This window comes from Scylla paramamosain, chromosome 12 (assembly GCF_035594125.1).
Source record: "Scylla paramamosain isolate STU-SP2022 chromosome 12, ASM3559412v1, whole genome shotgun sequence".
NCBI classification, from domain to species: domain Eukaryota; kingdom Metazoa; phylum Arthropoda; class Malacostraca; order Decapoda; family Portunidae; genus Scylla; species Scylla paramamosain.
The window spans coordinates 5,528,421-5,600,290 of NC_087162.1; the positions used below are offsets into that span (position 1 = coordinate 5,528,421).

The 71,870-nt window shown below is 43.3% G+C and overlaps 4 protein-coding genes and 1 long non-coding RNA gene across 15 annotated transcripts in view; all 5 read right to left on the reverse strand.

Annotated features, from left to right (window-relative positions):
• Positions 1-20,834: 20,834 nt before the first annotated feature.
• Positions 20,835-22,093, reverse strand: LOC135105586 (uncharacterized). Its single transcript, XM_064013837.1, has 3 exons — positions 21,796-22,093; positions 21,481-21,634; positions 20,835-21,290 (listed from the first exon to the last, which is right to left on the reverse strand). The coding sequence occupies exons 1-3, from the start codon at positions 21,916-21,918 to the stop codon at positions 21,238-21,240; spliced, it is 330 nt and encodes a 109-aa protein (XP_063869907.1). The 5' UTR covers positions 21,919-22,093; the 3' UTR covers positions 20,835-21,237.
• Positions 22,094-32,497: 10,404 nt separating this feature from the next.
• On the reverse strand, positions 32,498-33,688 carry LOC135105587 (uncharacterized). Its single transcript, XR_010270913.1, has 3 exons — positions 33,482-33,688; positions 33,172-33,329; positions 32,498-32,969 (listed from the first exon to the last, which is right to left on the reverse strand). It is a non-coding gene; the product is annotated as an uncharacterized LOC135105587 (long non-coding RNA).
• A 588-nt stretch (positions 33,689-34,276) lies between these two features.
• LOC135105585 (uncharacterized) lies at positions 34,277-47,608 on the reverse strand. Of its 8 annotated transcripts, XR_010270911.1 has the most exons (9): positions 40,960-41,123; positions 40,276-40,427; positions 39,456-39,533; positions 39,152-39,294; positions 38,650-38,863; positions 37,178-37,306; positions 36,602-36,734; positions 35,485-35,695; positions 34,732-34,871 (listed from the first exon to the last, which is right to left on the reverse strand). XR_010270911.1 is itself a non-coding variant. In XM_064013834.1 (7 exons), the coding sequence occupies exons 6-7, from the start codon at positions 37,304-37,306 to the stop codon at positions 34,473-34,475; spliced, it is 528 nt and encodes a 175-aa protein (XP_063869904.1). In that variant the 5' UTR covers positions 38,650-38,863; positions 39,152-39,294; positions 39,456-39,533; positions 40,276-40,427; positions 47,463-47,608; the 3' UTR covers positions 34,277-34,472. The 8 variants fall into 8 exon arrangements, 7 of the variants coding, with proteins under 7 accessions (XP_063869904.1, XP_063869903.1, XP_063869902.1 ...); XM_064013834.1 differs by lacking the exons at positions 35,485-35,695; positions 36,602-36,734; positions 40,960-41,123 and adding an exon at positions 47,463-47,608 and having other exon boundaries at positions 34,277-34,871; XM_064013833.1 differs by lacking the exons at positions 35,485-35,695; positions 36,602-36,734 and having other exon boundaries at positions 34,277-34,871; positions 38,665-38,863; positions 40,960-41,042.
• A 16,236-nt stretch (positions 47,609-63,844) lies between these two features.
• The window catches only part of LOC135105590 (uncharacterized), a 20,928-nt gene continuing 12,902 nt past the window's right edge, over positions 63,845-71,870 (reverse strand). Inside the window, exon 4 of the mRNA XM_064013842.1 lies at positions 63,845-63,912. The gene's annotated coding sequence lies outside the window, so the exon portion shown is untranslated. The remainder of the gene's footprint in view (positions 63,913-71,870) is intronic.
• The window catches only part of LOC135105589 (uncharacterized), an 8,712-nt gene continuing 686 nt past the window's right edge, over positions 63,845-71,870 (reverse strand). For 3 of the 4 annotated variants that reach the window (XM_064013838.1, XM_064013840.1, XM_064013841.1), the window contains one exon: positions 65,669-66,203. In XM_064013838.1, the coding sequence (XP_063869908.1) occupies positions 65,767-66,203 (437 nt within the window). In that variant the 3' untranslated portion in view covers positions 65,669-65,766. Of the gene's footprint in view, positions 64,324-65,668; positions 66,204-71,870 lie in introns of those variants that run through there. The other variant, XM_064013839.1, reaches the window with a different exon arrangement.

Here is a 71,870-nt window from a genome sequence, read left to right on the forward strand (position 1 = left end):
ATATATATATATATATATATATATATATATATATATATATATAGAGAGAGAGAGAGAGAGAGAGAGAGAGAGAGAGAGAGAGAGAGAGAGAGAGAGAGAGAGAGAGAGAGAGAGAGAGAGAGTATCCGGATAATATTAGTAAAGAGATAATGAAACGATGTAAATTGTCTCTATTTATTTGGTTTGCGTGTACATATTCACTCCTTATTAATTATGGACTATTTACTAAGAGTCATTGTGTTCCTTGCAGGTGAGTGTGAGACTGACCTCAGCCAACTGATCGTAGGTCGAAGGTGAGGGAGTTTGGGTTGTCTTGAGATGAGTCCAAGTTGTGGTCACTGGCAGAGTCAGAGGGAGTGTGAGTCAGGAGTGTGAGTGTCAGTGAGAGTGTGAGAGTTAGAGGGAGTTTGAGAGTCTGAAGGAGCGCTACAGTCAGTGTGAGTGTGAGAGTCAGCCACATTATAATCGATGTGGGAGTCTGAAGGGCCGTGGTCTTCACCGTGGTCTTTACTGTGCGAGTTTAGTAGGTAGTCCTCAGTGCACGAGTCATGAGTTGCGGGGTCATACAGCGAGTCAATTCATCACGTTTATTCAGTTGATTGTTCTACATAAATTTGATATCTTGCTTTAGTAGAGCATCCAGGAGGAGGCAGTAGGCACCTGCCGAAACGATAATTACTCCCAGTGAGGTCTAAAGCACTGTTCAGGGGGTGCTGTGAACTTATCATTAAACCCAGCTGTGACCTCACTGAACGTTTCCCTTTGTGTCTCACAACACAAGGGGGCAGTCACAGCCTGCCCTCTAAAGACAACTCTCTTCCTCCACACAAACCTACAAGCACCTAATAACACACACACCCTTCACTCAAATTTTTTTAAATCATCATGGCGACTCCTACACCAGCCTCGGAGTCCCCATCTGGGGAGGGGACCATAAATGTTCCCAGGTCGGACTATCTTTCTGTCGACGACCCTAAGTGTCTTGACACCCCCCTCAACTTTTCTTCATTAACTTCTGCAACATTCGCGGTCTAAGATCTAATTTTCAATCTGTAGAACATCACCTCTCCTCTTCTAAACCTCATCTTCTTTTCCTCACCGAAATTCAGGTGTCTGAGGCAACTGACAGTAGCCCCTTTTCTGTTCCCTCCTACTTTCTCTATCCTCATTTTCGATCCAAAGCTGGATGCTGCGTTTATGTGCGCAATGACTTAACCTGCTCTCGTGCCCACGCTCTTGAATCTTCCGAGTTTTCCACCATCTGGCTACGACTACAGAGTCACTCTCATACTAAATTTATCTGTGTTGTATACCTCTCACCTAACTCCTCTGACTATAAGAAATTCATTGACTACTTAACTCCCAAAGTGGAGCACATTCTGACCCTCTTCCCTTTTGCAGAGATCTCCATTCTTAGAGACTTCAATGTTCACCACCAGCTTTGGCTTTCCTCTCCCTTCACTGACCATCTTGGTGAACTAGCCTACAACTTTGCTATCCTCCATGACCTAGAGCAATTGGTGCAACACCCTACTCGTATTCCTGACCGTCTTGGAGATACGCCCAACATTCTTGACCTTTTCCTGACCTCTAATCCTTCTGCTTATGCTGTCACCCTTTCTTCTCCGTTGGGCTCCTCCGATCACAATCTCATATCTTGTCCTATCACTCCAATCCCTCCTCAGGATCCCCCTAAGCGAAGGTGCCTCTGGCGTTTTGCCTCTGCTAGTTGGGGGGACCTGAGCAGGTATTTTGCTGATTTTCCATGGAATGACTACTGCTTCCGTGTCAGAGACCCGTCTTTGTGTGCTGAGCGCATAACAGAGGTGATAGTGTCTGGCATGGAGGCATACATTCTTCACTCTTTTTCTCGTCCTAAACCTTCTAAACCTTGGTTCAACACAGCTTGTTCTCGTGCTATACATGATAGAGAGGTGGCCCACAAAAGGTACTTAAACCTTCCATCACCAGAATCTCATGCACGTTATATTTTTGCCCGGAACCATGCCAAGTCTGTTCTCCAACTAGCCAAAAACTCCTTCATTAACAGAAAATGTCAAAACCTTTCAAGATCTAACTCCCCTCGTGATTTCTGGCATCTAGCCAAAAATATGTCCAATAACTTTGCTTCTTCTTTCCCTCCTCTATTTCAACCAGATGGCACCACTGCTATCACATCTATTTCTAAAGCTGAACTCTTTGCTCAAACCTTTGCTAAAAACTCTACCTTGGACGATTCTGGGCTTGTTCCTCCCTCTCCTCCATCCTCTGACTACTTCATGCCACCTATTAAAATTCTTCGCAATGATGTTTTCCATGCCCTCGCTGGCCTAAACCCTCAGAAGGCTTATGGACCTGATGGGGTCCCTCCTATTGTTCTCCGAAACTGTGCCTCCGTGCTTGCACCTTGCCTAGTCAAACTCTTTCAGCTCTGTCTGTCAACATCTACCTTTCCTTCTTGCTGGAAGTTTGCCTACATTCGGCCTGTTCCTAAAAAGGGTGACCGTTCTAATCCCTCAAACTACCGTCCTATTGCTTTAATTTCCTGCCTATCTAAAGTTTTTGAATCTATCCTCAACAGGAAGATTCTTAAACATCTATCACTTCACAACCTTCTATCTGATCGCCAGTATGGGTTCCGTCAAGGCCGCTCTACTGGTGATCTTCTGGCTTTCCTTACTGAGTCTTGGTCATCCTCTTTTAGAGATTTTGGTGAAACTTTTGCTGTTGCCTTGGACATATCAAAAGCTTTTGATAGAGTCTGGCACAAAGCTTTGATTTCCAAACTACCCTCCTACGGTTTCTATCCTTCTCTCTGTAACTTCATCTCAAGTTTTTTCTCTGACCGTTCTATTGCTGCTGTGGTAGACGGTCACTATTCTTCTCCTAAATCCATTAACAGTGGTGTTCCTCAGGGTTCTGTCCTGTCACCCACTCTCTTCTTATTATTCATTAATGATCTTCTAAACCAAACTTCTTGTCCTATCCACTCCTACGCTGATGATACCACCCTGCACTTTTCCACGTCTTTTCATAGACGTCCAACCCTTCAGGAGGTAAACATATCACGCAGGGAAGCCACAGAACGCCTGAATTCTGATCTTTCTGAAATTTCTGATTGGGGCAGAGCAAACTTGGTATTGTTCAAAGCCTCAAAAACTCAATTCCTCCATCTATCAACTCGACACAACCTTCCAGACAACTATCCCCTCTTCTTCAATGACACTCAACTGTCCCCCTCTTCTACACTGAACATCCTCGGTCTGTCCTTTACTTATAATCTGAACTGGAAACTTCACATCTCATCTCTAGCTAAAACAGCTTCTATGAAGTTAGGCGCTCTGAGACGTCTCTGCCAGTTTTTCTCACCCCCCCCCAGCTGCTAACTCTGTACAAGGGCTTTATCCGTCCATGTATGGAGTATGCTTCACATGTCTGGGGGGGTTCCACTCATACTGCTCTTCTAGACAGGGTGGAATCAAAAGCTTTTCGTCTCATCAATTCCTCTCCTCTAACTGACTGTCTTCAGCCTCTCTCTCACCGCCGCAATGTTGCATCTCTAGCTGTCTTCTACCGCTATTTTCATGCTAACTGCTCTTCTGATCTTGCTAACTGCATGCCTCCCCTCCTCCCGCGGCCTCGCTGCACAGGATTTTCTTCTTTCTCTCACCCCTATTCTGTCCACCTCCCTAACGCAAGAGTTAACCAGTATTCTCAATCATTCATCCCTTTCTCTGGTAAACTCTGGAACTCCCTGCCTGCTTCTGTATTTCCACCTTCCTATGACTTGAATTCCTTCAAGAGGGAGGTTTCAAGACACTTATCCATCAATTTTTGACCACTGCTTTGACCCTTTTATGGGACTGGCATTTCAGTGGGCATTTTTTTATTGGATTTTTGTTGCCCTTGGCCAGTGCCCTTCCTACATAAAAAAAAAAAAATACCTTCGCTTCTATACAGGTGAGTGTCAAGTTTATCTGAGTTATATATATATATATATATATATATATATATATATATATATATATATATATATATATATATATATATATATATATATATATATATATATATATATATATATATATATATTTTTTTTTTTATTTTTTTTTTTTTTCTATGTAGGGGGGAAAATAGCCAAGGGCAACAAAAATACAATAAAAAAAATTGCCCACTTAAATGCCAGTCCCATAAAAAGGTCCAAAGCGGTAGTCAAAATTAGAAGGATAAGTGTCTTCAAACCTCCCTTTTAAAGGAATTCAAGTCACAGGAAAGTGGAAAAACAGAAGCAGGCAGGGAGTTCCAGAGTTTACCAGAGAAAGGGATGAATGACAGAATACTCATTAACTCTTGCACTAGAGAAGTGGACAGAATAGGGATGAGAGAAAGAAGAAAGTCTTGTGCAGCGAAGCCGCGGGAGAAGGGGAGACATGCAGTTAGCAAGACCAAAAGAGCAGTTAGCATGAAAATAGCGGTAGTTGGAGAACAGATTTGGCATGGTTCCTGGCAGAAATATAAAGTGCATGAGATTCTGGTGATGGAACTTCATCTCAAGTTTCCTTTCTGACAGTTCTATTGCTGCTGTGGTAGACATTCATTGTTCTTCTCCTAAATCTATTAACAGTGGTGTTCCTCAGAGTTCTGTCCTGTCACCCACTCTCTTCTTATTATTCATTAATGATCTTCTACACCAAACTTCTTGTCCTATCCACTCCTACGCTGATGATATCACCCTGCACTTTTTCGCGTCTTTTTTTCATAGACGTCCAACCCTTCAGGAAGTAAATATTTCAAACAGGGAAGCCACAGAACGCTTGACTTCTGATCTTTCTAAAATTTCTGATTGGGGCAGAGCAAACTTGGTATTGTTCAATGCCTCAGAAACTCAATTCCTCCATCTATCAACTCGACACAACCTTCCAGACAACTATCCCCTCTTCTTCAATGACACTCAATTGTCCCCCTCTTCTACACTAAACATCTTCGGTCTGTCCTTTACTTACAATCTGAACTGGAAACTTCACATCTCATCTCTACGTAAAACAGCTTCTATGAAGTTAGGTGTTCTGAGACTGAGAGCATCACCCTGGAGCTTGAGATTTCATGACCACTACCTAATCAGTTCCTTGAACAATGGCTGCTATAGTATACTATACACTATACTATGCTATACACTATAATATACTACACTATACTATACTATACACGCCCCCACCAGAGAGAGAGAGAGAGAGAGAGAGAGAGAGAGAGAGAGAGAGAGAGAGAGAGAGAGAGAGAGAGAGAGAGAGAGAGAGAGAGAGAGAGAGTAACCGTATAATTCTTACAAATAAGAATACAGAACAACATTAATTACCATTATCCACTTGGTTAGTTTACATATCTAAGTATAACTTTTGTTTTGTTGTTTGCAGTTGAGTATCGGATTGACCTCAGTCCAGCTCAGTGTGCAGCTGGAGGGTGACTGAGTTGTGGTCGTGTATTGGTGACTCCAAGTTGTGACCAGAGTGAGAGTGAGACAGTGTTAATGTGAGTCAGTCACCTAATATTTAGGATATCAGAGTCAGATGAGATGCCCTCATTCCCCGGGAGCCAAACAACACGTCCATATATCAGTATGGAATGGGAATGAGCCGATAATCTGAAAGCCATTTTCTTTAAGCACTTGGGGCTGCTGAAAGATGGCGCCGTGCGGGAAGCCATACCTGCAGTGGCATAGCAAGGTATAGTGTTAGATTAGTCAGTAGCATTACTTTTGTGTTCATTTGAACTATTTCTCCTTATTCTCTCTCTCTCTCTCTCTCTCTCTCTCTCTCTCTCTCTCTCTCTCTCTCTCTCTCTCTCTCTCTCTCTCTCTCTCTCTCTCTCTCTCTCTCTCTCTCTCTCTCTCTCTGTACAGGAGAAGATAAGGGAACCTGCACGAAGGAAGTAGGCTGAAGAGTCAGATCTCTTTCCGTGCATTAACTTGGTTGAATTACATTTCTTAAAAAAAAAAAAAAAAAAAAAAAGCGATCTAATCTGGAGCGAATCCCGAAATGAAGTAAGCAATGACGGTGGAGTTAAAAATGGGTATTTCTGTAATGGTACCTTCAAACACACTATAATCACGTGTATCTGTAAGGGGTATTCTTTATGTCCAGGTTTCAAGGATGTTTCTTGGCTCTATTCGTATCATATTGCTAGCATCAGTATGTAGCTGAGTAAGGTTCCTGGGTCTGCAGATTCTGAGTGGAGCGCCGAACGTAGCCACTAGGAGGGGAAGCATCAGCTGCAGCGAGAAGACAAGAGAGTCGTAAGAGTGAGACATATCACGTCAACACAGAGTTCGCTATTAAAATGTTCCTAGAATCCTCTCAGCAAGGGATATACTTTTGCGTGAGAAACGAAAGTCATTAAAATTATTTTGACAGAAACGCGGCCTCTGCTCGCCAGTTTTTTGACGGCGGTGCACCTGCCTATTGAAGGTGTGGCTCTCGCGGCGACTGTATATATTTCGGCAGCGGGTTCATGCGCGTGGAGTGCCGTGAGATACGTGACTCAATTATTGGTACTTATTTCAACTCTTGTTTGCCTGAAAACCCGACTACGACTTCGTTACGTGTCTTGAAGCATGAGTTCTCATAACCACTTTCGAATTACAATGGCTTCCTTATCAGACAGACAGAGAGAGAGAGAGAGAGAGAGAGAGAGAGAGAGAGAGAGAGAGAGAGAGAGAGAGAGAGAGAGAGAGAAAGTCGAACTGGCGTCAGCAGTGCCATGAAATATGTCATGAATGTTTATCCCTAAATATTTATTCAATGTTCTTTTTCTTTTTTTCTTTTATTGCAAACTTGTTTCCATGGCGCTCGAACCTGCGCTGCCTCCCCATGTGTCCCGTGACGACGAGCCAGACGCCGGTGGCATAACATGCCAGGCAGCCTTGGTCCTATTCTCATGTGGCCGCTGCGCAATTTAATGGAATTCTTTGGACAGATGGCAGCGCCTGCAGGTTAGATCACCCTCATAGACTCTAATCTGCGGTGGGAAGCCTCTGTGGCGACCGGTGTGGTGATGGTGCGGAGTTACGGTTAATACAGACAGAGGTGTTTGGTAAGAGATCCTGCCAAGATGGCGACTGATGCATAAACAGTTTGATCGTGACGTCACGCTTCCCGGTCTCTAATGACTGGTAACTCTCGCCCCTATGTATTCAGCGTGATGCAAATATGATATCCTGTGATTTAATTATTGCGTAAATTTACCCAAACTGAAACAAAAATATGCCAGGATAATTTGTTTCATTAAAAGCTAAGAATACTGTGATAGCTTTTATAGAGAAAAATTCCCATCATAAAAATAATGGTAATAACAATTATTATGATAATGATATTAATAATAATCAATTAATAATAGTAATAATAATAATAATAATAATAATAATAATAATATTATTATTATTATTATTATTATTATTATTATTATTATTATTATTATTATTATATTATTATTATTATTATTATTTTTATTATTATTAAACCATAATTGTTATAAGCCTTGGTCAAAGTTCACCTAGGAACGACTGGAGAGTGACACAACACCCTGGAGCTTGAGATTTGTTGAACACTACCGAATTAGTTCCTTGAGCAATAGCTGCGATACACTCAACTACACCCCCAACAGAGAGAGAGAGAGAGAGAGAGAGAGAGAGAGAGAACATAATACAAATAAGGGAAAAGAACAGCATTGATTACCATTATCTAATTGGTTAGTTTACATATCTTAGTACAATTTTCTTTTGTTAGATGAGATGCCTTCATTCCGTGCGAGGCAGACAAGCCACCCATCGTTAGTGAATGTGGGAGGCCTAACAGTCTGGAATGGTGTAGATCCCCGGATGTGTCGGCCACCAGGAGGACTGTAGCAGGAAGACAAGGGACCCGTAAAGGTGAGACAGATCACGATAACACAAACTTCAGTGTTAAAATGTTCCCCGAATCTCTCAGCAGAGGACTGAAGATTTTTGGGTGAGATATGAGTCATTAAAACGCGGCCTCTGCTCACCAGCTTCATGACAGCAGTGCACCTGCGTACTGAAGGTGTGGATCTGTATACAATTGGGCTGCGGTGTCCTGCGCGTGGAGGGCCGTGAGATACGTGACTTGAATATTGGCACCTTTTATTTTTACCCTTCTGTTTCCCCGACAACTCTACCTCGACGTCATCACGTGTCTTGAAGCTTGAGGTCCCATAAGCACTATCGAATTACTTCCTTGAACAATGGCCTGTAAGCATTCAGCTGCGTTTTTTGAGAGAGAGAGAGAGAGAGAGAGAGAGAGAGAGAGAGAGAGAGAGAGAGAGAGAGAGAGAGAGAGAGAGAGAGAATTGTATAATAAATGGAAAAGAAAAAAAGGCAACATTGATTCCCTTTATTTATTCAATTAAGCTACATATCTTGGTATATGTTTTGTTGAGGCGGCATACGACCTTGATGTTGCTGCGCCAAGATAAAACTTTCAATTAATTAGCCAATTAGTGTTTTGTTAAAAAAAAAAAAACACTGAGATGCCAGTCCCATAAAAAGGTCCAAAGCGGTAGTAAAAAATTGAAGGATAAGTGTCTTGAAACCTCCCTTTTGAAGTTGAAGGCTAGTTTACCAGGATGGTCAGTGAAGGGAGAGGAAAGCCAAAGCTGGTGGTGAACATTAAAGTCTCCAAGAACTGAGATCTCTGCAAATGGCAAGAGAGTCAGAATGTGTTCCATTTTGGAAGTTAAGTAGTCAAAGAATTTCTTATAGTCAGAGGAGTTACGTGAGAGGTATACAGCACAGATGAATTTAATTTGAGAGTGACTCTGTAGTCGTAGCCAGATGGTGGAAAACTCGGAAGATTCAAAAGCGTGGGCACGAGAGCAGTTTAAATCGTTGCCCACATACACGCAACATCCAGCTTTGGATCGAAAATGAAGATAGAGAAAGTAGGAGGGAACAGAAAAGGGGCTACTGTCAGTTGCTTCGTACACCTGTTTTTCAGTGAGGAAAAGAAGATGAGGTTTAGAAGAGGAGAGGAGCTGTTCTACAGATTGAATATTAGATCTTAAACCACGAATGTTGCAGAAGTTAATGAAGAAAAAGTTGAGAGGGGTGTCAGGACACTTAGGGTCGTCGTCAGAAGGGCAGTCCGACCTGGGGACATTTGTGGTCCCCTCCCCAGATGGGGACTCAGAGGCTGGTGTAGGAGTCGCCATGAATTTTGAAATTTTGAGTTAAGAGTGTGTATGTGTTATTAGGTGCTTGTAGTTTTGTGTGGAGGAAGAGAGTTGTCTTTAGAGGACAGTCTGTGACTGCCCCCTTGTGCTGTGAGAAACAAAGGGAAACAAAACTATTAACAATAACATTTTACCATTAATTATAATAATAATAATAATAATAATAATAATAATAATAATAATAACAATAATAACAATAATAATAATAAAAATAATAATAACTAACAAGTATTATTTAATTTAGGTGGCAGCATACCGTCTTTTCGTTGCGTAATCCCTGGTGCGTGGTCACAACAAGTGGCAAGGAATGCAGGGCGTGTGGCTTCGGCCCCTACACACACTGCTGGACTGCCGTCTTGAACAGTAGCGTTGGTATATTAAACAGTGCATTTGTTAGAGAGAGAGAGAGAGAGAGAGAGAGAGAGAGAGAGAGAGAGAGAGAGAGAGAGAGAGAGAGAGAGAGAGAGAGAGAGAGAGAGAGAGCAACTAAATGATATAAATAAAGAGGTAATCAAACGATATCAATTATCTCTATTTATTTGGTTTGCTTGTACATATTCACTTCCTAGGGAGTTGAGGCTTTCATTAGGTGACTCCAAGTTGTGGTTATTAGCGTGAGAGTGAGAGTCAGAGGAAGTGTGACTCAGGAGTGTGTGCGTCACTGGGAGTGTGAGAATCAGAGTACACAGAAAGGTGTCGAGGCACTTGGGAGGAATATGGGAACTTAAATCCTTATGTAGTGAACGTTCCTTTTACTCTGCTATCCCTGACTTCACGGGCCATTAATTTCTCAGCACCCACGAAGAGGAACCTGACGGGGAAAATCTCTACTAGCTTGACAACAAAATTTTCATGATGTGCTGAGGAATAGGAATGAAAATAATCTACGAACACTTTAGATGCTGTGGGTTGCTGTGTGCATCATGAGTGTCACATGATGTGCATGTCACAGGTCGGTAGTCTAGGATAGAAATACTCCGCCTGTCCACCATTCCCAAGACAGAGGACACTGGGAGAGGTAACACCCGCTTAATAAGCCTTGTATCAGTGTTTATCAAGTAATATCAGTAAACCTTCACAGCACTTCTCTACAAGCGGGTGTATGATGCGCCATGTTTGAGGCCGATTATAACCTTGAGGCGCAAAACAAATCTTCGACGTACATGCACGAGTGTCATAACCTGGACCAGCCGTGGAGCATCGAGGGTGACGTGAGACCAGGTGCAGAAAGATTTCCAATTCTGCTCACCTGAGTCACCGATGCTGCTAGCGTCACGTGTTCTTCATGAGTGATATCATCATTGTGAGTCCCTCTGGGCAAAATGGTTAGTACTGAGAATGCATACTGTGGAAAATGTGCGAAGAAAAAGAATAGCCAGCTTCGGGTACCTAACCTGACACCCACGTGGCTTTACGTGTCCCCACGCTGCGTGTCACCCTTAGTGTCTATCTATGCTGCGTCGGGAAATAGGTTTATACGTACTGTAATTTTATTATACAGAACTAGTTATGTATGTGAAATCATCACCACCATCGAAAAACGCGTTGCTTTAATTTCTCTTTCTCTTCTCTCACAAACTGTACTCTGTGGCGATCAGTGTGGTGATGGTGCGGAGTTACGGTTAATACAGACAGAGGTGTTTGGTAAGAGAGCCTGCCAAGATGGCGACTGATGCATAAACAGTTTGATCGTGACGTCACGCTTCCAGGTCTCTGGTGACTGGTAACTCTCGCCCCTATGTATTCAGCGTGAGGCAAATATGATATCTGTCATTTAATTATTGCTTAAATCTACCCAAACTGAAACAAAAATATGCTGGGATAATTTGTTTCATTAAATACTAAGGATACTATGATAGCTTTTATAGAGGAAAAATCCCCTTAATAAAAATAATGGTAATAATGATGATAATAACAATTATTATGATAAGGATAATAATAATAATAATAATAATAATAATAATAATAACAATAATAATAATAATAGTAATAATAATGATAATAGTTATAATAATAATAATAATGATAATAATAATAATAAAATTAATAATAATAGTAATAATAATAATGATAATAATAATAATAATAATAATAATAATAATAATAATAATAATAATAAACTTTTGGGTATAAGCCTTGGTCAAAGTTCATCTACGAACGACTGGGGAGTGACGCAGCAGCCTGGAGTTTAATGTTTCTTGAACAACAGCTGCGATACACTCTACCATTCCCCCCTTCAGAGAGAGAGAGAGAGAGAGAGAGAGAGAGAGAGAGAGAGAGAGAGAGAGAGAGAGAGAGAGAGAGAGAGCATAATACAAATGAGACGACAAAAAAGCATTCATTACCATTATTTACTTGGTTAGTTTACATGTCTTAGTACAACTTTGTTTTGTTGTTTATAGTTGAGTGTCAGATTGATCTCAGTGTAGGTCAGTGTACATCTCGAGGGTGAGTGAGTTGTGGTCGTGTACTGGTGACTCCAAGTGATGACCAGAGTGAGAGTGAGAGGCAGTGTTAATGTGTCAGTCACCTAATCTTTAGAGTGTCAGAGTCAGATGAGATGCCTTCATTCCGTGCCGGCCAGACACGCCATCCATCCTTAGTGAATGTGGGAGGCCTTACAATATGGAATGGGAATGATCCGGCGATCTGATGATTGAGCTGGTATCCATGTTCGTGAGGCACGTAGAGCTGCGGAAAGATGGCGGCGTGCGGGAAGCCATACCTGCAGTGGGCAGAGCAGGGTATAGTTTTAGACTAGTCGGGAATTTTACTTCTGTATTTATTTAAACTATTTCGCCTGATTATTACTTACGTAAGAATATAAGGGAACCTACAATAAGCAAGTAGGCCTACTAAGAGTCAGATCTGCTTCCGTGCATTAACTAGATTGAATTAGATTTCTAAAAAAGAAGACTGTATCTATTATGAGAGTGAATCTCGAGAGGAAGCAAGTAATGGCGGTGCAGTAAATTATTGGTATTTATCAATGGTACCTTGAAACAGACTATACTCACGTGTAACTGTCAGGGATGTTTTATTGCTTCAAGTTTCGTATCATGTCGCGAAAATCAGTATGGAGCTACGTAAGGTCCCTGCCTTTGTGGCCTGGACGGTGTAGAACGCCGGATCACGCCGGATCAACGGATCAACGCCGCAGATCACGTCAACACAGACCTCACTATTAAAATGTTCTCTGAATATCTCAGTAGAAGAATGAAGATTTTTGCGTGAGATACGAAAGTCATTAAAATTATTTTGAGTCAAACGCGGTCTTTACTAACAAGCTTCATGACGGTGGTGCACCTGCTTGCTGAAGGTGTGGCTCTCGCAGCGGCTGTACACAATTGGGCTGCGGTGTCCTGCGCGTGGAGGGCCGTGAGATATGTGACTTGAATATTGGCATCTTATTTTTATTTTATTTTAATTAATTTTCTTATTTTATTATTTATTTTATTATATATATATATATATATATATATATATATATATATATATATATATATATATATATATATATATATATATATATATATATATATATATATATATATATATATATATATATATATATATATATATATATATATTTATTTATTTATTTATTTATTTATTTATTTTTCTATATTTTTACTTTTCTGTTTCCCTGACAACTCGACCTCGACTTCATCACGTGTCTTGAAGCTTGAGGTTCCATAATCACTTCCGAGTTATATCTTTGAACAGTGACTTTTAGAAATTCAGATGCTCTTTTATCAGAGAGAGAGAGAGAGAGAGAGAGAGAGAGAGAGAGAGAGAGAGAGAGAGAGAGAGAGAGAGAGAGAGAGAGAGAGAGAGAGAGAGAGGATTGTATAATAATTGGAAAAGAAAAAACACAGCAACATTGATTCCCTTTATCTATTTCATTACACTTCATATCTTGGTATATGTTTTGTTCCGGCACCATACGACCTTGATGTTGCTGCGCCAAGATAAAAATTCCAATTATTTAACCAATCATTGATTTGTTCTCTGCAGGTGCAGGGTGATATCAGGCAGGTGTCTACAGCTCGATGGTGATTGAGACGTGGATGTGTTCTGGTGACTCGTACTGGTGGCCAGTAGCGGAGTGACTCAGTGAGAATATGACAGTCTGAGAAATGGAAAGTTAGTTTCCTAGTCATCGCCAAGAGAGTCACTGAAAGAATGAATCAGATTCAATGTATGTTTTATTCTACAGTCACTGCAGTGTAACTGGGAAGATAGATATGGAAGTGGTCTTTCTGTTGCTGGTGCCGTTTTCTTCACCCACGTATTGCAGCTCAATTGTGGTTCCGTTCGGGAGGAGCAACCTGCAGGAGAAACCTGATCATCCCAAGTGAAGCCTTTTCTTGAATACTTCATCACATAGCTTGTCGTTTTCTGGCGCTAGAATTGATATTATGAATCGACCCAACAATCTGGACTCATTGTACGTTGCCTATAGGAGAAGGCAAGCAGTTGTGATGAAGTAAAACACATCTATTTATAGCACCAGCCATGCTTACCCACCCGTTAAGTATCGAGGTTGGTGTTCAGCCCCGGCGGCCTGTAGCGGCGGCTATATACACTAGGCGTGAAGTGTCCAGCGACAGGTGGCCCCTAGATACGTGACACGAATATTTTCACTTCAATTTTCAAGTCATCAGTTTGTTTGTACCTTCTTGTTTCCTGACGAGTCAGACCCCACAACTGCAGCAAATTGTTCGGAATTCTTCTAAACGAATTAGTTTAGAACTTAAGGTGTGGTGCGTCTGAGTTCAATGTTGGTGATAGCGTAAGTAAACTTCCTACTGCTACGACTACTACTACTGCTACTACTACTACTACTACTACTACTACTACTACTACTACTACTACTACTACTACTACTACTACTACTACTACTACTACTACTACTACTACTACTACCTTTACTACTACTACTACTACTACTACTACTACTACTACTATTGCTGCTGCTGCTGCCGCTGCAACAGCAGGAGTAATAACAAATGATAATGATGATGAGTATAATAGTATCAATAGTGATGATAATAATAATAATAATAATAATAATAATAATAGTAATAGAAATAATACAATTCAAAATAATAATAATAATAATAATAATAATAATAATAATAATAATAATAATAATAATAGTAATAATAATAATGACAATTATTTAATTTAGCTGGCAGCAGACACGTGGCCCCTTTGTGTAATTTTTGGTGCGTGGTCACACAAGGATAAATAAATAAAGGAGTTGAGGCTGTCTTGAGGTTGTGGTCAGTGACAGTGGTCTGTCTTGAGGTTGTGGTCAGTATAATAGTATCAATAGTGATGATAATAATAATAATAATAATAATAATAATAATAATAGAAATAATACAATTCAAAATAATAATAATAATAATAATAATAATAAAAATAATGATAATAGTAATAATAATAATGACAATTATTTAATTTAGCTGGCAGCAGACACGTGGCTCCTTTGTGTAATTCTTGGTGCGTGGTCACACAAGGATAAATAAATAAAGGAGTTGAGGCTGTCTTGAGGTTGTGGTCAGTGGCGGAGCGAGAGTCAGAGGGAGTGTGAGAGTCAGGAGTGTGAGTCTCAGTGATTATGGGAGTCAGCGGGAGTATGACAGTCTGAAGGAGTTTGCTAATCAGTGTGAGTCTGAGAGTCAGGAATATGAGAGTCAGTCACATTTTAAGCGATGTGGGAGTCTGAAGGACAGTGGTCTTCACCGTGGTCTTCGCCGTGTGAGTCAGGCTGGCCGTCCTCAGTGTGTGGGAATCCCGAGGACTCCTCTGGCGGTTCATAAGAACATAAGAACATAAGAACATAAGAAATAAGGGAAGCTGCAAGAAGCGACCAGGCTTACACGTGGCAGTCCCTGTATGAAACACTCCTACCTATTTCCATCTGTTATCCCCATCCATAAACTTGTCTAATCTTCTCTTAAAGCTCTCTAGTGTCCTAGCACTAACTACATGATTACTGAGTCCGTTTCACTCATCTACCACTCTATTTGAGAACCAATTTTTTCCTATCTCCTTCCTAAACCTAAATTTTTCAAGCTTGAACCCGTTATTTCTTGTTCTACCCTGGTTGCTGATCCTAAGAATTTTGCTTACATCTCCCTTGTTATAACCCTTATACCACTTAAAGACTTCTATCAGGTCCCCTCTTAACCTACGTCTCTCTAGAGAATGTAAATTTAACCGCTTCAACCTCACTTCGTAAGGAATACTCCTCATCCCCTGTATCCTTTTAGTCATTCTCCTCTGTACTGATTCTAATAGACCTATATCTTTCCTGTAATGTGGGGACCAGAACTGCACAGCGTAGGTTCATGATTGGCGGGGTCGTGCAGCGGGTCGTCATGGTCGTGGGCATCCTCGGGACGTGCTGGCAGTGGGCGAAGGCATTGGATGATCGAGTTCGCAAAGCGGTATCCGTTTTCGTCAGCCACATAGTGCAGTTCAGCGTTGATGCCGTCTGGGAGGGTGTACTTGCAGGGACAGAAAGTGTAATGTTGGTCTAACTAACGGCTTCACTCCGCAGCGCAGGTTGTGTCAAGCTGTGTTTGTTAGGTAGCTCTTCGCTTCTTTACTTGTCTGGTGTCAGGTGTTGTGTTGTGGATCACTGAACGATGATCACTCGATTTCTAAACTGTTTGTACCTCCAGGTTCTTGGAATGAAGGTGTGTAATGAATGTGGGAATAAAACATTTTATCGTAATGCAGTCTGCTACCCTTGACTCACCTGAAAGTGCCACGGATGTTTTGGCCCTCGACACCCGGGGTGCCTCCCGCTCGAACATTAATTTCGTTGGAATCTCAAAATCATATTAGATGTGCCCGTCCCCGTCATCAATGGAGTAGTGGCTACTGTTCCCCGAGTGGTGGAACGCCCCTCGTGGTGGCCACCAGGAGGAGGATCACCAGCTAGGGCGTAAAGGCAAGGTTGTCTTAATGGTGAGACACATCACATCAACACAGACTTCACAATTATAAAGATGCCTCTGTGTTTTTAGTAAAGAAGTAAGCTAGAGAGGATGTAGCAAAATAGAAGCGCCACCACTACTCACCCACTGCATGATGGCGGGGCACCTGTGTACTCAAGGCGTGGCTCGTGCTGTGGCTGTACATATACACTCCCAACAGATGCCCAGCGATTGAAAGCTTGCAAGGTACATGGGAGGAATGTAGCCACGTAAATCTTTATGTAGTGCACGTTCCTTTTACCTTGCTGTCCCTGACTTCCCTGGCCACCAACCTCTCCTCAACACCCACGACGAGCAACCTGACGGGGAAAATCTCTACTAGCTTGACAGCAAAATTTTCATGATGTGCCGAGGAATAGGAATGAAAGGAATCCGTGAACACTTTAAATGTTGTGGGTTGCTGCTTGCACCCTGAGTGTCACTTGATGTGTGTCCACGTGTCCACCATTTCCTAGATCGACAACACGGGGAGAGCTGGCACCCGCATCCCAAGCCTTGTATCAGTGTTTATCAAGTAATATCAGTAACCCTGCACAGCACTTCTCTACACGCGGGTGTATGATGCTCCGTGTCTGAAGCTGATTATAACCTTAAGGCGCAGAACAAATCTTCGACGTTCATGCACGAGTGTCATAACGTGGACCAGCCGTGGAGCAGCGAGAGTGACGTGACACCAAGTCCTGAAATGCTTGCGATTCTGCTCACCTGAGTCACCCATGGAGCTGACGTCACGTGTCACGATATCATCATTAAGTCCCTTTGGGCAAGATGGAAGGTACTGAGAATGCATAAAGTGGAAAATATGTGAAGAAAAAGAATAGCCAGTTTCGGGTCCCTAACCAGAGAACCCACGTGGCCGTACGTGTCTCCACGCTGCGTGGAGTGCATCTATCCGGCGTTGGGAAATAGGTTTAGAACAGCTATCGTCAGCGTCAGATAGCGACCGGGTGTGGGATGTGATCTCTGCACTCATGCCCCTGAAACCTCATGACCCTACAAAGACTCTAGCTGGGAGGAGTTTAGCCCACCTCTCCAGACTGCTGTTTGGTGCCCACGTCATGCAGACGCACGACAAGACAGTCAGCAGAAGCGACTTCAACATCTGGATCTGGATTTTAAAAGATTTAGATAAAGATTGGGGAACACACACATACTCACACACACACACACACACACACACACACACACACACACACACACACACACACACACACACACACACACACACACACACACACACACACACAAAGGTTGGATGATGACTATAGAATCATAACAATGTTCATAGCCTTTATTCAAATTGTTCGTCTACATATATTTGATATATTGGTTTAGTAAAAATACATTTTCTCTTCAATACAGGTGAGTGTCACCTGTATCTGAATTATATTGTTTATACGCGTTAGTCGAGTTGTAGACACCTTGTGGTAGCTCCGAGTGGTGAGAGTTAGCGATAGAGTGAGATGGCATGTCGTCTTCATCAGCATCTATAAGCGATCTGTAGACACCTTATGGACGGCACAATTTGACAGCTGACAGCAGATCGGGGTGTGAGGATAAGCACTAATACAATGGGAGGGAATGGGACAGGTCACTGGGCTACCCAATACCCGTTTTCGTCAGCAGAAAGCCCAGAAACGTCCCCATTGTTTACTCCCAAACTGCAGAGAGAGAGACCAAAGAGTTTCCGTAGTTAACATCCTCACGGGGAAGCAAAGGTTGTGTAAGAATGCTTGCTGAATACTTCATTACTTCATTACTGTTGTCTATTGTCTGGTTTGGTGTTGTGAAGCAATCCATCACTATGGGCTCGTTTTCTAAAATGTAGACCTCTACATATTGAAGGAGTGAATCATTTCTACTTGAGGGAAAGGAAGCAGACAATGGTGGGACAGTAAAACACGAGTGTGTATTACAGCACCTGCCTTGCTTGACCCACCTGTGGCCGTCTTGCGTGGGGTGTTGCTTCACGGTATGCGTGGTGTCCCTCCGATTCACCAAGAGCACCTTGCCTCCGGCATCATTATCTAGCTGGGTAGGGTCCCCCCTGCGGTTCCTCGGTCGATATGAGGCGCCGAGTGTCACAGCCACCAGAAGGGCGAGTATCAACTAGGACAGGAATGTATTGGTGCCATAAGGGTGAGGCAGATCATATTAACACAAACTTCACTATTAGAAGACACCCAGGCTTCTCAGCGGGAAACCGAATATTATTCATAAAATACCAAGTCATTAGTAAAGGACTGAGAGATACAAATAACATGAAGAGCGCCACTACTCACCAGCTTCATGACGGCGGTGCTCCTGTCTGCTGAAGGTGTGACTCTGGCTGCCTATATGTACACTGTCCTTGGTGTGAGGGAGGGCGATCTGGCGCTTGCGAAATACGTGTCATGAATATATTCCCCTAAATCTTTATACGATGTTCGTTTTTGTCCTCTTGTTTCCATGGCGCGTCGAACCACCACAGCTTGTCGACGTGCCCAGCGACGAATAGCCAGACGCCCGTGGCATAACACGCCACGCAGCCTTGGCCCTATTGAAATGTGACCGCTGCGAAAGTTAATGCAGTTCTTTGGGCAAACGGCAGCACCTACAGGTTGGATCACCCTCAGAGATTGTAGGCAACTGTGGGAAGTCTCTGTGGCGACCAGTGTGGTGATGGTGCGGAGTTACTGTTAATATTGACAGAGGTGTTTGGTAAGAGAGCCTGCCAAGATGGCGACTGATGCATAAACAGTTTGATCGTCACGTCACGCTTCCCGTGACTGATGACTGATGACTGGTATCTCTCGCCCCTATGTATTCAGCATAATGCAAATATGATATTTGTAATTGAATTATTGTGTAAATTTACCCAACCGAAACAAAAATATGTTTGGATAAATTGCACCGTGAAAACTAAGAATACTATGATAGCTTTCATAGAGTAAAATTCCCACAATAATAATAATGGTAATATTGATGATAGTAATAATAATTATTATGATAATGATAATAATAATAATAAAATAATAATAATAATAATAATAATAATAATAATAATAATAATAATAATAATAATAATAATTTGACATTGGGTATAAGCCTTGGTCACAGTTCACCTACGAACGACTGGCGAGTGACGCAGCACGCTGGAGCTTGAGATTTCATGAACACATGAACACATCCTTTGAACAATGGCTGCGATACACTCAACTACGCCCCCACCAGAGAGAGAGAGAGAGAGAGAGAGAGAGAGCATAATACAAATAAGGGAATAAAAACATTAATTACCATTATTTACTTGGTTAGTTTACATATCTTAGTACAACTTTTGTTTTGTTGTTTGCAGTTGAGTGTCAGATTGATCTCAGTGTAGCTCAGTGTACAGCTGGAGGGTGAGTGAGTTGTGGTCGTGTACTGGTGACTCCAAGTGATGACCAGAGTGAGAGTGAGAGGCAGTGTTAATGTGAGTCAGTCACCTAATCTTTAGAGTGTCAGAGTCAGATGAGATGCCTTCATTCCGTGCCGGCCAGACAAGCCATCCATCCTTAGTGAATGTGGGAGGCCTTACAGTATGGAATGGGAATGATAATTGAGCTGGTACCCATTTTCGTTAGGCACATAGAGATGCGGAAAGATGGCACCGTGCGGGAATCCATGGCTGCAGTGGGCTGAGCAGGGTATAATGCTATACTTGTCAACAACTTCACTTCTGTACTTATTTGAACTATTTCGCCTCATTATTTCTTACTTTTTTCTCTCTCTATGCAAGAATATAAGGGAAAAACAAAAAGCAAATAGGCCTTTTAAGAGTCAGATCTGCTTCGGTGAATTAACTAGATTGAATTAGATTTCTAAAAAAAAAGACTGTATCTACTCCGGGAGTTAATCACGAAGGAAAGCAATTAAAGGCGGTGGAGTAAATAATTGGTATTGATCAGTGGTAGATTCAAGTAAAATATACTGAAGTGGAAGTGTAAGGGATGTTGTATTGCTCCAACTTTCCTAGGTTGTCTCTTGACTCTCTTCGTGTCAAGTCGTGAAAATCAGTATGTAGCTGCGTAAGTCCCTGGCTTTGGACATCCGCTTGTGTGGAACGCCGAACGTGACGGCCACCAGAAGGGCGAGCACCAGCTGTAGCAGGAAGACAAGGGTGCCGTAAGGGTTAGGCGGATCTCGATAACACAAATTTTACTATTAAAATGTCTCCCGAATCTCTCAGGAGAGGACTGAAGATTTTTGCTTAACATACGAAAGTCATTAAAACGCGGCCTCTGCTCGCCAGCTTCATGACGGTGGTGGCCCTGCGTACTGAAGGTGTGGCTCTAACGGCGGCTGTATACACTTAGACTGCGGCTTCCTGCGCGTGGAGGGCCCTGAGATATGTGATTTGATTATTGGTACTTTTATGTGTCTTGTAAGTTGACCTGCCATAAGCACCTTCGAATTACTTCCTTGAACAGTGGCTTCTAAACATTCAGCTGCGTCTTTATCAGAGAGAGAGAGAGAGAGAGAGAGAGAGAGAGAGAGAGAGAGAGAGAGAGAGAGAGAGAGAGAGAGAGAACCCTAATAATTGGAAAAGGATAACAAAGCAACATTACTTTCTTTTATTCCTTTATTAATCTACACATCTTGGTACGTCTCGATGTTCCTGCGTTAAGATAAAAATTCCAATCATTGAACTTTTTTTTTCTCCCATGTGTAGGGTGATATCAGCCAGGCGTCTACAGCTGGATGGTGACTGAGTCGTGGATGTGTTCTGGTGACTCGTAGTGGTGGCGAGTGGCGGAATGAGTCAGTGAGAATGTGACTCACTCACATTATCTGAGAAACGGAAAGTTAGTAATGTAATCATCGTCAAGAGAGTCACTGGAAGGATGAGAGTCAGATTATATGCGTTGCTTATTCTGTAGGTCAGAGAGGTTGCCCTCAGTGTTACGTGCTGTCACTCAGGGGACCAAGTGGTTTATCCGTTCCATCACAATATGTTGCCTGTTTATCTCCGATACATATTGCATCTCAATGATGGTGCCGTTCGGGAGGAGCAACCTGCAAGAAAAACCACAGAGCGTGATCAACACGAGTGAAGCCGTTTCTTGAATACTTTATCACATAGGTTGCCGTTTTCAGCCGCTTTAATTAATGTTATAAATTGATCCAACAATCTGGACTCATTGTACTTTGTCTATATGAGAAAGCAAGCAGTCTACTTATCATGGCACCAACCACCGTTACCCACCCATAACTGCAAAAACGATGTTCAGCCATGGGATATCGCTGCGGTACCTCGGCTTCAAGTATTTGAAAACTTCGCTGTTGGCAACATATGTCAGTTTGCTTGGGATAGTTGTTTGTGGGGCTGCGGATGTGATGACACTCAAGAGAAGCACCAGCTGACGCGGAAGGCAAGGGTGTCGTTGAAGTGAAACAGATAACATCAACACACGTCTCAGTTTTCAGCAGGATTTTTCCTAGAGATTTTTACCAGATATTGCAAGGATATTAGATTCACAGTTAGGTATAACGTATTGACATGAACACGGCCACTACCCACCAGATTCATGACGGCGATCCAGCTGCCTACTGAAGGTGTGGCTCTAGCGGCGGTTATATACACTTGGAGTGAGGTGTCTGGCACAAGGAGGCCCCCATAGATACGCGACAGGAATATGTTCATTTTAATTTTCAAGTCATCACTTTGTTTTTACCTTTTTGTTTCCTGACGAGTCAGATACCACAACTACAGCAAATTTTCCAGAACTCTGCGAAACGTAGTAGTTTACGGCTTAAGATGTCCATCGACTGTGTTCAATCTTGGGGATAGCGTAGGCAATTATTCTACTACTACTACTACTACTACTGCTACTACTACTACTGTCACTACAGCAACAGCAGCAAGAAGAAATGATGATGATGGTGATGAGAATAATAATATTAATAATGATAATAACAGTAATATAAATAATACCATTAATAATAATAATAATAATGATAATAATAATAATAATAATAATAATAATAATAATAATAATAGTAATTTTATTTAGATGGCAGCTGACATAACAGCGTTGTGTAGTTCCTGTTGCGTCACACAAAGACAAATGGCTAGGCAGGCAGGGCGTGAGGCTTTGGACCCAAGACACACTGCTGGACTGCCGTCTTGAACAGTGGGTCTTGTATTTTCAACAGAGCATTTGTCAGATAGATAGATAGATAGATACAGAGAGAGAGAGAGAGAGAGAGAGAGAGAGAGAGAGAGAGAGAGAGAGAGAGAGAGAGAGAGAGAGAGAGAGAGAGAGAAGCAACCGGATGATATTAATAAAGTGTGAATCAAACGATGTCAGTTGTCTCTATTTGGTTTGCGTGTACAGATACACTTCCTATTAACAATTATCCATTTATTTGCTAAGAGTCATTTTTTTCTTTGCAGGTGAGTGTGAAACTGACCTCAACCAACTGATCGCTGGTGGAGGGTGAGGGACTTGGGGCTGTCTTAAGGTGATTCCAAGTTGTGCTCATTAGCGGAGTGAGATCAGAGGGAGTGGGAGAGTCAGGAGTGTGAGTGTCAGTGGGAGTGTGAGAGTCCGAGGGAGTGTGAAATTCTGAAGGAGCGTGACAGTCAATGTGAGTGAGAGAGTCAGTCACATTATAATCTGTGTGGGAGTCCGAAGGGCATTGATCTTCACCGTGGACTTCTCCGTGCCAGTCATGTAGGTCGTCCTCACAGTGTGGGGAACCCGTGGCCTCCTCGAGCGGGTCATGAGAGGCAGGATGAATGAATGAAGGATTGTAATGGGTGTGGGAATAAAACATATTTTATTGTAATGCCGTCTGCTACACTTGACTCACCTGTAAGTGCCACGGATGCTTTGTCCCTCGACCCTCGAGGTTCTTTCCGCTTGCACATTGATTCCGTTGAAACTCTCAAACCATACTGGAAGTGCCTGTCTCCGTGAACATTGTGGTGGTGACTAAGGATGGTTGCTAAGTGATCCCGCTCCTCGAGCTGCGGAGTGCCCTACGTGGAGGCCACCAGTAGGACGAGCACCTACTGGGGCGTGAAGCCAAGAGTGTCTTAATGGTGAGAAACATCACATCAACACAGACTTCACTATTATAAAGATACCACTGTTTTCCAGTAGATGCCTAAACTAGAGAGAATCTAGCAAGATAGAAGCGCCACCACTACTCATTACCTGTATGATGGCGGTGCACCTGTATAATGAAGGCGTGCCTCGTGTTGTGGCTACACATATGCACTCCCCTCAGAAGTCCGGCGCCTGAAAGGTTGCAAGGCACATGGGAGGAATGTGGTCAACTAAATCTTTATGTAGTGCATGTTTCTTTTACCCTGCTGTCCCTGACTTCTCGTTCCACCAACCTTTCATCAACACACACGCCGAGGAACCTTACAGGGAAAATCTCTTCTAGCTTGACAACAAAACTTTCATGGTGTGCTGAGGAATAGGAATGAAAGTAATCCGTGAACATTTTAGTTGCTCTGGGTTGCTGCTCGCATCCTGAGTTTCACATAATGTGCGTGCCACGAATCAGGAGTCGATGGTAGAAAATAAATACTCTGCGTGTCCATCCTCAATTCTGGAAGAGGCAGTAGGCACCTGCCGAAACGATAATTACTCCCATCGAGGTCTAAAGCACTGGATCAGGGGGTGCTGTGAACTTATTATTAAACCCAGCTGTGATCTCACTGAACGTTTCCCTTTGTATCTCACAACACAAGGGGGCACTCAGAGCCTGCCCTCTCAAAACAGCTCTCTTACTTCACACAAAACTACAAGCACCTAATTACACACACACACCCCTTCACCCAAAATTCAGAATTATCATGGCGACTCCTACACCAGCTTCGGAGTCCCCATCTAGGGAGGAGATCACAAATGTCCTCAGGTCGGACTGCTCTTCTGGTATCGACCCTAAGTGTCTTCACGTCCCTCTCAACTTTTTCTTCATTAACTTATGTAACATTCGCGGTCTTAGATCTATTACATTCGCGGTCTTAGATCTAATTTTCAATCTGTAGAACACCACGTCTCCTCTACTAAACCTCACCTTCTTTTCCTCACTGAAATACATGTGTCTGAGGCAACTGACAGTAGCCCGTTTTCTGTTCCCTCCTACTTTCTCTACCCTCATTTTCAATCCAAAGCTGGATGTTGCGTTTATGTGCGCAATGACTTAACCTGCTCTCGTGTCCACGCTCTTGAATCTTCCGAGTTTTCCACCATCTGGCTACGACTACAGAGTCACTCTCAAACTAAATTTATTTGTGCTATATACCTCTCACGTAACTCCTCTGACTATAAGAAATTCTTTGATCACTTAACTTCTAAAGTGGATCACATTCTGACTCTCTTCCCTTTTGCAGAGATCTCCATTCTTGGAGACTTCAATGTTCACCACCAGCTTTGGTTTTCCTCTCACTTCACTGGCCATCCTGGTGAACTAGCCTTCAACTTTGCTATCCTCCACGACCTAGAGGAACTGGTGCAACACCCTACTCATATTCCTGACTGTCTTGGAGATACGCCCAACATTCTTGACCTTTTCCTGACCTCTAATCTTTCTACTTATGTTGTCATCCTCTTTTCTCCATTGGGCTCCTCCAATCACAATCTCATATCTGTATCTTGTCCTATCACTCCAATTCTTCCTCAGGAGCCCACTAAGCAGAGGTGCCCCTGGCGCTTTGCCTCTTCCAGGTGGGGGAACGTAAGGAGGTATTTTGCTGATTTTGCTTGGAATGACTACTACTTCCGTGTCTGTCCCGTCTCTGTTTGCAAAGCGCATAACACAGGTGATAGTGTCTGGCATGGAGGCATACATCCCTCACTCTTTTCCTCGACCTAAACCTTCCAAACCTTGGTTTAACACATCCTGTTCTCGTGCTATACATGATAGAGAGGTGGCCCACAAAAGGTACTTGAGCCTTCCATCACCAGAATCTCATGCGCTTTATATTTCTGCCTAGAATCATGCCAAGTCTGTTCTTGAGTTAGCCAAATAAATAAATAAATAAATAAAATGAAATAAAACTTTCAAGATCTAACTTCCCTCGTGACTTCTAGTATCTAGCCAAAAATATGTCCAATGACTTTGCTTCTTCTTCTTTCCCTCTTTTATTTCAACCAAATGGCACCACTGCTATCACATCTATCTTTAAAGCTGAACTCTTCGCTCAAACCTTTACTAAAAACTCTACCTTGGACGATTCAGGGCTTCTTCCTCCCTCTCCTCCACCCTATGACTATTTCCAGCTACCTATTAAAATTCTTCGCAATGATGTTTTCAATGCCCTTGCTGGCCTAAACCCTCGGAAGGCTTATGGACCTTATGGGGTCCCTCATATTTTTCTCCAAAACTGCGTCTTCGTGCTTGCACCTTGCCTAGTCAAACTCTTTCAACTCTGTCTATCAACATCTACCTTTCCTTCTTGTTGGAAGTTTGCCTACATTCAGCCTGTTCCTAAAAAGGGTGACCGTTCTAATTCTTCAGACTACCGTCCTATTGCTTTAATTTCCTGCTTATCTAAAGTTTTAGAAGCTATCCTCAACAGGAAGATTCTTAAACATCTATCACTTAACAACGTTTTATCTGACCGCCAGTATTGGTTCCATCAAGGACGCTCTACTGGTGATCTTCTGGCTTTCCTTACTGAGTCTTTGTTATTCTCTTGCAGAGATTTTGGTGAAACTTTTGCTGTTGCATTAGAAATATCAAAAGCTTTTGATAGAGTCTGGCACAAAGCTTTGATTTTTCAAACTATCCTCCTACGGCTTCTATCCTTCTTTTTGTAACTTCATCTCAAGTTTCCTTTCTGACCGTACTATTGCTGCTGTGGTAAACAGTCACTGCTCTTCTGCTAAATTTATCAATAGTGGATTCTATTCTGTCACCCACTCTCTTTCATCATTATTCATCAATGATCTTCTAAACCAAACTTCTTGTCCTATCCACTCCTACGCTGATGATACCACCCTGCACTTTTCCAAGTCTTTTCACAGACGTTCAACCCTTCAGGAGGTAAACAGTTTACGCAGGGAATCCACAGAACGCCTGACTTCTGATCTCTCTAAAATTTCTTATTGGAGTAGAGCAACCTTGGTATTGTTCAATGCGTCAAAAACTCAATTTCTCCATCTATCTACTGGAGACAACCTTACAGACAACTATCCCCTCGTTTCCATTGATACTCAACTGTCCCCTCTTCTAAACTGAACATCCTCGGTCTGTCCTTTTCTTATAATCTAAACTGGAAACTTCATATATTTTCTCAAGCTAAAACAGCTTCTTTGAAGTTAGGGGTTCTGAGACGTCTCCGCCAATTTTTGTCACCCACCCCCCTTTAGCCTCTCTCTCATCGCTGCAGTGTTGCATATCCAGTTATCTTCTACCGCTATTTTCATGGTAATTGCTCTTCTGATCTTGCTAGGTGCATGCCTCCCCTCCTCCCGCGGCCTCGCTGCAGAAGACTTCCTTTTCTCACCCCTATTCTGTCCACCTCTCTAATGCAAGAGTTAACCAGTGTTTTAAGGCATTCATCCCTTTCTCTGGTAAACTCTGAACTCCCTGCCTGCTTCTGTATTTCCACCTACCTGTGACTTCAATTCCTTCAAGAGAGAGGTTTCAAGACACTTATCCTTCAATTTTTGACTACCGCTTCGGACCCTGTTCGAGGACCGGCCTCTCAATGAGCTGTTTTATCTTTTTTTTTTTTTGTTGGATTTTTGGCCATTGCCTTTCCTAATAAAAAAAAAAAAAAAAGAAATCCCCACACCAAAGACACAGGGAAAGCTGACACCCGTATCCTAAGCCTTGTATCATTGTTTATCGAGTAATATTAGTAGCCCTGCACAGGATTTCTATACACTCGAGTGTATGATGCGCCATATCTCAGGCTGATTATAGAATTGATGCGCAGAACAAATCTTCGACGTTCCTGCACGAGTGTCATAACCTGGACCAGCCGTGGAGCAGCGAGAGTGACGTGAGACCAGGTGCTGAAAGGTTCCCGATTCTGCTCACCTGAGTCACCGATGCAGCTGGCGACACGTGTCCTGCATGAGCGATATCATCATTAAATCCATCTGGGCAAGATGAAAGGTTCTCAGAATGTGGAAAATGTGTGAAGAAAAAGAATAGCTAGCTTCGTTTACCTAACCTGAGGGCCCACGTGGCTGTACGTGTCTCCACGCTGAGTGTCACCTTTAGTGTGTTTCTATCCGCCATTGGGAAATAGATTCATACGTACAGTAAATATATTATACAGAGCCACGCGTCTCTTTGAACGAGTTATGCATGTGAAATCATCGCCATCATCGAAGAACACGTTGCTTCTCTTCCTCCTTTCCTTCCCTCACAAACCCTGCTCCCTGTTTACAAGTGAGACGCCGCACACGCTTTTCTCAGATTGAATATTTCTCAAGGAGCTAAGTTAACTCCAATTAGAAGTCTTTTGTGCGACCATAAGCCCTTTTCACTCAATCTTGTGTGAGTGTTATGCCTCACAGATAAAAACTGAGCATGACAACTTCAAAGAAACTAGCATGGCTTCCTGAGCTTGCTTGAGTTCACGGAGCAACTGCATGTATAACACAAAAAAATACCTCTATCTTAACTATAAGTGATATTCAGATGATTGGAACGTGCCAGTCCAAGAAATGCATTGATCTCCTGATTAGATCATAAAAGCGTGATTCTTGCATTATACTTCTTGAACATATTTAACATATTATTTGCCTGTATGTACATTATAAGAGTAAACTGTCATGGCGAGAAGATAGTATTAACTGTGTGTTCCTGTATTTGCATTGGTAGGGAAAACTGTATGGCATGGGTAGTGTGATTTAGCTATACGTAGACAAACTTGAATATTATTGAAGGTAATGGAAGGACATGTGGGTGTTGACGCCACCGGCCGGATGTGGGATGGAAGTATTTCAACATGAGGATGTGATCTCTGCTCTCTTTCCTCTGAAACCTTATAACCATACAAAGACCCTTGTTGGGAAGAGCTCAGTCCACCCCTCCAGACTGCTGTTTGGTGCCCACGTCATACAGGCACACGGCAAGACAGTCAGCAGAAGCGACTTCAACATCTGGATCTGAATATTAAAAGAATTTGTGAAAGATTGGTGCAGCACACACACACACACACACACACACACACACACACACACACACACACACACACACACACACACACACACACACACACACACACACACACACTAGAGAGAGAGAGAGAGAGAGAGAGAGAGACAAGATAAAAGATATTTTATTGGCCCCTCAGAAAAAAACATTTATATATAAATATGTACAATTTTATAGCCTATGGTCCGATAAGCCGAATCTTTACTACGGACCAACTACTATTTGTAAATTGAGCAGGTGCATGTGATGTGGGTCATTGTCTATTAAAATAATATATATTGTAGAAAATAATAATATTTATAATAACAATAATAATAATAATAATAATGATAATAATAATAATAATAACAATAATATTGACATAATAATAATAATAATAATAATAATAATAATAATAATAATAATAATAATAAAAATAATAATTCCGTAAAAACTAATATTAATAACAATAATAATATTAACAATAATACTAACAACATGCATTATTATATAGACTAATAACAAGTGAATAAGTGTAATGCACTGAAATGACTAAACACAGGTTATAGTTGTCATTGCTGGGTGTTATGAAGTGTTATTTTCAGTTTTTTTCTTAAAAGTGTCCCGTTGGGTGATGCCTTTACTATCCTGTGGCAGTGTGTTCCAGAGCCTGCTGCCCCGCGCCAGGACACTCTGCTGTGCATGGTCGGTGCGGCACAGCGGAATACGGAGGTTTTATCTGTTTCTTGTTATTGATTGGAAGCCACAGTGTATAGGGAAGGAATTCAGCGATGCATGTACAAATGAGAGAGAGAGAGAGAGAGAGAGAGAGAGAGAGAGAGAGAGAGAGAGAGAGAGAGAGAGAGAGAGAGAGAGAGAACTGGGTGGAATTGATGACTATAGAATCATAATAATGTTCATAGCCTTTACTCAATTGGTTCATCTACATATATTTGATATCTTGGTATAGTAGAACATACTTTCTCTTCTATACAGGTGAGTGTCAAGTTTATCTGAGTTATATTGTTCATACGCGTTGGTCGAGTTGTGGACACTTTGTGGCAGCTCCGAGAGGTGAGAGTTAGCGAGGGAGTGAGATGGGATGCCGTCTCCGTTATGCAAGTCAAGCAAATCGTCATCAGCATGTATAGGAGACCTGTAGACACCTTAGGGACGGCACAGTCTGACAACTGACAGCAAATCGTAGTGTGAGGAAAAACACTAATACAACGGGAGTGAAGGGAGCAGGTCACTGGACTACCCGATACGTCCCAATTGTTACCTCCGAAACTGCAAATAGAGACACCAAAGAGTTTCCTTGATAAACATTCTCACGGGGAAGCAAAGGTTGTGTAAGAATGTTTGCTGAATACTTCATTACTTCATTATTGTTGTCTAGTGTCTGGTTTGGTATTGTGAAGCAGTCCACTACCATGGGGTCGTTTTCTAAAAATGACTCCATGGTCTGTATACATAAAGAGTGAATCATTTCTACTGGAGTGAAAGGAAGCAAACAATAGTGGGACAGTAAAATACGAGTGTGTATCACAGCACCTACATTACTTGACCCACCTGTGGTTGTCTTGCGTGTCGTGTTGCTTCACGGCCTGCGTGCTGTCCCTGCGATTCACCAAGAGCACCTTGTCGCCGGCATCCTTATCCAGCTGGGTAAGGTCCCCCCTGCAGTGCCTGGGTCGGTATGAGGCGCCGAGTGTGACGGCGAAAAGAAGAGCGAGAATCAGCTGGGGCAGGAAGGCAAGGGTGGCGTATGGGTGAGACAGATCATATTAACACAGATTTCATTATTGGAAGACATTGAGATTTCTCAGCGGGAGACCGAGTATTATTCAAAAAAATACCAAATAATTACCAGCTTCATGACGGCGGTGGTCCTGACTGTTGAGGGTGTGTTTCTTGTTGCCTATATGTATATACACTCTCCTTGGAGTGGGGGAACGCGAACCGGCGCCTGCAGTGCCATGAATGTTGTCCCTAAATATTTATTCTTTTTTTTTATTTTTTTATTTTTTTTATCACTCTCTTGTTTCCATGGCGCTCGAACCACCGGGGCCTCCCCATGTGTCCCGTGACGACGAGCCAGACGCCGGTGGCATAACACGCCAGGCAGCCTTGACCCTATTTCCATGTGGCCGCTGCGCAATTTAGTGTAGTTCTTTAGGCAGACGGCAGCGCCTACAGGCTGGATCACCCTCAAAGATTGTAGTCTGCGGTGGGAAGTCTCTGTGGCGATCAGTGTGGTGATGGTGCGGAGTTACGGTTAATATAGGCAGAGGTGTTTGGTGAGAGAGCCTGCCAAGATGGCGACTGATGCATAAGCAGTTTGATCGTGACGTCACGCTTCCCGGCCTCTGATGACTGGTAACTCTCGCCCCTATGTATTCAGCGTGAGGCAAATGTGATATCCTGTGATTTAATTATTGCGTAAATTTACCAAAAACTGAAACAAAAATATGCTGGGATAATTTGTTTCATTAAAAGCTAAGGATACTGTGATAGAGGAAAATTCCCATGATAAAAATAATGGTAATAATGATGATGGTAATAACAATTATTATGATAATAATGATAATTATAATAATTAATTAATAATAATAAATAATAATAATAATAATAATAATAATAATAATAATAATAATAATAATAAGGATAATAATAATAAACTATAATGGGTATAAGCCTTCGTCAAAAAGTTACGAACAACTGGAGAGTAACGCAGCACCATGAGGATTGAGATTTCTTGAACACTACAGAATTAGTCCCTTGAACAATGGCTGCGATACACTCAACTACGCCCCCAACAGAGAGAGAGAGAGAGAGAGAGAGAGAGAGAGAGAGAGAGAGAGAGAGAGAGAGAGAGAGAGAGAGAGAACATAATACAAATAAGGGAACAGAACAGCATTGATTACCATTATCTAATTGGTACATATCTTAGTACAATTTTCTTTTGTCAGATGAGATGCCTTCATTCCGTGCGAGGCAGACAAGCCACCCATCGTTAGTGAATGTGGGAGGCCTAACAGTCTGGAATGGGAATGGTCCGGTAATCTGATAATTGAGCTGGTACCCATTTTAGTTGGCACTTAGAGCTGCGGAAAGATGGCGCCGTGCGGGAAGCCATGCCTGTAGTGGGCAGAGCAGGGTATAATGTCAGACTAGTCAACAACATTACTTCAGTGTTTATTTAAACTATTTCGTTTTATTTTTTACAGTTTTTTTTTTTCTGTAGCAAGAATATAAGGTAACCTGCAATAAGCAAGTAGGCCCACTGAGAGTCAAATCTGCCTCCGTGTATCAACTAGATTAGATTTCTAAAAAAAGACTGTCTACTCAGGGAGTGAATCCCAAAAAGAAGCAATTAATGGCGGTGGAGTAAATAATTGGTATTTATCAGTGGTAGCTTCATGCAGACCATAGTCACGTGTAAACGTAAGGGACGTTGTATTGCTCCAGGGTTCCCAGGTTGTCTCTTAGCTTTATTCGCATCATGTGAAAATCAGTATGTAGCTGCGTAAGGTCCCTGCCTTTGTGGTCCGGACGGTGTAGATCCCCGGATGTGTCGGCCACCAGGAGGACTGTAGCAGGAAGACAAGGGACCCGTAAAGGTGAGACAGATCACGATAACACAAACTTCAGTGTTAAAATGTTCCCCGAATCTCTCGGCGTAGGACTGAAGATTTTTGGGTGAGATATGAGTCATTAAAACGCGGCCTCTGCTCACCAGCTTCATGACAGCAGTCCACCTGCGTACTGAAGGTGTGGATCTGTATACAATTGGGCTGCGGTGTCCTGCGCGTGGAGGGCCGTGAGATACGTGACTTGAATATTAGCACGTTTTATTTTTACCTTTCTGTTTCCCCGACAACTCTACCTCGACGTCATCACGTGTCTTGAAGCTTCAGGTCCCATAAGGACTTTCGAATGACTTCCTTGAACAATGGCCTGTAAGCATTCAGCTGCGTTTTTGAGAAAGGGAGAGAGAGAGAGAGAGAGAGAGAGAGAGAGAGAGAGAGAGAGAGAGAGAGAGAGAGAGAGAGAGAGAGAGAGAGAGAGAGAATTGTATATTAAATGGAAAAGAAAAAAAAGGCAACATTGATTCCCTTTATTAATTCAATTAAGCTACATATCTTGGTATATGTTTTGTTGAGGCGGCATACGACCTTGATGTTGCTGCGACAAGATAAAGCTTTCAATTAATTAGCCAATTAGTGTTTTGTTCTCTGCAGGTGTAGGGTGATATCAGGCAGGTGTCTACAGCTCGATGGTGATTGAGTCGTGGATGTGTTCTGATGACTCCTAGTGGTGGCCAGTGGTGGAGTGAGTCAGTGAGAATGTGACTGAAATGGAAAGTTAGTCACCTAATCATCGCCAAGAGAGTCACTGAAAGAGTGAGTCAGATTGAATGTGTGTTTTATCCTTCAGTCACTGTTATATAACTGTGAATTATTAATAATAAAACGTGCTGTCAGCCATCTGAAGAAATGTTTTCTCTCTTCCTGGTTCCAGTTTTCGTCACCCTCGTATTCCAGGTCAATTGTGGTTCCGTTTGGGAAGAGCAACCTGCAGGAGAAACCTGATTAACAAGAGTGATGCCGTTTCTTGAGTAATTCATCACATAGCTTGCCGCTTTCTGGCTCTAGAACTGGTGTTATGAAGCGACCTAACAATCTGGACTCATTGTAGATTGCCTATAGGAGAAGGTAAGCAGTTGTGATGAAGTAAAACATGCCTATTTATCATGGCACAAGCCACGCTTACCCACCCATAAATGTTGTTGTTAGTGCTCAGCTCCAGGATCTTCTTGTGCAACTCCGGATGCACGTATTTGATAAAGTCAATGTAGGTAGCATATCGCTGGTTGAACGGGATAGTGGGTTTTGGGGCTGCGGATGTGGCGACACCCAAGAGAAAGAGCACAAGCTGGTGTCGTGGGAGTGAAACAGAACATCAACACACGTCTCGATTTTCAGCAGAGGGTTCAAATTTTTCCTAGAGATTATTGCCAGATACTCCAAGGATGTTAGATTGACATTTAGGTATAACGTATTGACATGAACACGGCCATTACTCACCAGTTTCATGATGGCGATCCACCTGTCTACTAAAGGTGTGGCTTAAACGGCTTTTATATACACTTAGGGTGAGGTGTCCTGCGACAGGAGGGGCCCTAGATACGTGACACGAATATGTTCACTTCAATATTCAAGAGTCATCACATTGTTTCTATCTTCTTGTTTCCTGACGAGGCAGACCCCACACCTGCAGCAAATATTCCTGAACTTTTTTACTAAGAGTGTCACTGGCCAAGGAAAACAAAACTGTTAAACGAACTAGCTGAGTTCAATGTTGGTGATACCATATACAAACATTCTATTACTACTACTACTACTACTACTACTACTACTACTACTACTACTAGTAGTAGTAGTAGTAGTAGTAGTAGTAGTAGTAGTAGTAGTACTGCAACAGCAGCAACGACAGAAAATGATAATGATGATGATGAAGATTGTAATAATGATGATAATAACATAATTAGAAGTATTACCATTAATAATAATAATAATAATAATAATAATAATAATAATAATAATAATAATAATAATCATAATAATAATAATAATAACTATTATTTAATTTAGCTGGTAGCATACACGTTGCGTAATTCTTTGCATTCCGCAACGACAAATGACAAGGAATGCAGGGCGTGAGGCTTCGGCCCCTACACACACTGCTGGATTGCCATTTTAACCAATGGCGTTTGTATATTGAACATTGTCAGTACGAGAGACAGAGAGAGAGAGAGAGAGAGAGAGAGAGAGAGAGAGAGATCAACCGGATGATATAAATAAAGAGGTAATCAAACAATATCAATTATATCTATTTATTTGGTTTGTGTGTACATATTCACTTCCTATCAACTATGGACTGTTTACTAAGAGTCATTGTGTTCCTTGCTGGTGAGTGTGAGACTGTCCTCAGCCAACTGGTCGCCGGTCGAGGGTGAGGGAGTTGACGCTTTCATGAGGTGACTCCAAGTGTTGGTTATTAGCGTGAGAGTGAGAGTCAGAGGAAGTGTGAGTCAGGAGTGTGTGTGTCACTGGGAGTGTGAGAATCAGAGGGAGTGTGAAAGTCTGAAGGAGCTTGACAGTCAGTGTGTGTGTGTGAGTAAGGTGTGTGTGAGTCAGTCACATTATAATCGATGTGGGAGTCTGAAGGGCCGTGGTCTTCACCGTGGTCTTCACCGTGTGAGTCAGGCAGGTCGTCCTCATTGTGTGGTGAACCCGTGGACTCCTCGGGCGGGTCATGAGTGGCAGGATCGTACAGCGGGTCGTCATGGTCGTGGGCATCCTCGAGACATGCGGGTAGCGGGCGGAGGGAGTGGATGAACAGGTACTGGACGCGGTACCCATTTTCATCACCCACGTAGTGCACATCAACGTTGGTGCAGTCTGCAGGGGCTGCCTGCAGGGACAAAGAGTGTAGTGTTGGTCTAATTAACGAAATCACTCTACAGCACAGGTTGTGTCAAGCTGTGTTTGTTAAGTAACTCTACTCATCATTACTTGTCTGGTGTCAGGTGTGGTGTTGTGGATCACCGAACGATGATCATTCGAATTCTAAACTGTTTGTACCTGCATGTTTTTGGAATGAAGGTGTGTAATGAGGGTGGGAATAAAACATATTTTATCCTTATGCTGTCCGCTCTGCTAGACTCACCTAAAAGTGCCATGGAAGTTTTATCCCTCGAACCTTGGGGTGCCTTTCGCCAGCATATTAATTTCGATGGGACTAAACTAACCTAAACTAAAAACTATACTGGATGTGCCCGTCCATCTCATCAGTGTGGTTGTCGCTAAGGATGGTTGCCAACTGATCCTGCACCCCGAGGTGCGGAGTTCCCCTCGTGGATTACACCAGGAGGACGAGCACCAGTTGTGGAGTGAAACTAAGGGTGTCTTAATAGTGAGACACGTCACATCAACACAGACTTCACTATTAATAAGATGCCTCTATTTTTCAGTAGAGGGCTAAGCTAGAGAGAATGTAGCAAGATATAAGCGCCACCACTACTCACCCCCTACATGATGGCGGCGCACCTGTGTACTGAAGGCGTGGCCGGTGCTGTGGCTGTACATATACACTCCCCTGAGATGCCCGGCGACTGAAAGGCTCGAAGCACATAGGAGGAATATGGTGACCTAAATCTTCATGTAGTGTACGTTCCTTTTACCCTGTTGTCCCTGACTTCCCGGGCCACCAACCTCTCAACACCCACGAAGAGGAACCTGATGGAGAAAACCTTTACTAGCTTGACAACAAAATATTCATCATGTGCTGAGGAATAGGAATGAAAGGAATTCGTGAACATTGTATTAGCTACTGGTTTCTGCTCGTATCCTGAGTGTCACATGATGTGCGTGCCATGGGTTGGGAGTCGAGGATAGAAATACTGCGCCAGGCCACCATTCCCCAGACTGAATACACGGAGAGAGCTGACACCTGCATCCTAAGCCTTGTGTCAGTGTTTATCAAGTAATATCAGTAACCCTGCACAGCACTTCTCTATGTATGATGCGCCATGTCTGAGGCTGATTATAACCTTGAGGCGCAGAACAAATATATGATGTTCATGCACGAGTGTCATAACCTGGATCAGCCGTGACGTGAGACCAGGTGCTGAAAGGTTCCCGATTCTACTCACCAGCTTCATGACGCCGGTGCACTTGCCTACTGAAGGTGTGGCTCAAGCGGCGGTTATATACACTTGGCGTGAGGTGTCCTGCGCCAGGAGGCCCCATAGATACGTGACACTAATATCTTCATTTTAATTATCGTCAACAATATTTCTACTTTCTTTTCTAACGTGTCAGACCCGACAACTGCAGTTAATTTTCCTGAACTCTTCTAAAAGAACTAGTTTAGGATTTAAGGTGTCCTGCATCTGAGTTCAGTGTTGGTGTTGGGTAGGTAAACATTCTACTACTGCTACAGCTACTACTACTACTAATACTACTACTATTACTACTACTGCAACATCAGCAGCAACAACAAATGATAATCATGATGAGGATAATGATATTAATAATGATGATAAAAAAAAGTAAAAGAAATAATACCATTAATGATAATAATAATAATAATAATAATAATAATAATAATAATAATAATAATAATAATTTCATTTAACTAACAGAAGACACGTGGCCCCGTTGTGTAATTCCTGGTGCGTGGTCATTCAAGGACAAATGGCTTGAGGATTCGGCCCCTACACACACTGCTGGCCTGCCGTCTTGACCAGAGAATCATGTATATTCAACAGTGCATCTGAGAAAGAGAGAGAGAGAGAGAGAGAGAGAGAGAGAGAGAGAGAGAGAGAGAGAGAGAGAGAGAGAGAGAGAGAGAGAGAGAGAGAGAGAGCATCTGGATAATATTGGTAAAGAGATAATCATACGATGTCAAATGTCTCTGTTTAAATACACTTCCTATTAACTATGGACTATTTAGTAAGAGTCATTGTGTTCCTTGCAGGACAGTGTGAGATTGACCTCAGACAACTGATTGCAGGTCGAGGGCGAGGGAGTTTTGGCTGTCTTGAGGTGACTCCAAGGTGTGTCCACTGGTGGAGAGAGAATCAGATGGAGTGTGAGAGTCAGGAGTGTGAGTGTCATTGGGAGTGTGAGAGTTTGAAGGAGTCTGACAGGCAGTATTTGTGTGAGAGTCAGTCACATTATAAGCGATGTTGGAGTCTGAAGGGCAGTGGTCTTTACCGTGCGAGTCAGGCAGGTCGTCCTCAGCGTGTGGAGAATCCTTGGACTCCTCTGGCGGGTCATGAGTGCGCGGGCGTGGTCATTCAGCAGATAGTCATGGTCATGGGCATCCTCCGGGCGTGCCAACATCTGGCGGAGGGAGTGGATGATAGGGTACTTGACACGGCACCCATTTTCGTTAACCACGTAGTGCACCTCAACGATGGTGCTATCTGTAATGGGGTACATACAGAGACAAAAAGTGTACTATTGGTCAAAGTAACGTCTTTACTCCACAGCGCAGGTTGTGTCAAGGTGTGCTTGTTAAGTAATTCTTCGCTTCATTACTTGTCTGGTGTCAGCTGTGGTGTTGTGGATCACCGAACGATGATCACTCAATTTCTAAACTGTTTGTACCTGCATGTTCTTGGACTGAAGGTGTGTAATGGGTGTGCGAATAAAGCATATTCTATCGTAACGCCGTCTGCTACCCATGACTCATCTGAAAGTGCTACGGATGTTTTGGCCCTCGACCTCAGGAGTGCCTTCCGCTTGCACATTAATTACCTTAGAACTCTCACAACTATACTGGAAGTGCACGTGTCCATCATCACTGTGGTGGTGGCTAATGATGGTTACCAGGTGATCCTATTCCCGAGGTGCGGACGCCCTACTTGGCGGCCACAAGGAGAACGAACACTAGCTGGGGCGTGAAGCCAAGGGTATCTTAATGGTGAGACACATCACATCAACACAGACTTCACTATTAAAAAGATGTCTCTGTTTTTCAATGGAGGGCTAAGCTAGAGAGAATCTAGCAAAATAGAAGCGCCACCACTACTCACCCCCTACATGATGGCGGCGCACCTGTGTACTAGAGGCGTGGCTCGTGCTGTTGCTGTACATACACACTCCCCAAGTCACACACACACACACATACACACACACACAAACACACAGACACTAGAGAGAGAGAGAGAGAGAGAGAGAGAGAGAGAGGGGAATTGATGGCATTAGAATCATAACAATATTCATAGTCTTTATTTAGTTGCTTCGTCTACCAGTATTTGATATCTCGGTTAAGTAAAACATATTTTCTCTTCTATACAGGTGAGTGTCAAGTTTATCTTTACTTTTTATACGCGTTGGTCGAGTTGTGGATACCTTGTGGTAGATCCGATTTAGCGTGGGAGTGAGATGGGATGCCGTTTTTATTATGCAAGTCATGCAAATCTTCATCAGCATGTATGGGCGACTTGTAGATACCTGACAACTGACAGCAGATCGGGATGTGAGGAAAGACACTAATTCAACAGGAGAGAATTAATACAACGGGAGGGAATGGAGCAGATCACTGGACTACCAGTTTTCGTCAGCAACGGAAAACAACGAAACGTCCCCATTGTTTCCTCCGAAACTGCAAACAGAGAATCCAAAAAATTTCCTTGATTAACACCATCACGGGAAAGGAAAGGTTGTATGAGAATACTTGCTTAATGCTCCATTACTTCATTATTGTTGTCTTATGTCTGGTTTGGTGAGATGCCTTCATTCCGTGCCGGCCAGACACGCCATCCATCCTTAGTGAATGTGGGAGGCCTTACAGTATGGAATGGGAATGATCCGGCGATCCGATGATTGAGCTGGCACCCATGTTCGTGAGGCACGTAGAGCTGCGGAAAGATGGCGCCGTGCGGGAAGCCATACCTGCAGTGGGCAGAGCAGGGTATAGTGTTAGACTAGTCAGGAACTTTACTTCTGTATTTATTTAAACTATTTCGTCTCATTATTACTTACGTAAGAATATAAGGGAACCTACAATAAGCAAGTAGGCCTACTAAGAGTCATATCTGCTTCCGTGCATTAACTAGATTGAATTAGATTTCTAAAAAAGAAGACTGTATTAAGAGAGTGAATCCCGAGAGGAAGCAAGTAATGGCGGTGCAGTAAATTATTGGTATTTATCAATGGTACCTTGAAACAGACTATACTCACGTGTAACTGTCAGGGATGTTTTATTGCTCCAAGTTTCGTATCATGTCGCGAAAATCAGTATGGAGCTGCGTAAGGTCCCTGCCTTTGTGGCCTGGACAGTGAAGAACGCCGGATTTGTTCACCACCAGAAGGGCGAGCACCACCTTTAACGGGAAGACAAGGGAGCCGTAAGGGTGAGGCAGATCACGTCAACACAGACCTCACTATTAAAATGTCCTCTGAATATCTCAGTAGAAGAATGAAGATTTTTGCGTGAGATACTAGTCATTAAAATTATTTTGAGTCAAACGCGGTCTCTGCTCACCAGCTTCATGACGGTGGTGCACCTGCTTACTGAAGGTGTGGCTCTCGTGGCGGCTGTATACAATTGGGCTGCGGTGTCCTGCGCGTGGAGGGCCGTGAGATATGTGACTTGAATATTGGCACCTTATTTTATTTTAATTTATTTTTTTTTATTTTTCATTATTTATTTTATTATATATATATATATATATATATATATATATATATATATATATATATATATATATATATATATATATATATATATATATATATATATATATATATATATATATATATATATATATATATATATATATATATATATTTTTTTTTTTTTTTTTTTTTTTTTTTTTTTTTTCTATTTTTTTTTTACTTTTCTTTTTCCCTGAGAACTCGACCTCGACTTCATCACGTGTCTTGAAGCTTGAGGATCCATAATCATTTCCGAATTATATCCTTGAACAGTGACTTTTAGAAATTCAGATGCTCTTTTATCAGAGAAAGAAAGAGAGAGAGAGAGAGAGAGAGAGAGAGAGAGAGAGAGAGAGAGAGAGAGAGAGAATTGTATAATAATTGGAAAAGAAAAAACACATCAACATTGACTCCCTTTATCTATTTGATTGCGCTTCATATCTTGGTATATGTTTTGTTCTCGACGCCAAGATAAAACTTCCAATTATTTAACCAATCATTGTTTTGTTCTCTGCAGGTGCAGGGTGATATCAGGCAGGTGTCTACAACTCGATGGTGATTGAGACGTGGATGTGTTCTGGTGACTCGTACTGGTGGCCAGTGGCCGAGTGAGTCAGTGAGAATATGAGAAGTGGAAAGTTAGTTACCTAGTCATCGCCAAGAGAGTCACTGCAGTGTAACTGGGAAGCTTGAAGAAATGTGTTCTCAGCTAGATATGGAAGTGGTCTCTCTGTTGCTGGTGCCGTTTTCTTCACCCACGTATTGCAGCTCAATTGTGGTTCCGTTCGGGAGGAGCAACCTGCAGGAGAACCCTGATCATCCCAAGTGAAGCCGTTTCTTGAATACTTCATCACATAGCTTGTCGTTTTCTGGCGCTAGAATTGATATTATGAATCGACCCAACAACCTGGACTCATTGTACGTTGCCTATAGGAGAAGGCAAGCAGTTGTGATGAAGTAAAACACGTCTACTTATAGCACCAGCCATGCTTACCCACCCGTTAAGTATCGAGGTTGGTGCTCAGCCCCGAGATCTCTTTAAGGAACTCCGGATGCTCGTGTTTGCTACGGTCGGTGTGGGTAAACGAGAGAGTGTGTTGAACAAGAGAGTGTGTTGTGGGGCTGCGAATGAGATGAATCCCAAGAGAAAGAGCACCAGCTTACGCGGGAAGATAAGGGTGTCGTGGGAGTGAAACAGATAACATCAACACACGTCTCGATTTTAAGCAGAGGGTTGAAAGGGTTTTTCTAGAGATTATTGCTAGATATTCAAAAGATGTTAGATTGACTTTTAGATATAACATATTGACATGAACACGGCCACTACTCACCAGCTTCATGACGGCGGTGCACCTGCTTGCTGAAGGTGGGGCTGTAGCGGCGGCTATATACACTAGGGGTGAAGTGTCCGGCGACAGGAGGCCCCCTAGATACGTGACACGAATATGTTCACTTTAATTTTCAAGTCATCAGTTTGTTTCTACCTTCTTGTTTCCTGACGAGTCAGACCCCACAACTGCAGCAAATTGTTCGGAATTCTTCTAAACGAATTAGTTTAGGACTTAAAGGTGACCTGCGTCTGAGTTCAATGTTGGTGATAGCGTAAGTAAACATCCTACTGCTACGACTACTACTACTACTACTACTACTACTACTACTACTACTTCCATTATTACTACTACTACTACTATTACTACTACTACCATTATTACTACTACTACTACTATTACTACTACTACTACTATTACTACTACTACTACTACTACTACTACTACTACTACTACTACTACTGCTGCTGCTGCTGCTGCTGCTGCCGCAACAGCAGGAGCAATAACAAATGATAATGATGATGAGTATAATAGTATCAATAGTGATGATTGATAATAATAGTACTAGAAATAATACAATTCATAATAATAATAATAATAATAATAATAATAATAATAATGACAATTATTTAATTTAGCTGGCAGCAGACACGTGGCCCCGTTGTGTAATTCTTGGTGCGTGGTCACACAAGGATAAATGGTGAGAAATGCAGGGAACGAGGCTTGGGCCCTACACACACTGCTTGACTGCCGTCTTAAACAATGGCGTTTGTATATTCAACAGTGCGTTTGTCATAGAGAGAGAGAGAGAGAGAGAGAGAGAGAGAGAGAGAGAGAGAGAGAGAGAGAGAGAGAGGTAATGTAACGATGACAGTTGTCTCTATTTATATGGTTTACGTGTTTATATTCACATCTTAGTAACTATGGACTATTTACCAAGAGTCATTGTGGTCCTTGTAGTTGAGAGTGAGACTGACCTCAGCCAACTAACTAATCGCAGGTCGAGGGTGATGGAGTTGAGGCTGTCTTGAGGTAACCGCAAGTTGTGGTCAGTGGCGGAGTGAGAGTCAGAGGGAGTGTGAGAGTCAGGAGTGTGAGTCTCAGTGGGATTGTGGGAGTCAGCGGGAGTATGACAGTCTGAAGGAGTTTGCTAATCAGTGTGAGTCTGAGAGTCAGGAATATGAGAGTCAGTCACATTTTATGCGATGTGGGAGTCAGAAGGGCAGTTATCTTCACCGTGGTCTTCGCCGTGTGAGTCAGGTTGGTCGTCCTCAGTGTGTGGGAATTCCGAGGACTCCTCGGGCGGGTCATGATTGGCTGAGTCGTGCAGCGGGTCGTCATGGTCGTGGGCATCCTCGGGACGTCCTGGCAGCGGGCGAAGGCATTGGATGATCGGGTTCGCGATGCGGTACCCGTTTTCGTCAGCCACATAGTGCACCTCAACAATGGTGCCGTCTGGGAGGGTGTACTTGCAGGGACAGAAAGTGTAATGTTGGTCTAACTAACGGCTTCACTCCGCAGCGCAGGTTGTGTCAAGCTGTGTTTGTTAGGTAGCTCTTCGCTTCTTTACTTGTCTGGTGTCAGGTGTTGTGTTGTGGATCACTGAACGATGATCACTCGATTTCTAAACTGTTTGTACCTCCAGGTTCTTGGAATGAAGGTGTGTAATGAATGTGGGAATAAAACATTTTATCGTAATGCAGTCTGCTACCCTTGACTCACATGAAAGTGCCACGGATGTTTTGGCCCTCGACACCCGGGGTGCCTCCCGCTCGCACATTAATTTCGTTGGAATCTTAAAATGATATTAGATGTGCCCGTCCCCGTCATCAATAGGGTAGTGGCTACTGTTTCCCGAGTGGTGGAACGCCCCTCGTGGCGGCCACCACGAGGAGGATCACCAGCTCGGGCGTGATGGTATGGGTGTCTTAATGGTAAGACACATCACATCAACACAGACCTCACAGATGCCTCTGTTTTTTAGTAAAGAGGTAAGCTAGAGAGGATGTAGCAAAATAGAAGCGCCACCACTACTCACCCACTGCATGATGGCGGGGCACCTGTGTACTCAAGGCATGTCTCGTGCTGTGGCTGTACATATACACTCCCAACAGATGCCCAGCGATTGAAAGCTTGCAAGGCACATGGGAGAAATGTGGCCACGTAAATCTTTATGTAGTGCACGTTCCTTTTACCTTGCTGTCCCTGACTTCCCTGGCCACCAACCTCTCCTCAACACCCACGACAAGCAACCTGACGGGGAAAATCTCTACTAGCTTGACAGCAAAATTTTCATGATGTGCCGAGGAATAGGAATGAAAGGAATCCGTGAACACTTTAAATGTTGTGGGTTGCTGCTTGCACCCTGAGTGTCACTTGATGTGTGTCCACGTGTCCACCATTTCCTAGACTGAGAACACGGGGAGAGCTGGCACCCGCATCCCAAGCCTTGTATCAGTGTTTATCAAGTAATATCAGTGACCTTGCACAGCACTTCTCTACACGCGGGTGTATGATGCGCCATGTCTGAGGCTGATTATAACCTTGAGGTGCAGAACAAATCTTCGACGTTCATGCACGAGTGTCATAACCTGGACCAGCCGTGGAGCAGCGAGAGTGATGTGACACCAGGTCTTGAAATGCTTGCGATTCTGCTCACCTGAGTCACCCATGGAGCTGACGTCACGTGTCCTGCATGAGCGATATCATCATTAAGTCCCTTTTGGCAAGATGGAAGGTACTGAGAATGCATAAAGTGGAAAATATGTGAAGAAAAAGAATAGCCAGTTTCGGGTCCCTAACCAGAGAGAACCCACGTGGCCGTACGTGTCTCCACGCTGCATGGAGTGCATCTATCCGGCGTTGGGAAATAGGTTTAGAACAGCTATCGTCAGCGTCAGATAGCGACCGGGTGTGGGATGTGATCTCTGCACTCATGCCCCTGAAACCTCATGACCCTACAAAGACTCTAGCTGGGAGGAGTTTAGCCCACCTCTCCAGACTGCTGTTTGGTGCCCACGTAATGCAGACGCACGACAAGACAGTCAGCAGAAGCGACTTCAACATCTGGATCTGAATTTTAAAAGATTTAGATAAAGATTAGGGAATACACACACACACACACACACACACACACACACACACACACACACACACACACACACACACACACACACACAGGTTGGATGATGACTATAGCATCATAACAATGTTCATAGCCTTTATTCAAATTGTTCGTCTACATATATTTAATATATTGGTTTAGTAAAAATACATTTTTCTCTTCAATACAGGTGAGTGTCAAGTTTATCTGAATTATATTGTTTATACGCGTTAGTCGAGTTGTAGACACCTTGTGGTAGCTCCGAGTGGTGAGAGTTAGCGAGGGAGTGAGATGGCATGCCGTCTTCATCAGCATGTATAAGCGATCTGTAGACACCTTATGGACGGCACAATTTGACAGCTGACAGCAGATCAGGGTGTGAGGATAAGCACTAATACAATGGGAGGGAATGGGACAGGTCACTGGGCTACCCAATACTCGTTTTCGTCAGCAACGGAAAGCCCAGAAACGTCCCCATTCATTGCTCCCAAACTACAGAGAGAGAGACCAAAGAGTTTCCGTAGTTAACATCCTCACGGGGAAGCAAAGGTTGTGTAAGAATGCTTGCTGAATACTTCATTACTTCATTACTGTTGTCTATTGTCTGCTTTGGTGTTGTGAAGCAATCCATCACTATGGGCTCGTTTTCTAAAATGTTGACCTCTACGTATTGAAGGAGTGAATCATTTCTACTGAAGTGAAAGGAAGCAAACAATAGTGGGACAGTAAAACACGAGTGTGTATTACAGCACCTGCCGTGCTTGACCCACCTGTGGCCGTCTTGCGTGTCGTGTTGCTTCACGGTATGCGTGGTGTCCCTCCGATTCACCAAGAGCACCTTGCCTCCGGCATCATTATCTAGCTGGGTAGGGTCCCCCCTGCGGTTCCTCGGTCGGTATGAGGCGCCGAGTGTCACAGCCACCAGAAGGGCGAGTATCAACTGGGACGGGAATGTATTGGTGCCATAAGGGTGAGGCAGATCATATTATCACAGACTTCACTATTAGAAGATACCTAGGCTTCTCAGCGGGAAACCTAATATTATCCATAAAAATACCAAGTCATTAGTAAAGGACTGAGAGATACAAATAACATGAAGAGCGCCACTACTCACCAGCTTCATGACGGCGGTGCTCCTGTCTGCTGAAGGTGTGACTCTGGCTGCCTATATGTACACTGTCCCTGGTGTGAGGGAGGGCGATCTGGCGCTTGCGAAATACGTTTCATGAATATATTCCCCTAAATCTTTATACAATGTTCGTTTTTGTCCTCTTGTTTCCATGGCGCGTCGAACCACCTCAGCTTGTCCACGTGCCCAGCGATGAGGAGCCAGACGCCCGTGGCATAACACGCCAGGCAGCCTTGGCCCTATTGAAATGTGACCGCTGCGAAAGTTAATGCAGTTCTTTGGGCAGACGGCAGCGCCTGCAAGTTGGATCACCCTCAGAGATTGTAGGCAGCTGTGGGAAGTCTCTGTGGCGACCAGTGTGGTGATGGTGCGGAGTTACTGTTAATATTGACAGAGGTGTTTGGTAAGAGAGCCTGCCAAGATGGCGACTGATGCATAAACAGTTTGATCGTCACGTCACGCTTCCCGTGACTGATGACTGATGACTGGTATCTCTCGCCCCTATGTATTCAGCATGATGCAAACATGATATTTGTAATTGAATTATTGTGTAAATTTACCCAACCGAAACAAAAATATGTTTGGATAAATTGCACCGTGAAAACTAAGAATACTATGATAGCTTTCATAGAGTAAAATTCCCACAATAATAATAATGGTAATATTGATGATAGTAATAATAATTATTATGATAATGATAATAATAATAAAATAATAATAATAATAATAGTAATAATAATAATAATAATAATAATAATAATAATAATAATAATAATAATAATTCGACATTGGGTATAAGCCTTGGTCAGAGTTCACCTACGAACGACTGGCGAGTGACGCAGCACGCTGGAGCTTGAGATTTCATGAACACTTCCGAATCAATAATTTGAACAATGGTTGCGATACACTCAACTACGCCCCCACCAGAGAGAGAGAGAGAGAGATTAAAATTAAAGGCGGTGGAGTAAATAATTGGTATTGATCAGTGGTAGATTCAAGTAAAATATATTGAAGTGGAAGTGTAAGGGATGTTGTATTGCTCCAACTTTCCCAGGTTGTCTCTTGACTCTCTTCGTGTCAAGTCGTGAAAATCAGTATGTAGCTTTGTAAGTCCCCGGCTTTGGACATCCGCTTGTGTGGAACGCCGAACGTGACGGCCACCAGAAGGGCGAGCACCAGCTGTAGCAGGAAGACAAGGGTGCCGTAAGGGTTAGGCGGATCTCGATAACACAAATTTTACTATTAAAATGTCTCCCGAATCTCAGGAGAGGGCTGAAGATTTTTGCTTAACATACGAAAGTCATTAAAACGCGGCCTCTGCTCGCCAGCTTCATGACGGTGGTGGCCCTGCGTGCTGAAGGTGTGGCTCTAACGGCGGCTGTATACACTTAGACTGCGGCTTCCTGCGCGTGGAGGGCCCTGAGATATGTGATTTGATTATTGGTACTTTTATGTGTCTTGTAAGTTGACCTGCCATAAGCACCTTCGAATTACTTCCTTAAACAGTGGCTTCTAAACATTCAGCTGCGTCTTTATCAGAGAGAGAGAGAGAGAGAGACAGAGAGAGAGAGAGAGAGAGAGAGAATTGGAAAAGGAAAACAAAGCAACATTACTTTCTTTTACTCTTTTATTAATTAATCTACACATCTTGGTACATCTTTGTTCCGGCGTTATAAGACCTCCGTTAAGATAAAACTTCCAATCAATGAATCTTTTTTTTTTTTTTCTCTCCATGTGTAGGGTGATATCAGCCAGGCGTCTACAGCTGGATGGTGACTGAGTCGTGGATGTGTTCTGGTGACTCGTAGTGGTGGCGAGTGGCGGAATGAGTCAGTGAGAATGTGACTCACTCACATTATCTGAGAAACGGAAAGTTAGTAATGTAATCATCGTCAAGAGAGTCACTGGAAGGATGAGAGTCAGATTATATGCGTTGCTTATTCTGTAGGTCAGAGAGGTTGCCCTCAGTGTTACGTGCTGTCACCCAGGGGACCAAGTGGTTTATCCGTGTCATCACAATATATTGCCTGTTTATCTCCGTCACATATTGCATCTCAATGATGGTGCCGTTCGGCAGGAGCAACCTGTAAGAAAAACCACAGAGCGTGATTAACACGAGTGAAGCCGTTTCTTGAATACTTTATCACATAGGTTGCCTTTTTCAGCCGCTTTAATTAATGTTATAAATTGATCCAACAATCTGGACTCATTTTACTTTGTCTATATGAGAAAGCAAGCAGTCTACTTATCATGGCACCAATCACCGTTACCCACCCATAACTGCAAAAACGATGTTCAGCCATGGGATGTCGCTGCGGTACCTCGGCTTCAAGTATTTGAAAACTTCGCTGTTGGCAACATATGTCAGTTTGCTTGGGATAGTTGTTTGTGGGGCTGCGGATGTGATGACACTCAAGAGAAGCACCAGCTGACGCGGAAGGCAAGGGTGTCGTTGAAGTGAAACAGATAACATCAACACACGTCTCAGTTTTCAGCAGGATTTTTCCTAGAGATTTTTACCAGATATTGCAAGGATATTAGATTCACAGTTAGGTATAACGTATTGACATGAACACGGCCACTACCCACCAGATTCATGACGGCGATCCAGCTGCCTACTGAAGGTGTGGCTCTAGCGGCGGTTATATACACTTGGAGTGAGGTGTCCGGCGCAAAGAGGCCCCCTAGATACGTGACAGGAATATGTTCATTTTAATTTTCAAGTCATCACTTTGATTTTACCTTTTTGTTTCCTGACGAGTCAGACCCCACAACTACAGCAAATTTTCCTGAACTCTGCGAAACGTAGTAGTTTATGGCTTAAGATGTCCATCGACTGTGTTCAATCTTGGGGATAGCGTAGGCAATTATTCTACTACTACTACTACTACTACTACTACTACTACTGTCACTACAGCAACAGCAGCAAGAATAAATGATGATGATGGTGATGAGAATAATAATATTAATAATGATAATAACAGTAATATAAATAATACCATTAATAATAATAATAATAATAATAATAATTATAATAATAATAATAATAATAATGATAATAATAATTTTATTTAGATGGCAGCTGACACATAACAGCGTTGTGTAGTTCCTGTTGCGTCACACAAAGACAAATGGCTAGGCAGGCAGGGCGTGAGGCTTCGGACCCAAGACACACTGCTGGACTGCCGTCTTGAACAGTGGGTCTTGTATTTTCAACAGAGCATTTGTCAGATAGATAGATAGATAGATACAGAGAGAGAGAGAGAGAGAGAGAGAGAGAGAGAGAGAGAGAGAGAGAGAGAGAGAGAGAGAAGCAACCGGATGATATTAATAAAGTGTGAATCAAACGATGTCAGTTGTCTCTATTTGGTTTGCGTGTACAGATACACTTCCTATTAACAATTATCCATTTATTTGCTAAGAGTCATTTTTTCTTTGCAGGTGAGTGTGAAACTGACCTCAACCAACTGATCGCTGGTGGAGGGTGAGGGACTGTCTTAAGGTGATTCCAAGTCGTGCTCATTAGCGGAGTGAGATCAGAGGGAGTGGGAGAGTCAGGAGTGTGAGTGTCAGTGGGAGTGTGAGAGTCAGAGGGAGTGTGAAATTCTGAAGGAGCGTGACAGTCAATGTGAGTGAGAGAGTCAGTCACATTATAATCTGTGTGGGAGTCCGAAGGGCATTGATCTTCACCGTGGACTTCTCCGTGCCAGTCATGTAGGTCGTCCTCACAATGTGGGGAACCCGTGGCCTCCTCGAGCGGGTCATGAGAGGCAGGATGAATGAATGAAGGATTGTAATGGGTGTGGGAATAAAACATATTTTACTGTAATGCCGTCTGCTACACTTGACTCACCTGAAAGTGCCACGGATGCTTTGTCCCTCGACCCTCGAGGTTCTCTCCGCTTGCACATTGATTCCGTTGAAACTCTCAAACCATACTGGAAGTGCCTGTCTCCGTGAACATTGTGGTGGTGACTAAGGATGGTTGCTAAGTGATCCCGCTCCCCGAGCTGCGGAGTGCCCTACGTGGAGGCCACCAGTAGGACGAGCACCTACTGGGGCGTGAAGCCAAGAGTGTCTTAATAGTGAGACACATCACATCAACACAGACTTCAATATTATAAAGATACTACTGTTTTCCAGTAGATGCCTAAACTAGAGAGAATCTAGCAAGATAGAAGCGCCACCACTACTCATTACCTGTATGATGGCGACGCACCTGTATAATGAAGGCGTGCCTCGTGTTGTGGCTACACATATGCACTCCCCTCAGAAGTCCGGCGCCTGAAAGGTTGCAAGGCACTTGGGAGGAATGTGGTCAACTAAATCTTTATGTAGTGCATGTTTCTTTTACCCTGCTGTCCCTGACTTCTCGTTCCACCAACCTTTCATCAACACACACGCCGAGGAACCTTACAGGGAAAATCTCTACTAGCTTGACAACAAAACTTTCATGGTGTGCTGAGAAATAGGAATGACAGTAATCCGTGAACATTTTAGTTGCTCTGGGTTGCTGCTCGCATCCTGAGTTTCACATGATGTGCGTGCCACGGATCAGGAGTCGAGGATAGAAAATAAATACTCTGCGTGTCCATCCTCAATTCTGGAAGAGGCAGTAGGCACCTGCCGAAACGATAATTACTCCCATCGAGGTCTAAAGCACTGGATCAGGGGGTGCTGTGAACTTATTATTAAACCCAGCTGTGATCTCACTGAACGTTTCCCTTTGTATCTCACAACACAAGGGGGCACTCAGAGCCTGCCCTCTCAAAACAGCTCTCTTACTTCACACAAAACTACAAGCACCTAATTACACACACACTCCCCTTCACCCAAGATTCAGAATTATCATGGCGACTCCTACACCAGCTTCGGAGTCCCCATCTAGGGAGGAGATCACAAATGTCCTCAGGTCGGACTGCTTTTCTGGTATCGATCCTAAGTGTCTTCACGTCCCTCTCAACTTTTTCTTCATTAACTTATGTAACATTCGCGGTCTTAGATCTAATTTTCAATCTGTAAAACACCACGTCCCCTCTACTAAACCTCACCTTCTTTTCCTCACGAAATACATGTGTCTGAGGCAACTGACAGTAGCCCGTTTTCTGTTCTCTCCTACTTTCTCTACCCTCATTTTCAATCCAAAGCTGGATGTTGCGTTTATGTGCGCAATGACTTAACCTGCTCTCGTGTCCACGCTCTTGAATCTTCCGATTTTCCACCATCTAGCTACGACTCCAATCACAATCTCATATATGCATCTTGTCTTATCACTCCAATCCTTCCTCAGGAGACCCCTAAGTAGAGGTGCCCCTGGCACCATCTGGCTACGACTACAGAGTCACTCTCAAACTAAATTTATTTGTGCTATATACCTCTCACGTAACTCCTCTGACTATAAGAAATTCTTTGACCACTTAACTTCTAAAGTGGAGCACATTCTGACTCTGTTCCCTTTTGCAGAGATCTCCATTCTTGGAGACTTCAATGTTCACCACCAGCTTTGGCTTTCCTCTCGCTTCACTGGCCATCCTGGTGAACTAGCCTTCAACTTTTCTATCCTCCACGACCTAGAGGAACTGGTGCAACACCCTACTCATATTCCTGACTGTCTTGGAGATACGCCCAACATTCTTGACCTTTTCCTGACCTCTAATCTTTCTACTTATGATGTCATTCTCTTTTCTCCATTGGGCTCCTCCAATCACAATCTCATATCTGTATCACATCATATCTGTATCATATCACTCCAATTCTTCCTCAGGAGCCCACTAAGCAGAGGTGCCCCTGGCGCTTTGCCTCTTCCAGGTGGGGGAACGTAAGGAGGTATTTTGCTGATTTTGCTTGGAATGACTACTACTTCCGTGTCTGTCCCGTCTCTGTTTGCAAAGCGCATAACACAGGTGATAGTGTCTGGCATGGAGGCATACATCCCTCACTATTTTCCTCGACCTAAACCTTCCAAACCTTGGTTTAACACATCCTGTTCTCGTGCTATACATGAACCCACGTGGCCATACATGTCTCCATGCTGCGTGGAGTGCATCTATTCGTTGGGAATCCGGGGTCAGATAGCGACCGGGTGTGGGATGTGATTTCTGCACTCATCCACCTGAAACCTCATGACCTTACAAAGACGCTTGTTGGGAGGAGTTTAGCCCACCTCTCCAGACTGCTGTTTGGTGTCCACTTTATGCACACGCACGGCAAGACAGTCAGCAGAAGCGACTTCAACATCTGGATCTGAATTTTAAAAGATTTAGATAAAGATTGGGGAACACGCACACACACACACACACACACACACACACACACACACACACACACACACACACACACACACACACACACACACACACACACACACACACACACACACACAGGTTCGATGATGACTATAGAATCATAACAATATTCATAGCCTTTATTCAAATTGCTCGTCTACATATATTTGATATCTTGGTTTAGTAAAAACACATTTTCTCTTCAATACAGGTGAGCGTCAAGTTTATCTGAGTTATATTGTTATATACGCGTTAGTCGAGTTGTAGACACCTTGTGGGAGCTCCGAGTGGTGAGAGTTAGCGAGGGAGTGAAATGGCATGCCGTCTTCATTATGCAAGTCAAGCAAGTCGTCATCAGCATGTATAGGCGATCTGTAGACACCTTATGGACGGCACAATTTGACAGCTGACAGCAGATCGGGGTGTGAGGATAAGCACTAATATAATGGGAGGGAATGGGACAGGTCACTGGGCTAGCCGATACCCGTTTTCGTCAGCAACGAAAAGCCACGAAACGTCCCCATTGTTTACTCCCAAACTGCAGAGAGAGAGACCAAAGAGTTTCCGTAGTTAACATCTTCACGGGGAAGCAAAGGTTGTGTAAGAATGCTTGCTGAATACTTCATTACTTCATTACTGTTGTCTATTGTCTGCTTTGGTGTTTTGAAGCAATCCAACATTATGGGCTCGTTTTGTAAAATGTAGACCTCTACATATTGAAGGAGTGAATCATTTCTACTGAATTGAAAGGAAGCAAACAATAGTTGGACAGTAAAACACGAGTGTGTATTACAGCACCTGCCGTGCGTGACCCACCTGTGGCCGTCTTGCGTGGGGTGTTGCTTCACTGTATGCGTGGTGTCCCTCCGATTCACCAAGAGCACCTTTTCGCCGGCATCATTATCTAGCTGGACAGGGTGCTCCCTGCGGTTCCTCGGTCGGTATGAGGCGCCGAGTGTGACAGCCACCAGAAGGGCAAGTATCAACTAGGACGGGGATGTATTGGTGCCATAAGGGTCAGGCAGATCATATTAACACAGACTTCACTATTAGAAGACACCCAGGCTTCTCAGCGGGAAACCGAATATTATCCATAAAAATACCATGTCATTAATAAAGGACTGAGAGATACAAATAACATGAAGAGCGCCACTACTCACCAGCTTCATGACGGCGGTGCTCCTGTCTGCTGAAGGTGTGACTCTGGCTGCCTATATGTACACTGTCCCTGGTGTGAGGGAGGGCGATCTGGCGCTTGCGAAATACGTGTCATGAATATATTCCCCTAAATCTTTATACAATGTTCGTTTTTGTCCTCTTGTTTCCATGGCGCGTCGAACCACCTCAGCTTGTCCACGTGCCCAGCGACGAGGAGCCAGACGCCCGTGGCATAACACGCCAGGTAGCCTTGGCCCTATTGAAATGTGACCGCTGCGAAAGTTAATGCAATTTTTTGGGCAGACGGCAGCGCCTGCAGGTTGGATCACCCTCAGAGATTGTAGGCTGTGGTGGGAAGCCTCTGTGGCGAACAGTGTGGTGATGGTGCGGAGTTACTGTTAATACAGACAGAGGTGTTTGGTAAGAGAGCCTGCCAAGATGGCGACTGATGCATAAACAGTTTGATCGTGACGTCACGCTTCCCGGCCTGAGATGACTGGTAACTCTCGCCCCTATGTATTCAGCGTGAGGCAAATGTGATATCCTGTGATTTAATTATTGTGTAAATTTACCCAACCGAAACAAAAATATGCTTGTATAATTTGTTACATGAAAACTAAGAATACTATGATAGCTTTCATAGAGTAAAATTCTCACAATAATAGTAATGGTAATATTGATGATAATAATAATAATTATTATGATAATGATGACAATAATAATAATATAATAATAATAATAATAATAATAATAATAATAATAATAATAATAATAATAAAAATAACAATAATAATAATAATTTGACATCGGGTATAAGCCTTGGTCAGAGTTCACCTACGAACGACTGGCGAGTGACGCAGCACGCTGGAGCTTGAGATTTCATGAACACTTCCGAATCAATAATTTGAACAATGGTTGCGATACACTCAACTCCGCTATCACCAGAGAGAGAGAGAGAGAGAGAGAGAGAGAGAGAGAGAGCATAATACAAATAAGGGAACAAAAAGCATTAATTACCATTATTTACTTGGTTAGTTTACATATCTTAGTACAACTTTCGTTTTGTTGTTTGCAGTTGAGTGTCAGATTGATCTCAGTGTAGCTCAGTGTACAGCTGGAGGGTGAGTGAGTTGTGGTCGTGTACTGGTGACTCCAAGTGATGACCAGAGTGAGAGTGAGAGGCAGTGTTAATGTGAGTCAGTCACCTAATCTTTAGAGTGTCAGAATCAGATGAGATGCCTTCATTCCGTGCCGGCCAGACACGCCATCCATCCTTAGTGAATGTGGGAGGCCTTACAGTATGGAATGGGAATGATAATTGAGCTGGTACCCATTTTCGTTAGGCACATAGAGATGCGGAAAGATGGCTCCGTGCGGGAATCCATGGCTGCAGTGGGCTGAGCAGAGTATAATGCTATACTTGTCAACAACTTCACTTCTGTACTTATTTGAACTATTTCGCCTCATTATTTCTTACTTTTTTTTTCTCTCTCTCTCTCTCTACGCAAGAATATAAGGGAATAAACAATAAGCAAGTAGGCCTACTAAGAGTCAGATCTGCTACGGTGAATTAAGTAGATTGAATTAGATTTCTAAAAAAGAAGACTGTATCTACTCCGGGAGTTAATCACGAAAGAAAGCAATTCAAGGCGGTGGAGTAAATAATTGGTATTGATCAGTGGTAGATTCAAGTAAAATATACTGAAGTGGAAGTGTAAGGGATGTTGTATTGCTCCAACTTTCCCAGGTTGTCTCTTGACTCTCTTCGTGTCATATCGTGAAAATCAGTATGTAGCTGCGTAAGTCCCCGGCTTTGGACATCCGCTTGTGTGGAACGCCGAACGTGACGGCCACCAGAAGGGCCACCAGCTGTAGCAGGAAGACAAGGGTGCCGTAAGGGTTAGGCGGATCTCAATAACACAAATTTTACTGTTAAAATGTCTTCCGAATCTCTCAGGAGAGGACTGAAGATTTTTAGTTAACATACGAAAGTCATTAAAACGCGGCCTCTGCTCGCCAGCTTCATGACCACCACCTTCAGTATTGCGTACTGAAGGTGTGGCTCTAACGGCGGCTGTATACACTTAGACTGCGGCTTCCTGCGCGTGGAGCACCCTGAGATATGTGATTTGATTATTGGTACTTTTATGTGTCTTGTAAGTTGACCTGCCATAAGCACCTTCGAATTACTTCCTTGAACAGTGGCTTCTAAACATTCAGCTGCGCCTTTATCAGAGAGAGAGAGAGAGAGAGAGAGAGAGAGAGAGAGAGAGAGAGAGAGAGAGAGAGAGAGAGAGAGAGAATTGGAAAAGGAAAACAAAGCAACATTACTTTCTTTTACTCTTTTATTAATTAATCTACACATCTTGGTACATCTTTGTTCCGGCGTTATAAGACCTCCGTTAAGATAAAACTTCCAATCAATGAATCTTTTTTTTTTTTCTCTCCATGTGTAGGGTGATATCAGCCAGGCGTCTACAGCTGGATGGTGACTGAGTCGTGGATGTGTTCTGGTGACTCGTAGTGGTGGCGAGTGGCGGAATGAGTCAGTGAGAATGTGACTCACTCACATTATCTGAGAAACGGAAAGTTAGTAATGTAATCATCGTCAAGAGAGTCACTGGAAGGATGAGAGTCAGATTACATGCGTTGCTTATTCTGTAGGTCAGAGAGGTTGTCCTCAGTGTTACGTGCTGTCACCCAGGGGACCAAGTGGTTTATCCGTTCCATCACAATATGTTGCCTGTTTATCTCCGTCACATATTGCATCTGAATGATGGTGCCGTTCGGGAGGAACAACCTGCAAGAGAAACCACAGAGCGTGATTAACACGAGTGAAGCCGTTTCTTGAATACTTTATCACATAGGTTGCCGTTTTCAGCCGCTTTAATTAATGTTATAAATTGACCCAACAATCTGGACTCATTGTACTTTGTCTATATGAGAAAGCAAGCAGTCTACTTATCATGGCACCAACCAGCGTTATCCACCCATAATTGCAAAAACGATGTTCAGCCTTGGGATGTCGCTGCGGTACCTCGGCTTCATGTATTTGAAAACTTCGCTGTTGGCAACATATGTCGGTTTTCTTGGGACAGTTGTTTGTGGGGCTGCGGATGTGATGACACTCAAGAGAAATAGCACCAGCTGACGCGGCAGGCAAGGGTGTCGTTGAAGTGAAACATAACATCAACACACGTCTCAGTTTTCAGCAGGATTTTTCTTAGAGATTTTTACCAGATATTGCAATGATATTAAGGTGATTCCAAGTTGTGCTCATTAGCGGAGTGAGATTTAGAGGGAGTGGGAGAGTTAGGAGTGTGAGAGTCAGTGGGAGTGTGAGAGTCAGGGGGAGTGTGAAATTCTGAAGGAGCGTGACAGTCAATGTGAGTGAGAGAGTCAGTCACATTATAATCTGTGTGGGAGTCCGAAGGGCATTTGGTCTTCACCGTGGACTTCTCCGTGCCAGTCAGGTAGGTCGTCCTGTAGGGAACCCGTGGACTCCTCGAGCGGGTCATGAGTGGCAGGATGAATAACAACTTTTGACCTGAAAGTGCCACGGATGCTTTGGCCCTCGACCCTCGAGGTTCTTTCCGCTTGTATAATAATTCCGTTGAAACTCTCAAAACCATACTGGAAGTGCCTGTCTCCGTGAACATTGTGGTGGTGACTAAGGATGGTTGCTAAGTGATCCCGCTCCCCGAGCTGCGGAGTGCCCTACGTGGAGGCCACCAGTAGGACGAGCACCTACTGGGGCGTGAAGCCAAGAGTGTCTTAATGGTGAGACACATCACATCAACACAGACTTCACTATTATAAAGATACCACTGTTTTCCAGTAGATGCCTAAACTAGAGAGAATCTAGCAAGATAGAAGCGCCACCACTACTCATTACCTGTATGATGGCGGTGCACCTGTATAATGGAGGCGTGCCTCGTGTTGTGGCTACACATATGCACTCCCCTCAGAAGTCCGGCGCCTGAAAGGTTGCAAGGCACATGGGAGGAATGTGGTCAACTAAATCTTTATGTAGTGCATGTTTCTTTTACCCTGCTGTCCCTGACATCTCGTTCCACCAACCTCTCATCAACACACACGCCGAGGTTAACCTCACAGGGAAAATCTCTTCTAGCTTGACAACAAAACTTTCATGGTGTGCTGAGGAATAGGAATGAAAATAATCCGTAAACATTTTAGTTGCTCTGGGTTGCTGCTCGCATCCTGAGTTTCACATAATGTGCGTGCCACGGATCAGGAGTCGAGGATAGATAATAAATACTCGGCGTGAGCATCCTCAATGCTGGAGGAGGCAGTAGGCACCTGCCGAAACGATAATTACTCCCAGTGAGGTCTAAAGCACTGGATCAGGGGGTGCTGTGAACTTATTATTAAATCCAGCTGTGACCTCACTGAACGTTTCCCTTTGTGTTTCACAATACAAGGGGGCAGTCACAGCCTTCCCTCTAAAGACAGCTAGCTCTCTTACTTCACACAAAACTACTAGCACCTAATTACGCACACACACCCCTTCAGTGAACGTTTCCCTTTGTGTTTCACAATACAAGGGGGCAGTCACAGCCTGCCCTCTAAAGACAGCTCTCTTACTTCACACAAAACTACAAGCACCTAGTTACACACACACACCCCTTCACCCAAAATTCAAAATTATCATGGCGAGTCCTACACCAGCTTCGGAATCCCCATCTAGCGAGGGGATCACAAATGTCCTCAGATCAGAGTGGTCTTCTGGTATCGACCCTAAGTGTCTTCATACCCCTCTCAACTTTTTCTTCATTAACTTATGTAACATTCGCGGTCTTAGATCTAATTTTCAATCTGTAGAACACCACCTCTCTTCTTCTAAACCTTATCTTCTTTTCCTCACTGAAATTCAGGTGTCTGAGGCAACTGACAGTAGCCCGTTTTCTGTTCCCTCCTACTTTCTCTACCCTCATTTTCAATCCAAAGCTGGATGTTGCGTTTATATGCTCAATGACTTAACCTGCTCCCGTGTCCACGCTCTTGAATCTTCCGATTTTCCACCATCTAGCTACGACTCCAATCACAATCTCATATATGCATCTTGTCCTATCACTCCAATCCTTCCTCAGGAGACCCCTAAGTAGAGGTGCCCCTGGCGCTTTGCCTCTTCCAGGTGGGGAAACGTAAGGAGGTATTTTGCTGATTTTCCTTGGAATGACTACTGCTTCCGTGTCAGAGACCCGTCTCTGTGTGCCAAGCGCATAACAGAGGTGATAGTGTCTGGCATGGAGGCATACATCCCTCACTCTTTTCCTCGACCTAAACCTTCCAAACCTTGGTCTAACACAACCTGTTTTCGTGCTATACATGATAGAGAGGTGGCCCACAAAAGTTACGTGAGCCTTCCATCACCAGAATCTCATGCACTTTGTATTTCTGCCTAGAATCATGCCAAGTCTGTTCTCGAATTAGCTAAAAATAAATAAATAAATAAATAAATAAATAAATAAATAAAATTATATAAAACTTTCAAGATCTAACATCCCTCGTGACTTCTAGTATCTAGCCAAAAATATGTCCAATAACTTTGCTTCTTCTTCTTTCCCTTCTTTATTTCAACCAGATGGCACCACTGCTATCACATCTATCTTTAAAGCTGAACTCTTCGCTCAAACCTTTACTAAAAACTCTACCTTGGACGATTCAGGGCTTCTTCCTCCCTCTGCTCCACCCTCTGACTATTTCCAGCTACCTATCAAAATTCTTCGCAATGATGTTTTCCATGCCTTCGCTGGCCTAAACCCTCGAAAGGCTTATGAACCTTATGGGGTCCCTCCTATTTTTCTCCAAAACTGCGTCTTCGTGCTTGCACCTTGCCTAGTCAAACTCTTTCAACTCTGTCTGTTAACATCTACCTTTCCTTCTTGTTGCAAGTTTGCCTACATTCAGCCTGTTCCTAAAAAGGGCGACAGTTCTAATTCTTCAGACTACCGTCCTATTGCTTTAATTTCCTGCTTATCTAAAGTTTTAGAAGCTATCCTCAACAGGAAGATTCTTAAACATCTATCACTTGACAACGTTTTATCTGACCGCCAGTATTGGTTCCATCAAGGACGCTCTACTGGTGATCTTCTGGCTTTCCTCACTGAGTCTTTGCTATCCTCTTTCAGAGATTTTGGTGAAAACTTTGCTGTTGCATTATAAATATCAAAAGCTTGTGATAGAGTCTGGCACAAAGCTTTGATTTTCTAAACTATCCTCCTACGGCTTCTATCCTTCTCTCTGTAACTTCATCTCAAGTTTCCTTTCTGACCGTACTATTGCTGCTGTGGTAAACGATCACTGCTCTTCTCCTAAATCTATCAATAGTGGTGTTCCTCAGGATTCTGTTCTGTCACCCACTCTCTTTCATCATTATTCATCGATGATCTTCTAAACCAAACTTCTTGTCCTATCCACTCCCACCCTGCACTTTTCCAAGTCTTTTCAAAGACGTTCAACCCTTCAGGAGGTAAACAGTTCACGCAGGGAATCCACAGAACGCCTGACTTCTGATCTCTCTAAAATTTCTGATTGTAGCAGAGCAACCTTGGTATTGTTCAATGCGTCAAAAACTCAATTCCTCCATCTATCAGCTCGACACAACCCTCCAGATAACTATCCTCTCGTTTTCATTGACATTCAACTATCCCCTCTTCTACACTGAACATCCTCTGTCTGTCCTTTTCTTATAACCTAAACTAGGAACTTCATATATTATCTCTAGCTAAAACAGCTTCTTTGAAGTTAGGGGTCTAAGACGTCTTCGCCAATTTTTGTCACCCACCCCCCTTTAGCCTCTCTGTCATCGCTGCAATGTTGCATATCCAGTTATCTTCTACCGCTATTTTCATGCTAATTGCTCTTCTGATCTTGCAAGGTGCATGCCTCCCCTCCTCCCGTGGCCTCGCTGCAGAAGAATTCCTTCTCTCATCCCTATTCTGTCCACCTCTCAAATGCAAGAGTTAACCAGTGTTTTAAGGCATTCATCCCTTTCTCTGGTAAACTCAGGAACTCCCTGCCTGCTTCTGTATTTCCACCTACCTGTGACTTCAATTCCTTCAAGAGGGAGGTTTCAAGACACTTATTCTTCAATTTTTGACTACCGCTTCGGACCCTGTTCGGGGACCGGCCTCTCAATGTGATTTTTTTTTTTTTTCATTTTGTTGGATTTTTGTTGTCCTTGGCCATTGCCCCTCCTAATTAAAAAAAAAAAAAAAAATCCCCACACCAAAGACACAGGGAAAGCTGTCACCCATACCGTAAGCCTTGTATCATTATTTATCTGAGTTATATTGTTCATACGCGTTGGTCGAGTTGTAGACACCTTGTGGCAGCTCTGAGGGGTGAGAGTTAGCGAGGGAGTGAGATGGGATGCAGTCTCCATTATGCAAGTCAAGCAAATCGTCATCTGCATGTATAGGAGACCTGTAGACACTTTAGGGACGGCACAGTCTGACAACTGACAGCAAATCGTAGTGTGAGGAAAAACACTAATACAACGGGAGTGAAGGGAGCAGGTCACTGGACTACCCGATACGTCCCAATTGTTACCTCCGAAACTGCAAATAGAGACACCAAAGAGTTTCCTTGATAAACATTCTCACGGGAAGCAAAGGTTGTGTAAGAATGTTTGCTGAATACTTCATTACTTCATTATTGTTGTCTAGTGTCTGGTTTGGTATTGTGAAGCAGTCCACTACCATGGGGTCGTTTTCTAAAATGTTGATCTCTACATACTGAAGGAGTGAATCATTTCTACTCGAGGGAAAGGAAGCAAACAATAGTGGGACAGTAAAACATGAGTGTATATCACAGCACATGCCGTGCTTGACCCACCTGTGATCGTCTTGCGTGTCGTGTTGCTTCACGGCCTGTGTGGTGTCTCTCCGATTCACCAAGAGCACCTTGTCGCCGGCATCCTTATGCAGCTGGATAAGGTTCCTCCCTGGGGTGCCTGGGTCGGTATGAGGCGACCTGGTTGAAAGTTAATTGAAAGTTAATTGAAAGTTTTTTTTTTCTTCTTTTCTTTTATTACCCTCTTGTTTCCATGGCACTCGAACCTGCACGGCCTCCCCATGTGTCCCGTGACGACGATCCAGACGCCAGCGGCATAACACACTGGGCAGCCTTGGCCCTATTCTCATGTGTTGTTAGACTAGTCAACAACATTACTTCTGTGTTTATTTAAACTATTTTGCTTTATCTTTTACATTTTTTTTTTCTGTAACAAGAATATAAGGTAACTTCCAATAAGCAAGTATGCCTACTGAGAGTCAAATCTGCCTCTGTGTATCAGCTAGATTAGATTTCTAAAAAAAAAGACTGTCTACTCAGGGAGTGAATCCCAAAAAGAAGCAATTAATGGCGGTGGAGTAAATAATTGGTATTCATCAGTGGTAGCTTCATGCAGACCATAGTCACGTGTAAACGTAAGGGACGTTGTATTGCTCCAGGGTTCCCAGGTTGTCTCTTAGCTTTATTCGCATCATGTGAAGATCAGTATGTAGCTGTGTAAGGTCCCTGCCTTTGCGGTCCGAACGGTGTAGATCCCCAGATGTGTCGGCCAACAGGAGGACTGTAGCAGGAAGACAAGGGACCCGTAAAGGTGAGACAGATCACGATAACACAAACTTCAGTGTTAAAATGTTCCCCGAATCTCTCAGCAGAGGACTGAAGATTTTTGGGTGAGATATGAGTCATTAAAACGCTTTACCAGCTTCATGACAGCAGTGCACCTGCGTACTGAAGGTGTGGCTCTTGCGGCTGCTGTATACAATTGGGCTGCGGTGTCCTGCGCGTGGAGGGCCGTGAGATACGTGACTTGAATATTGACACCTTTTTTTTTACTCTTCTGTTTCCCCGCCAACTCTACCTCGACTTCATCACGTGTCTTGAAGCTTCAGGTCCCATAAGTAGTTTCGAATTACTCCCTTGAACAACCTTTAAACATTCAGCTGCGGTCTCAAAAGAGAGAGAAAGAGAGAGAGAGAGAGAGAGAGAGAGAGAGAGAGAGAGAGAGAGAGAGAGAGAGAATTGTACAATAATTGGAAAAGGAAAAAAAAACATTGACTCCCTTTATTTATTTGATTAAGCTATATATCTTGGTATATGTTTTGTTGCGACTGCATACGACCTTGATGTTGTTGCGCCAAGATAAAACAGAACTGAAAGAGTTTGACTAGGCAAGATGCAAGCACGGAGGCACAGTTTCGGAGAACAATAGGAGGGACCCCATCAGGTCCATAAGCCTTCCTAGGGTTTAGGCCAGCAAGGGCATGGAAAACATCATTGTGAAGAATTTTAATAGGTAGCATGAAGTATTCAGAGGGTGGAGAAGAGGGAGGAACAAGCCCAGAATCGTCCAAGATGGAGTTTTTAGCAAAGGTTTGAGCGAAGAGTTCAGCTTTAGAAATAGATGTGATACCAGTGGTGCCATCTGGTTGAAATAAAGGAGGGAAATTAGAAGAAGCAAAGTTATTGGAGATATTTTTGGCTAGATGCCAGAAGTCATGAGGAGAGTTAGATCTTGAAAGGTTTTAACACTTTCTGTTAATGAAGGAGTTTTTCGCTGGTCGGAAAATAGACTTGGCATGGTTCCGGGCAGAAATATAAAGTGCATGAGATTCTGGTGATGGAAGGCTTAAGTACCTTTTGTGGGCCACCTCTCTGTCATGTATAGCATGAGAACAAGTTGTGTTAAACCAAGGTTTACAAGGTTTAGGTCGAGAAAAAGAGTGAGGAATGTACGCCTCCATGCAAGACACTATCACCTTTGTTATGCGCTCAGCACACAAAGACGGATCTCTGACACGGAAGCAGTAGTCATTCCAAGGAAAATCAGCAAAATACGAGTACCTCCTCAGGTCCCCCCAACTAGTAGAGGCAAAACGCCAGAGGCACCTTCGCTTAAGGGGATCCTGAGGAGGGATTGTAGAGATAGGACAAGATACAGATATGAGATTGTGATCGGAAGAGCCCAACGGAGAAGAAAGGGTGACAGCATAAGCAGGATTAGAGGTTGGGAAAAGGTCAAGAATGTTGGGCGTATCTCCAAGACGGTCAGGAATACGAGTAGGGTGTTGCACCAATCGCTCTAGGTCGTGGAGGATAGCAAAGTTGAAGGCTAGTTCACCAGGATGGTCAGTGAAGGGAGAGGAAAGCCAAAGCTGGTGTTGAACATTGAAGTCTCCAAGAATGGAGATCTCTGCAAAAGGGAAGAGGGTCAGAATGTGCTCCACTTTGGAAGTTAAGTTGTCAAAGAATTTCTTATAATCAGAGGAGTTAGGTGAGAGGTATACAGCACAGATCAATTTAGATTGAGAGTGACTCTGTAGTCGTAGCCAGATGGTAGAAAACTCTGAAGATTCAAGAGCGTGGGCACGAGAGCAGGTTAAGTCATTGCGCACATAAACGCAACATCCAGCTTTGGATCGAAAATGAGGATAGAGAAAGTAGGAGGGAACAGAAAAGGGACTACTGTCAGTTGCCTCAGACACCCGAGTTTCAGTGAGGAAAAGAAGATGAGGTTTAGAAGAGGAAAGGTGGTGTTCTACTGATTGAAAATTAGATCTTAGACAGCGAATGTTGCAGAAATTAATGAAGAAATAGTTGGGGGGGGGTCAAGACACTTAGGGTCGTCGACAGAAAGGCAGTCCGACCTTGGGACATTTATGGTTCCCTCCCCAGATGGGGACTCCGAGGCTGGTGTAGGAGTCGCCATGATAATTTTGAAATTTTTGAGTGAAGGGTGTGTGTGTCATTGGGTGCTTGTAGTTTTGTGTGGAGGAAGAGAGTTGTCTTTAGAGGGAAGGCTGTGACTGCCCCCTTGTGTTGTGAGACACAAAGGGAAACCTTCAGTGAGGTCTGGGTTTAGCTGGGTTCAATGATAAGTTCACAGCACCCCCTGAACAGTGCTTTAGACCTCACTGAGAGTAATTATCGTTTCGGCAGTTGTCTACTGCCTCCTTTTGACAATTGGGCTGCGGTGTCCTCGACTTCATCACGTGTCTTGAAGCTTGAGGTCCCTTGAGCACTTCCGAATTACTTTCTTGAACAATGGCCTGTAAACATTCAGCTGTGGTCTTATTAGAGAGAGAGAGAGAGAGAGAGAGAGAGAGAGAGAGAGAGAGAGAGAGAGAGAGAGAGAGAGAGAGTTAATTGTATAATAAGTGGAAAAGAGAAAAAAAAACATTGATTTCCTTTATTTATTTGATTAAGCTACATATCTTGGTGTATGTTTTGCTACCGCGGCATATGACCTTGATTCATTGACATGTTTCTGCGCCAAGATAAAATTTTCAATTAATTAACTAATTAGTGTTTTGTTCTATGCAGGTGTAGGGTGATATCAGGCAGGTGTTTACAGCTTGATGGTAATTGAGTCGTAAATGTGTTTTGGTGGCTCGTAGTGGTGGCCATTGGTGGAGTGAGTCAGTGAGAATGTGACTGAGAAATGGAAAGTTAGTCACCTAATCATCGCCAAGAGAGTCACTGAAAGAATGAGTCAGATCGAATGTGTTTTTTTATTTTGTAGTCACTGTAATCTAACTGCGAAGCCCGAATACACGTTCTGTCAGCCATGGAGAGGAAGTAGTTTTTTTTGTTGCTGGGGACCGTTTTCGTCACCCACGTATTGCAGCTCAATTGTAGTTCCATTCGAGAGGAGCAACCTGCAGGAGAAACCTGATTAACACGAGTGAACCCGTTTCTTGAGTAATTCATCACATAGGTTGCCGCTTTCTGGCGCTAGAACTGATGTTATGAATCGACCCAATAATCTGGACTCATTGTAGGTTCCTATAGGAGCAGGTTAGCAGTTGTGATGAAGTAAAACATCAAGGCAGCAGCCACGCTTACCCACCCGTAATTGCTGGAGATTGAGCTCTGCCAACGGATCTCCTTGAGGAACTTCTGATCCACGTATTTGAAATGGTCGGTGTGAGTAACATATCGCTGGTGTAACAGGATAGAAAGTGAAACAGATAACATCAATACACGTCTCGATATTCAACAGAGGATTTAAAATTTTCTTAGAGATCATTGTTAGATATTCCAAGGATGTTAGATTGACATTTATGTATAACGTATTGACATGAACTCGGCCACTACTCACCAGCTTCATGACCTACTGAACTTCATGCCTATTGAAGGTGTGGCTTTAGTGGCGGTTATTTACTCTTGGCGTCAGGTGTGCGGCGACAGGAGGCCGCCGTAGATACATGACACGAATATGTTCACTTTAATTTTCAAGTCATCAGTTTGTTTCTACCTTCTTGTTTCCTGACGAGACAGACCCCACACTTGCAGCAAATTTTCCTGAACTCTACTAAACGAATTAGTTTAGGACTTGAGTTGTCCTGCGTGTGAGCTCACTGTTGGTGATAGCGTGGAGAAACATTCTACTACTACTACTACTACTACTACTACTACTACTTCTACTTCCCCCACCACCACCACCACCACTACTACTACTACTACTACTACTAATAATAATAATAATAATACTGTAATAACAGTAGCAACAACAATTGATAATGATGATGATGAAGATATTGATATTAATAATGATGATGATAATAGTATTAGAAATAATACCATTTATAAAAATAATGATAATGATGATAACAGCAACAACAACAACAACAATAATAATAATAATAATAATAATAATAATAATAATAATAATAATAATAATAATAATGATAATAACAATAATAATAATAATAATAATAATAATAATAATAATAATAATAATACTGTAATGTAGCTGGCAGCAGACACGACGTTGTTGTGTAATTCCTGGTGCGTGGCCACACAAGGACAAATGACGAGGAATGCAGGGCGTGAGGCTTCATGCCCTGCACACACTGCTGGCCTGCTGCTGGCGTTTGTATAATCAACAGTGTGTTTGTTAGAGAGAGAGAGAGAGAGAGAGAGAGAGAGAGAGAGAGAGAGAGAGAGAGAGAGAGAGAGAGAATCCGGATAACATTAATAAAGAGATAATCAAACTATGTAAATTATCTCTTTTTACTTGGTTTGCGTGTACATAATCACTCCCTGTTAACTGGACTATTTACAAAGAGTGTTCCTTGCAGGTGAGTGTGAGACTGACCTCAGCCAGATGATCGCAGGTCGAGGGTGAGGGAGTTGAGGTTGTCTTGAGGTGAGCCCAAGATGTGGTCACTGACGGAGTGAGAGTCAGAGGGAGTGTGATTCAAGAGTGTGAGTGTCAGTGGGAATGTGATAGTTATAGAGGGAGTTTGCGACTCTGAAGGAGCGCCACAGTCAGTGTGAGTATGAGAGTCAATCACATTATAATCAATGTGGGAGTCTGAAGGGCCGTGGTGTTCATCGTGTTCTTCACCGTGCGAGTTTGGGAGGTAGTCTTCAGTGGGCGGATCATGAGTTGCGGGGTCATACAGCAGGTCGTCATGGTCGTGGGGATCCTCAGGGGGTGCGGGCAGCGGGCGGAGGGAGTGAATGATCGCGGTACCCGTTTTCGTCAGCCACGTAGTGCACCTCAGAGATGGTGGCGTCTGGGAGGGGGTACCTGCAAGGACAAAGAGTGTAGTGTTGGTCTAAGTAACGGCTTCACTCCACAGCGTAGGTTGTATAAAGTTGTGTTAGTAAAGTATCTCTTCGCTTCATTACTTGTCCGGTGTCAGGTGTGGTGTTGTGGATCACCGAATGATGATCATTCGACTTCTGAACTGTTTGTACCTGCATGTTCTTGGACTGAATGTCTGTAATGAATGTGAGAATAAAACATGTTTTATCATAATGCCGTCTGCTACGCTTGACTCACCTCAAAGAGCCACAGATGTTTTGGCCCTCGACCTCCGCGGTACTTTCTGCCTGCACATTAATTCCTTTAGAACTCTCAAAACCATTCTCGAAGTGACCGTCCCCATTATTAGTGTGGTGGTGTATAAGGATGGTTGCCAGATGATCCTGTTCCCCGAGGTGCAGAGCGCCCTACGAGGTGGCCACCAGAAGGACGAGCACCAGCTGGGGCGTGAAGTCAAGCATGTCTTAATGATGAGATACATCACATCAACACAATTTTTTTTTTTTTTTCTATGTGGGAGGAACACCGGCCAAGGGCAACAAAAATACAATAAAAAAAGACCACTAAGATGCCGGTTCCCGAACAGGGTCCGAAGCGCTAGTCAAAAGTTGAGGGACAAGTGTCTTGAAACCTCCCTCTTGAAGGAATTGAAGTCATAGGAAGGTGGAAGTACAGAAGCAGACAGGGAGTTCCAGAATTTACCAGAGAAAGGGATGAATGATTGAGAATACTGGTTAACTCTTGCGTTAGAGAGGTGGACAGGATAGGGGTAAGAGAAAGAAGAAAGTCTTGTGCAGCGAGGCCGCGGAAGGAGGGGAGGCATGCAGTTAGCAAGATCAGAAGAGCATTTAGCATGAAAATAGCGGTAGAAGATAGCTAGAGATGCAACACTGCGGCGATGAGAAAGAGGCTGAAGACAGTCAGTTAGAGCAGAGGAGTTGATGGGACGAAAGCTTTTGATTCCACCCTGTCTAAAAGAGCGTTATGACATGTGGAGCATACTCCATACATGGGCGGATAAGACCCTTGTATAGAGTTAGCTGCTGGAGGGTGTGAGAAAAACTGGCGGAGACGTCTCAGAACGCCTAACTTCATTAGCTGTTTTAGTTAATGAAATGTGAAGTTTCCAGTGTAGATTATAAGAAAAGGACAGACCGAGGGTGTTCAATGTAGAAAAGGGGGTCAGATGAGTGTCACTGAAGAAGTGATGGTTGTCTGGAAGGTTGTGTTGAGTTGATAGAGGAAGTGAGTTTTTTACACATTGAACAATACCAAGTTTGTTCAACTCCAATCAGAAATTTTAGAGAGATCAGAAGTCAGGCGTTCTGTGTCTTTTCTGCGTGAAATGTTTATTTCCTGAAAGGTTTGACGTCTATTAAAAGACGTGGAAAAGTGCTTGGTGGTATCATCAGCGTAGGAGTGGCTAGGACAAGAAGTTTGGTTTAGATCATTGATGAATAATAGGGAGAGAGTAGGTGATACGACAGAATCCTGAGGAACACCACTGTTAATAGATTTAGTAGAAGAACAGTGACCGTCTACTACAGCAGTAATAAAGCGGTCAGAAAAGAAACTTGAGATGAAGTTACAGAGAGAATGATAGATGTAGGAGGGTAATTTGGAAATCAAAGTTTTGTGCTAGACTCTTTTTTTTCTTTAATACGTATAAGGCAACAGCAAAAGTTTCACCAAAATTTTTTTAAAGTGGATGACCAAGACTAAGTAAGGAAAGCCAGAAGATCACCAGTAGAGCGGCCTCAACGGAACCCATACTGGCGGTCAGATAGAAGGTTGTGAGGTGATAGATGTTTAATAATCTTCCTGTTGAAGATAGATTCAAAACTTTAGATAAACAGAAAATTAAAACAATAGGACGGTAGTTTGAGTAATTCGAACTGTCACCCTGTTTAGGAACGGTCTGAATGTAGGCAAACTTCCAGCAAGAAGGAAAGGTAAATGTTGATAGACAGAATTGAAAGAGTTTGACTAGGGAAGGTGCAAGCTCGGAGGCGCAGTTTCGCAGAACAGTAGGAGGAATCCCATCAGGTCCATAAGTCTTCTGAGGATTTAGGCCAGCGAGGGCATGAAAACATTATTGCGAAGAATTTTAATAAGCAGAATGAAGTAGTCAGAAGGTGGAGTAGAGGGAGGAACAAGCCCAGAATCGTCCAAGGTAGAGTTTTTAGCAAAGGTTTGAGCAAAGAGTCCACCTCTTTGGTTAAAATAAAGGAGGGAAATAAGAAGCAAAGTTATTGGAAATACTTTAGGCTAGATACTTTTGGCCTTTGTGCCAGAAGTCACGAGGGAAGTTGGACCTTGAAGGATTTTGATATTTTCTATTAATGAAGGAGTTTTTGGCTACTTGGAGAACAGACTTGGCATGGTTCCGAGCAGAAATATAAAGTGCATGAAATTCTTTTGATGGAAGCCTCTGTTTTTCAATAGAGGGCTACGCTAGAGAGAAACTAACAAGATAGAAGCGCCACCACTACTCGCCCAGTGATTGGTGACGGCTCACTTGTGTACTTAAGGCGTGGCTCGTGCTGCGTATATACGTATATATTCCCCACAAATGCCCGGCGCCTGTAAGGTCTCGAGGCACATGGGAGGAATATGGCGATTTAAATATTTATTTAATGCACATTCCTTTGACCCCGCTGTCCCATATTTCCCAGGATACCAACTTTTCAACACCCAGGACGAGGAACGTGACAGGGAAAATCTCTGCTAGATTGACAACAAAATTTTCATGATGTGCTGAGGAATAGGAATGAAACGAATTCGTGAACACTTTAGCTGCTGTGGGTTGCTGGTCGCATCCTGAGTGTCACATGATGTGCGTGTCACGGGTCGAGAGTCGAGGAAAAAAAAACACTCCTATCCACCATTCGCCAGACCATGGACACGGGGAGAGCTGGCACCCGCATCCCAAGCCTTGTATCAGTGTTTATCAAGTAATATCAGTAACCCTGCACAGCACTTCTCTACACGCGGGTGTATGATGCGCCATGTCTGAGGCTGATTATAACCTTGAGGCGCAGAACAAATCTTCGACGTTTATGCACGAGTGTCATAACCTGCTCTAGCCGTGGAGCAGCGAGAGTGACCTAAGACCAGGTGCTGAAAGGTTCCCGATTCTGCTCACCTGAGTCACCGATTCAGCTAGCTTGACGTCTCCTATATTAGTGATATCATCATTAAGTCCCTCTGAGCAAGACTGAAGGTACTGAGAATGCACAAAGTGGAAAATGTGTAAAGAAAAAGAATAGCTAACTTCGGTTACCTAACCGGAGGACACACGTGGCCGTACGTGTCTCCACGCTGAGTGTCACCTTTATTATGTATCTATGCGACGTCGCGAAAGAGGTTCATATATACAGAAATTATATTATATGGAGCCACACGTCTCCTTGAAGGAGTTATGCTTGTGAAATCATTATCATCGTTGAAGAACGTGTTGCTTTGTTCCCTCCTTCCCTTCTCTCACGAAGTTTACTCCCTGTTTACAAATGAGCCGCCACGCACGCTTTTCTCAGAGTGAACACTTCTCAAAGAGCTAAGTTAATTCCAATTAGAAGTCTTATGCGCTTTTCATTCAGTCTTGTGTGAGTCTTGTGCCTCACAGACTGAAACAACTTGAAAGAAACTATCACTGCCTCTTAAGCTTGCTTGAGTTCACGCAGAAACCGCATGCATAACACAAAAAATACCTCTAACCTAACTCAAAACGATATTCATATGATTAGAACCTCCATTGATCTGTTGATTAGATCATGTGCGCGTTCCAAAGAGCGTTACGTTACCTTATAAGTTAACGGAAAGAGTTTTTTTGGGAGTGATGACATCACTGATGGCTAAATGAGACTCGCGGGCCTAAGAGGTAGTACGCTCCCCCGCTCGAGGGGATACTGTTGATAAGCAAAAATAATCCTTGATTCTCACAGGTCTCTGTGGCCTTCCTTCTCTCTCCTTCTTAAAATATAATTTCTTCAATGAATAATATTCACAACGTGTATTACAGGGTCGTCAACGAGCTCCTCTGCTGAGAAAAGCATTGTAGGCGGCCATTTTTTTTTTTTTTTTTAGCTCCAGCTGATGGACTGTCCCAAATGAATGTGAACGGTGGAGAGGTAGGAAGAAAACTTCCTTAGAACGCACCACATAACAGCGTGATTCTTGCATTTTACTTCTTTAACACGTTATTTGCCTGTAAGTTCATTAAAACGGTAAATTGTCTTGGCGGGAAGAAAGTATTAACTGTGTGTTCATGTATATACATTTGTCAGAGAAATTGTATCGAATGGATGGTGTGATTTAGCAATACATAGGCAAGTTTGAATATTATTGAAAGTGATGGAGGGACGTGTGGGTGTTGACGCCACCGGCCGGATGTGGGATATAAGTATTTCAAGAACAGTATGTGATCTCTGCACTCATGCCCCTGAAACCTCATGACCCTACAAAGACGCTTGTTGGGAAGAGCTCAGTCCACCCATCCAGACTACTGTTTGGTGCCCACGTCATGCAGACACACGGCAAGACAGTCAGCAGAAGCGACTTCAGCACCTGGATCTGAATATTAAAGGATCCGCGGAAAGATTGGGGCAACACACACACACACACACACACACACACACACACACACACACACACACACACACACACACACACACACACACACACTAGAGAGAGAGAGAGAGATTAGAGAGATTAGAGAGAGAGAGAGAGAGAGAGAGGGAGAGAGAGAGAGAGAGAGAGAGAGAGAGAGAGAGAGAGAGAGAGAGAGAGAGAGAGAGAGAGAGAGAAAACTGGATGGAATTGATGACTATAGAATCGTGACATTCATAGCCTTTATTCAATTGCTTCATCTACATATATTTGATATCTTGGATTAGTAAAACATGTTTTCTGTTCCATACAGGTGAGTCTCAATTTATCTGATTTATATTATTTATTCGCATTGTTCGAGGTGAGAAGACCTTGTGGTAGCTCCGAATGGTGAGAGTTAGCGAGGGAGTGAGATCGGGTGCCGTCTTCATTATGTAAGTTAAGTAAGCCGTCATCAACATATATGGGTGACGTGTAAACACCTTAGGGACGGCACAACCTGACAACTGACAGCAGACCGGGGTGTGACGAAAAACACTAATGGAACGGGAGTAAATGGAACATGTCAGTGGACTGCTAAATACCCACGTTTCTTCCTCCTTGTTTCTTCTCAGACTGCAAAGAGAGAGACCAAATAGCTCCCTTGATTGATATCCTCACGGGGAAGCAAAGGTTGTGTAAGAATGTTTGCTGAATACTTCATTACTTCATTATTGTTGTCTAGTGTCTGGTTTGGTGTTGTGAAGCAGTCCACTACCATGGGGTCGTTTTCTAAAATGTCGACCTTGGGATAATAAAACACCAGTGTGTGTCACAGCACTTGCATTGATTGATCCACTTGTGCCCGCCTTGCGTGTCTTGCGTCACGGCCAGCGTTGTGTCCCTCCGATTCACCAGGAGAACCTTGTCGCCGGCATCCTTATCCAGCTGATTAAGGTCCCCTTTGCGGTGCCTGGGACGGTATGAGGCGCTGATTATGGGGCCCACCAGGAGGGCGAGTATCAGCTGGGGCGGGAATGCATTGGTGCCATGAAGTTGAGG

Coding starts and splice junctions, on each gene's coding strand:
- LOC135105586 (XM_064013837.1), bottom strand. CDS start 21,918: ATGAACATATTCCTGTCGCGTATCTATGGGGGCCTCCTTGTGCCAGAC. Junction 21,635..21,795: donor GGATCGCCGTCATGAATCTG/GTGGGTAGTGGC, acceptor CTTCCGCGTCAG/CTGGTGCTTCTCTTGAGTGT. Junction 21,291..21,480: donor CATCGTTTTTGCAGTTATGG/GTGGGTAACGGT, acceptor TTTTTCTTGCAG/GTTGCTCCTCCCGAACGGCA.
- LOC135105585 (XM_064013830.1), bottom strand. CDS start 37,405: ATGTACCCCATTACAGATAGCACCATCGTTGAGGTGCACTACGTGGTT. Junction 34,872..37,177: donor CGACCTGCCTGACTCGCACG/GTAAAGACCACT, acceptor TTGTCCCTGCAG/GCAGCCCCTGCAGACTGCAC.